Source organism: Mytilus edulis, chromosome 13 (genome assembly GCF_963676685.1).
Source record: "Mytilus edulis chromosome 13, xbMytEdul2.2, whole genome shotgun sequence".
Taxonomy (NCBI): Eukaryota; Metazoa; Mollusca; class Bivalvia; order Mytilida; family Mytilidae; genus Mytilus; species Mytilus edulis.
The window spans coordinates 1,112,093-1,184,181 of record NC_092356.1 but is presented as its reverse complement, the minus strand read 5'-3'; the positions used below and the strand labels follow the sequence as shown (position 1 = coordinate 1,184,181).

At 31.7% G+C, this 72,089-nt stretch overlaps 3 protein-coding genes across 3 annotated transcripts; 1 reads left to right on the top strand and 2 right to left on the bottom strand.

Moving 5' to 3' along the window:
- Positions 1–31,824: 31,824 nt before the first annotated feature.
- LOC139501900 (toll-like receptor 4) lies at positions 31,825–33,204 on the bottom strand. The gene has a single exon (XM_071291201.1). The coding sequence runs from the start codon at positions 33,202–33,204 to the stop codon at positions 31,825–31,827; it is 1,380 nt and encodes a 459-aa protein (XP_071147302.1).
- A 2,551-nt stretch (positions 33,205–35,755) lies between these two features.
- Positions 35,756–71,573, top strand: LOC139502329 (uncharacterized). The gene is made up of 2 exons (XM_071291776.1): positions 35,756–35,912; positions 68,697–71,573. Exons 1-2 carry the CDS (start codon positions 35,906–35,908, stop codon positions 70,640–70,642), a joined length of 1,953 nt encoding a protein of 650 aa, XP_071147877.1. The 5' UTR covers positions 35,756–35,905; the 3' UTR covers positions 70,643–71,573.
- On the bottom strand, positions 47,685–52,388 carry LOC139502341 (uncharacterized). Its single transcript, XM_071291788.1, has one exon. It carries the CDS (start codon positions 52,262–52,264, stop codon positions 49,511–49,513), a length of 2,754 nt encoding a protein of 917 aa, XP_071147889.1. The 5' UTR covers positions 52,265–52,388; the 3' UTR covers positions 47,685–49,510.
- Positions 71,574–72,089: the final 516 nt, after the last annotated feature.

Sequence of the window (72,089 nt, the reverse complement as noted above, 5' to 3'; positions counted from 1 at the left end):
ATGATCCGTGTAAACTTGTCGCTCCTTTAAATAAACTTATTCTAAAAGGTTACGTTTTCAACTCTGTATTAAGATCATTGAATATTGTTTTTATTGGTATACATATATTGATTGTGTTATCAGTAAATTAAAAGCTAACTAAATATTACAAGTATGTTATATACATATTCATATTCATGGATCTACAATCTGTCGATAACTGTAACTTGCCACTGCACAATGTCATGTTTTCCCTGGCTGTTTATGACGTCTTTACACTACATCCATTGGATTTTGGATGTGTACGGATTGATAGTTTAGTCTTAGATGCATGATTTTTTTATTAGTTGATAGTTGCTTTGAACTAGCTGTCAGATAACTGCGAGTACTCTCAGATCTGTTCATTGTGTCTTTTTGTGTCGGGATGTATAAATACCCGGCCACGTCCACTTGTATTTTGTCCATCTGATGAGTTAAGCCTTTTTCAACTGATTATTATGTTGAACTGTTATACCATTGTCCCAGGTAAGGGGGAGGGTTGGCATCCCGCTAGCATGTTTAACCCCGCCATATTATTTATGTATGTGCCTACACCAATACAGCCGCTTATAATTCAGTGGTTGTCGTTCGTTACGTGTTACATATTTGATTTTCGTTCATTTTGTTACATAAATAAGGCCGTTAGATTTCTCGTTTGAATTGTCTAACATTGTCTTATCGGGGCCTTGTATAGCTGACTATGGGGTATGGGCTTTGCTCGTTGTTGAAGGCCGTAAGGTAACCTATAGTTATTAATGTCTGTGTCATGTTGGTCTTTTGTGGACAGTTGTCTCATTGGCAATCATACCACATCTTCTATTTTATATTAAAGTATGAAAAATAAAAGGGTCATACATACTTTTATAGATTTAAAAAAAAATTGGTAAAATCGATATAAGAGAAAAGCATCAATCAAAAATGTTTTTTACTGTACGAAAGAATAAATAAATTTTCAAACATTCCGTTTTATTCATGTCTCTTATAATTAGTTCATATTAATTTATTAGTCCTTTTGTGTATTTAAGAGCTTTTCCCTGATCAATTTCAAATATTTTGAACTTTACTTTACTAAAAAGTGTAATAATAACACATCTTCTGAATATTCAAATCTCGTTTGATTTAAGCTTAATGTTCAAAACAAATATACTGTGGAGAACATAACTGTCAACAAAATTAGTGAAGGCATCATAAATATACAATTTTTGATGATATATACCTTGAACAATGTTTTTTTATGTTTGTTTTAATTTTCTAATTACAGATATTATAACACCAAACATATCACTAGCTCTGTATAACTATCTGTGTCATAACATCGTAGGAACAGAAGATCATGTTAAGACAATCAGATTAATGAACACGGTGAGAGATAATTGTTCAAGTAACAAGATATTTACATGTATAACAAGTGGAAGCTATGGAGAAGGACTTGAAATGCGAGGAAGTGATTTAGATATAATGCTAGTAAGAACATCTATTAAGGTGAATGCGGATACACAAACCGACTTTAATCCCAGTATAACTTATCTGTTCATGGATACAGACGATGTAAAACCTGGTTTTACTCAATTAAGGCTAGAATATAGCAGAGATCAGTATATTTTGAAATCCTGTGAAGAACATAATGGTAAACATTATTTTTCGAGTGCATTATGTAAGGGAAAAATGTTATTGTTAAAAGATAAAGGCCAAACAATTCATGGACCGTGTATTACTGACAAAACAGGAGTTTTAGATCTTGCCTATTCTTTACATTGTAAAACGTGGATATCTTCTGCTGTAAATTGGATAACAAGATCAAGTTGTTCATGGCCAAGCCATAACGTCACACAAAGTATTTTAAAACACGGAATACTTTTTGTACCAATCGGAGTTCACGGATCACCAAAAGAAGGTCTAGAATGGCGAGTATCTTTTTCAGTTGCTGAAAAACTTCTAATTAATACATTTACTCACACCCAATTCATGTGCTATGCTCTCTTGAAAATAATTTTGAAAGATGTTATAGCAAATGATTCTGAATGTAAAGATTTACTCTGTTCGTATTTCCTTAAAACAATTATTTTCTGGATATCCGAAGAACTACCATCATCTGTATGGAAGCCTGATAATTTTATTCATTGTTTCTTGCGATGTTTTAACAGGCTGGTTTATTGTGTTGAGTACTCAGTTTGTTTACATTACTTCATTCCAGAAAACAACATGTTCGAGAACAAAATAGAGGGCCGTGCTCGTGATGTACTTTTAAAAAAATTAAATACGTTACACAGCTATGGTTGGCGATGCATTTTATTTTCTGATCAAATATCTAACTTTGATGTATCGATGTGGAGTTTTCCAATTGAACCATTTACATTATATATAAATGACGTTAAGAAAATAGTGCAATCCAGAATTTTGTATTTTGCAAATTCTTTCTTAAAAACTTGTTCTGAGTTAGATCTATTCAACAAAGGATTATTTCACAACACATGGTGTCACAATTTTTCACTAAAGCAATTATATGCATACTACATATCACATAGGTGCAAATATCAAGCTCAACGTTTACCATTTGATGGTGCAATTATCAACAATAAATACCAATACAAACAGTACAAATCCTGTTTAAGTACTCTTCTAACAAATGTCTATCATGACGCTGTTTCTGGATGGCTTATGATAGCTTCATTGTTTTACAAAACAAAGCAATACAGAAAAGCTTTACACATCATTAGGTATTCTATATCGAAATGTTCTTTCGACAAACTGTTCTTTGGAATGACTCTATCAGATAATCATTACCAGTCACTTAAACTGCTGTCATGCAACAAGAAAAGTGTTGCTTATCTTCTGAAAATACTATTCGTGGATTTTATACGATTTAAAGTGAATTCAACGTTAACACCAGACGAACTTGTAATAGAGGGATGGAAACAACAATATTCCATTCCATCCACAGCGTATGCTTATTTCCTTAGTGTTCTTTGTCATTATCACCTCAATAATGTTAAACAGTGTCAGGATTCTATTCAAGGTTTAAAACTTGTTATAGGAGAAAGATATTTGATGCCATATTTGAAGTGTATAGCGGAGGCCTACACTTTATTGGGAATTGCTTTACAATTATTTGCCGACAAGGAATCCGCAACACAAGCTTTCTTACAGTCTTTGGCAATCTTCCCGGATGAAACGTACAATTCTGCCGCAAGGAGACTTTTGTAATACTGTGCAGATGATAATGGTGAACACTATTTTTCGAGTGCATTATGTAAAAATATATATATTCCTCGTTGAAAATGATATTCGAATGACAACTCATAGACCGGGTATAACTGACAAAATAACTTTTGATTTTGCTTGCTCTTTACGTTGTAAAATGTGGATATCGTCTGCAATACAGTGGATAAAACGATCATGTAACTCATGGCCAAGTCAAAATGTCAATCAAAGTACTATAAACAATTGGGTACTTTTTATACCGATCGGAGTTCTTAGATCGTCTAAAGAATGTCTAGAATGGCGAGTATCTTTTTTCAGTGGCGGAGATGTTTCTTATTAATACATTTACTCACATCCAAAAACGGTACTATGAGGTCTTACAAATTATTTTGAAAGATGTTATAGCAAAGTTCTCTGAATGTTATTTACTATGTTCTTATTTCCTGAAAACAATAATTTTCTGGATATCTGAAGAACTACTGCTATCTGCATAAAGGTCTGCTAATATTATAACTGGTATTATGCGATGTTTCAACAGGCTAGGCTATTGTGTCGAGTACTTTATTTACATTACTCTATTCCAGAAAACAACATGTTACAGAATTAAACGTGACGTTCACTAAAAACAAATATATATATATACCTTGCTTTGCTATGGTTTGCGATGCATCTTATTAAAACCAAAATATCTTACTTTGATGACCTAAAGTGGAACTTTTCTACCGGACAATTTACTTCATATGTCAATGACGTTAAGAAAATAATGGTATCCGACAAGTTGTATAATGCAAATCTTTCTTAATATACTTATCCTCAGTTAGAAATATATATTAACTGGATTAATACACAAAGTATCTTGTCAGCAATCTCCATTAAAACACTTATGTGCATACTACATATCACAATGGTGCAGTAAACATGCTGAACTGTTTCCATTTGATAATTCAATTATCATTAACAAATACCAATTCAAACAGTACAAATCTTGTCTATGTATTCTGCTTACAAATGTCTATCATGACGCTGTTTCCGGATGACATATGGTTGCTTCATTTTACATTGTTTTCTCATCACTTTGTGTCGCTTGGCGTTCGTCGGTCGTCGTCCGTCGTCGTTAACTTTTACAAAAATCTTCTCCTTTGAAACAACTTGGCCAAATTTAACAAACTTGGCCACAATTATCATTGACTCGGCCAACCAACCAAGATGTCCACCATGGCTAACATAGAGCATAGGGGTAAAATGTAGATTTTGTTTTATATCTCAGAAACCAAAGCATTTAGAGCAAATCTGACTCTGGTAAAGTTGACGTTGTTGTTAAGGTCAAGATCTATCTGCCGTGAAATTTTCAGATGAATCGGACAACCCGCTATTGGGTTGTTGCCCCTAAATTGGTAATTGTAAGGAAATTTTGCCGTTTTTGGTTATTATCTTGAATATATTTATAGACATGATAGATAGAGATAAAATGTAAACAGCAATACATGTATGTTAAAAAAGGTAAGATCTACAAACAATTCAACCTGACCAAAATAGTCAGTTGATCCCTTAAGAAGTTATTGCCCTTTATAGTCAATTTTTAACAATTTTCCGTACATTTGTGTAATCTTAATCTTTTACAAAAGTCTTCTCCTCTGAAACTACTAGGAATATATTTGATCAAACTTGTCCACAATAATCATAATGGTATATAGTTTTAAAAATGTTTCTGATGATCCAGCCTGCGAACCAAGATTGCCAACACGGCTAAAAATAGTACATAGTGTAAAATTCATTTGTCGCTCATATTTCAGAAACCAAAGCATTTAAAGCAAATCTGACGAGGAATATTTGTTTGGTAGGTCAAGGTCTGTTTGCCATGAACCTGTTGTTGGGTTGCTGCTCCTTCATTAGTAATTTTCAGAAAAGTTTGCAGCTTTTGATTATTATCTTGAATATCATTATAGATAGAGATAAACTGTAAACAGCAATAATGTACAGCAAAGAGAGTCAACATGATCAAAATGATCAATTGACCCCTTAAGGTATAGAAGTTATTACCCTTCATAGTCAATTTTTAACATTTTTCATAAATTTTGTATATTTTTCAAATTGTTAGAAAATAGTTTAACTACTGTTCCATGTTCATTATAGATAGAGATAATTGTAAGCAGCAAGAATGTTCAGTAAAATAAGATCTACAAACACATCACCATCACCAAAACACAATTTTATCATAAATTTATATGTGTCCTTCGTTTATGATATGCACATATACCAAGGGGAGTGACACAGGCTATTTAGAGCCTCTAGATTATAAGACAAAACAATATAGTAAAGTTTTATGCATCATCATATATTCTCTTTCGAAATGTACTCCTGCTAAACTGTACCATAGAATCAAAATGTCAAATATCCATTACCAATTACTAATATATCAATCATTTCACAAGAAGAGCATTGTTTATCTACTGAAAATAATGCAAGTAGATAGTATACGATTTAAGATGAATTCAATCTTGACTCAAGATAAACTTTTGATGGAGGGCTGGAATAATGCACATATTTTGTCCATCTGAAGCGTATGCATATTTCCTTAGCTTTCTATATATATCAGCTCAATAATTTAAAACAGTGTCAGATATCATTGAAGGGTTACATCTTTATGGAAAGCCAAAGTGGACAAAAAGATCTATTTTCTAATGTTAGAAAATCATTTTCTTACATCAGAAAATCATTTTCTTATATCAGAAAATCATTTTTTGATATTAAAAATTTAAAAAAAATCATCTTTTGATATTAAAATGATTTTCTAATATCAAAAAGGAAAAACACTATTTCTTTATATTAAAAAATGATTTTCTAAAATTGAAAATTGATTTCTTAATATTAAAATATGTTTTTCTAACATTAAAAAATCATTTATTAATATTAGAAATTCCTTTTTCAATATTAGAAATTCCTTTCTTAATATTAGAAATTCGAAATTAATTTCTTATATTATAAAATTCATTTTTTAATATTAATAAATGTTTTTTTTACTATTAGAAATTCATTTTTCAATATTAAGAAATCATTTTTTAATATTACAAAATCATTTTTTAATATTACAAAATCATTTTTTAATATTAAGAAATCATTTTAAGAAATCATTTTTTAATATTAAGAAATCATTTTAAGAAATCATTTTCTAATATTAGAAAATAATCTTTTAATATTAAAAATTAAAATCTTCATCATCAAAAAGTTTTGACTTGATGTTTTATATGCAATAACCACTCACTGTTTACAAACGGAATTAAACAAAAAATGTCCGAATGAGCTGAAACAGATTTTGCTAAATGATACAAATGACAATAATTTTAAATGTCAAATACCATTGATCTAACATTAGCTGTTCATCTTAAACGGATCTAATCACAAACTAATATGTATATGTTAACTTATACAACAGCAAAACAAATACCATTGAACTACAAATGTATCACTAATGATGTCGGACGCAGGACATTTTAGCGAAATTTTTTAAACTACTATGCGACATTTTATTGCCGACATTAGAGCCCATTTTAGCACTGGAATAATTCCTTCACCTGTTTTATTAGCCCATTTTAGCGAAAACTTACCTGGTAGAATATTACTCTATACCCATGAACAGCAATTTTTATCTGACCGAATACTATGCAACTGAAGATTCTATGTTCCCACTTAAGCTTTGGGTAGAAATTTCGTGTAATTCTTAGCAAACAATTAAGGGAAGATCATCGTTCCATGCCCATTATAATAATCAATTTTATAGTTGTCACCTAGCTATTCGCGTTTTCTTGATAATTATCAAATTCCAAACAATAGCATATATAAATATACGAAGCATAATAAACGAATTTGCACCACAATCTAGACAAGATACGAAGAAAGAACCGTTCCTAATGCAATTATATGCACAGTATTATACAGGAGGTATATCCAGAGCCCATAAACCGTACGTTCTCTAAGATACAAATTCTAGACTAGAACTTACTTTTAACATTTGATCCAACCTTTTAGACTTTTAGTGCTGTATTTTATCTGGTATATTAATTCGACTAGAATGGACTTCTAACATTTGATTTAATTGTTAAGTGCTCTATTTTTTAATGAACATGATGTGTTTTATATTGAGCTGTCTTGAAATAAACCTTTTTTATGTTTATGCGTAAAGTTTTTAATGAAGTTGAAGTCCAATTGACTTGAAAATTAGTAAACATGTTCCCTATGGTATGATCTTTCTACTTTAATGCCATATTAAAGATTTTATCCCATTTTCACGGTTCATTTAACATAGACAATGATAGTGCGGATGGGACATCCATGTACTGGGGACACATTCTGTTTTATATATTATTTGTTAGAATGGGTTAAAAAAAGTTTCTCTAAAATGGGCATTGCCAAATTTAATTTTCGCTTGAATGGGTTTAAAATATGGCCCTAAAATGTCTTTCACTTTGGCGTTTAAATGTCCATTTTTCCCGCTAAAATGTCCTCCGCCGAACTGTTCCCCCTAAACTGAACTAATTACACGCTAATACATGTGAAATAAGCAAAAGTTTCAAAGTCAGTAGACATGACTGAGGGGGTAGGGCCAAAACATCTCCATTTTTGAAGGACATTTTAAACCTAAACAATGGATGTATTAAAGTCTTCGAACTATTGGCTGAAAGGAAAGGAAACCACAAATTCATTTTAGTGGAAAATTATACAGTTACGCTGGTAGGAATCTGACCCCAACTAGTTTTGTATGCATATTCAGTTTACCGTTACAGTAGATGACCTTAAGTGACAGGACTTTAAGAGAGCAGAGAGCAATTTTTTATCGAATTGCTTAACAGAAAAAGGTCGCCCCGATATTTCGACACCCAATTAGTCTGACACCCCATTGGTCCGACACCCCAATAATCCGACTTCAGCAGGGTGTGAATTGAGATTTACAGATCAAGAAAGTAATGGCAAAAATATAAAGAATAAAAAAATAGGCCAAAAAATGAGGTTCTAAAATAATAATATTATGGAGGGAGTAATGGACAAAGTATATCAATAATAGGGAAAATGGATGCAAATATATTCCCTTCCCTCCCGCCCTAATTCGGACACTCATTTGTAGAATCGTTGACAAGTTATTTGAACTACTCTTTCTTTTGATTATATAACAGAAACAGATAATACTAAATATGAAATGTCATCAGCAGGGCAGTCTTTCATCATAATGAATAATGTTCACGTAATTAGGTTTTGGATACAATCATGACTGTAAAAAGTGTCATTTTATTTATTATTTCCAGTCATCTGTACTGTACATACGATCGAAAAATTAAAAAAAAAGAAAAGAAAAAAAAGAGAGCTATCCAGTTGTTAATTGATAATAATTACAATAGACATTTGTTAGATGTATGTTATATCATAATACGTTATTCTGATTTGCTACACTCCAATCTTGTGTTATTCTTGAAGCAACTTCATTACACAATAAAATTTACCACTCATGATGACACGAGGTCCCACAATAATGTACACGTGTTTTCAGGATCCTATCTAAAAATTGCTTTCGCGCTTCATACAAAATGTGCTACGGTCAACGCTTTTTCACCCCAATGAAGTTTAAAAAAAAAAAAAAGCATTCATTTCTTAAAAAAAACTCGAAAATTGGCGAGTTTAAGTTTATAACACTGATATATAAAGTAAAATTGTTCGATCGATGATAATTTTTTTATGTAAAAAAGACTGTTGTAAATTTTAAACTTCGATAAAAATGAAAAAATGTGCTCGAACATTCTAAGTTTGATATCATCCATTTTCATCGAAGTTTCCACCTTAATAAAGTCCTGAAACATTTGCCACTAGACATAATACAAACAAATAACTACCAATCATTTACAAATAGCCATGTGTATGATCTATTTAAATAAACGATGATATATGTAATTGCAGATTCATGATACAACAAACTTTGTTTCTGTTAAAATATTTTCATTTGTGTTTTTTTATCTCACAACTTATTGGTAGGACTCAAGCAAACAGGCACCATGAAAAAAACTCTCGCAACCAGTCCGACTCCTCTTGACATTGACACTGTCACACTAATGTACCTGTATTCATTGTTTTATTCACTAGCACATTTGCTGTTGTTTTACATGCATACTCAGGACGAGAAAAAATTAATAATAAATACACCAGGTAGGTTCTGTAATAGTTGCCATCGGAAATTAAGTAAAATTACAATATTGTAAGTACTTTGTGAATTCATGTATGGTATTATTATTTTAAGGACTCTCAGGAAAGTCAATTTTTAGTAATTGGATTAACCTATTGAAACAATATTATTTATTTAAAATATTGTTCAATTATTCCGTGTTTGACTATTGGAGTGTCGGACTAATGGGGCGTTGGACTTTTGGGGTGTCGGACCAATGGGGTGTCGGACCAATGAGATGTCGGATACATGGGGTGTCAGACTAGTAGGGTGTCAGAATAACGGAGCTGCCCCAACAAAAATCAAGTGATAAAACTGCTCAGTCAAATACAAATAAAAGAGAAATGAAAAATAAAACAAAGCTGCGCCATGAGCGCATGATACGCCCGTCGGCTTGTGTGCAATAATCATAAATACTTTCTGAGATACAGCGTGACATTTGAAAACACACCTTTTTAACAAAAAACTCAAAAACATCTCTAAAATAAAATTTCGAATCATCACCAGAAAGTATACAGATTTTAAGATAAATATAACTAAGAAGTGGGTAAAGTTTTAAACAATAAACATAAATTGTTTTTGAGATACAGTGTGACATGATGTGAAAGCCACCTTTTTTTTAATCAATATTTCTAAAATAGAATTTTGAATCATCCCCCACAAATATACAGATCTTTAGATTAATATAACTTAGAAGTGTGTACAGTTTAAAGCAATTATCATAATTGTTTTATGAGATACAGCGCGACATGTGAAGGACAAAAACCCTGTTTTAGTGACAAAGTCCCGTAACTCAAAAGTTTTCATCTTATTTTCACCAAAAAGTATACAGATCGTTTTACCATCATAAGGAAGAACCACTAGAATCACTAAATACCAGTATGTCTTTGGAAATTTATTTGGAATAAATTGAGGCAACTTGTCGTTATGGAAAAGGAATAACTACAACCAATCCTTACTTTAAGGATTCTTTATTTGCTACATTAATTGAGGGAGACGTCCTAACATTGGTTGCATTTAACTAGCACATGTCTTGTTACATGTTTCTAAATATACTTTTTTTATATAAGTATATCACAGACGACACAAAGGGGAATAACCAGATAACATTTCTAAACAATTTTATGATACATGTACCTATCAATAAATAATGCATTTCATTAGGAACTATCATTTGCTTTTTTTTTATTTTCCTATTACATGTATCTTCTGTTATGTGGTTTGTTTTTTTTTTTTGGTTTTTTTTTTGTCTCTCAATATATATATATATTTAGTAATTCAGTCAACCATGTCGCCAAAGTTTAATATAATAACTCGCCAAAACGTAATACTAAAAATAAATTAAGGACTGAAAGTATATATACATAATACTTATGCTATATGAATTAAAGGCGCAATTACTACATAAGTAAGTCGCCTACCAAAACCAATAACAACAATAAGGAAGAACTGTATTAAGTTTCATGAAATTTGGATGAGTCGTTCTCAAATTACGGTGCGACATGTTAACACCAGACAGACGGACAGACGGACGCCGGACATTTGTATACCATAATACGTCCCGTCAAAATTTTGACAGTCGTACAGAAATTAAGATATGTGATGTACTGCATCATGACACATCTTGGACAACCGTAGGAAAACAAATAGTACTTTTGTTGCAGTTCTTCATCTCAATGACACATACAATAACTAGTATTTGACCCTGAAGCTTAAAACAACAATCACATAACTATACTGTGATATATTTTACTACCTGTATGCCTGAAAAGAAATACAAACTGAGAAGAAAATTGTTATTTTAATTCAAATGCAATTTACTATGTCTAGAAAAAATATTAGCAAATGTCAATACTTATAAAGCAACTATCAAACAAATAGCTGAGTATGTAAATGTACAAAGAAAGACATAAAAGGCCATCTTTACAATCTTTGACTTGTTAATGATGACCTATATTTTTTTTTGCTGGAACCGTTGAATTCCATTTCAGGCTTGTTGGTTTGACGCTCACTGATATATTATTTTGTTAACTATAGTTCAGAGTTAGTTGTAATGCTGAAATTATGTTTCTAATGCAAATTTTATAAATTAAATAATCCAAACAACAACATATGCATTTTTAATTAATGTCAACATATACAGTAAAAAAACCTATGTGAACGCGTGATAAAAAGCTATTGTAGATACACACAGAAAAGCAGACAAAAAAAATAAGCAGTGCCTTTTCCTATATAAAAAAAAATGTCGTGCGCTCCATTGGCACCCTACCCTTTTTGATCCCTAGCTGGAGCACTGATTATTATACATGTATCTGTATTCATTTTTTTTAAATCGCAATAAATAATTTCCCAAGTCTTGTCCATTCTTCAAAATTTATAATATTAATTGCCATATACACATTCCTCAACAACGAGCAAAGCCCAGACCGCATAGTCAGCTATATTGAAAAAAAGTAACCTGTTTGAGAAGAGGGCAATAGTTTTAGGTTTGCTTGATTTTCAAGATATATACATATGAACATTAATGATGCATTATGAAGGTCTAGATTTGGGAGAGGGTTTAATCTGATAATCATTTTCTCCGTATTTTTTATTTTATTTATTGTGTTAATAATAGGAGCTAATATTTGATTTTTATGGGAATGGAGGGGGGACTAACCTGGTTGAAAATATCTGCCCTTTTTCTTTTTATTTGTTATCTCTGTTCTGGCTTTTTATTTTTCACTCTATTTGGTCCTGCCTTTTGTTATTTAATTTATCCTGACATAAATTGTCATCTTGCCTTTTTTTTTACCTCTTGTCGATGTCTACAAGGTATAGAGGCCGCACATGCACTTGTCTCAGATCCCCCCTATGTACCTTGATATTACACAGTCGTATATGAAGGTATACAGGAAAACTTTTCTGAGACAAGCACATGTGCTACAAGGTCGTTTGTTATTTCATAAAACATGATGAGTCTAGCTTCTTTTTTTTCTAGTTTGCAGACTTTTTCATCCTAATTTCGTAATCATATTGCTGTCACTTGATCTGTTTCTATGTCTGCTGGTTACAAATCGTGTAGCACGTCTTTTGTACTTTTTTCCATTATATCAATGTGGTATTGCTGGTACGGGTTCCATGTCGTTACGTTTTCCATTTGTGGTTTGTAGTACCACTTGATTGGATTTTTTGTTTGTTATTGTGATGACGCTGCATTTTTCAGGGTGGAACTCCATTTTTCAAACATTTTCTCATTTCGGCAGTTTGTCGAGGACTTCTTGTAGTTCGTGGCAGTCGTTGTCTGAGGTCGTCTGAGGAAGTGGCCAAGTAGACAACAGCATCATCCGTAAACAGTCTCGCTGTTTAGTGTGGACCTTCAGCGTAGGTTGTATACATGTATGTAAAAACAAAGAAACTGGGGTCCTAGGACTGATCCTTTGATACTCCAGATTCTAGCTCTTCATTCTGTCTTATGTTTTGCATTCCAATAAAAATGAACACACTGTTGTATCATGTTGTTCAAATAATGAAATATCCACTAATATCATTTGTATTGTTTCAATTCCCGTGGAGACAACATCGAAGAAATAAACTTTTGAAATGCAAGTTTAAGCCGCATGTTGACGTCATTTAAGTAAAAATTAAAATGCTTATGTAACGATCTTAAGTACAATGGCGTCACTTGCGTACTAAATTCCCTGAAAGATAAATATTAAATGACGTCATAAAACGCTATTACTTTTCATTCAGACGCTTTGAAAAATGATTTTCTAATATTAAAACACGATTTTCTAATATTAAAAAATGGTTTTCTAATATTAAAAAAATATTTAAGGAATGACTGTAATATTTTTCTGTCTATGAAAAAATAACATAAACAATTTGGTGCACACTGAATAACGCGCGTAGCGGGTTATTTAACAGTGTGCATCACATTTTTTATGTTATTTTTTAATCGCACAATAATTCTCTGTCTCTCTCAAATAGCTCGATATAACATATACAAAACTATTAGAACAATTCTATCAGGTTTACGAGTTTACACAATGATGATGAAATAAAATCAACGGTTTTGCCCTTTTAATTATATGTTTGAATTTGATGTTAAGTTGATATATGCATTCGTATGCTGATAGCTTTATACGAAAATTAATGAAATTGTTTCACTGACGTACTAAACCAAACATTTATTTACTTTAATACTTTAAAATTCATCTGCAATAAAACTTAAAAAAGAGATGGAATATTTTAAGGAAATATTCAAACTTTTCAGTGAAAAACAAACTGACAATGCCATAACAAAACATGTTAATTTACTATCATGACAAACAATTGAACAGCAGTACAATGACTAACCGAAATCCAATGATGATCTTTGGTGCTCCAAAAGGTTAACAGAACCTGCTCCTTACGTGACATCTTTTACTCAGAAACGGTACCGAAGAATCGACCCTCCCACCCCTTTTCCATCTCCCGAACTGTTTTACTCCAAAAAGTAATAATAATTGAAGAGTAGCAGGGACTTTGATAGTCAGACGACAACATTACACTCAAGTATTTCACAGAAATTACTCAAATTAAAAAAAGAGGAACGAAAGATACCAGAGGGATAGTCAAACCAATAGATTGAAAATAAACTGACAACGCCATGGTTAAAAATAAAAAGACAAACAGGCAAATAAAATTACAGAAGAATGATACAATATCGAAAACTAAATTATAAAAACTAAGCAACACGAACCTAACCAAAAACTGGAGGTGATCTCTGGTGCTCCGGAAGAATAGGCAGATTCTGCTTCACATGTGGTACCCGTCGTGTTGCTTATGTTATTACAAATCTGGTAAATAGTCTAGTCTGGTAGGTCACGTTCCTGAAAAGGTACGGGTAATGTAGTTGCGACGTAAGGAACATATCCGATATCATTTGTGAAACGGTTATTCCATAACTGTCAACCAACTCGTGATGGCGTACGTAAAACTTACGAAGTGATGATTTCAACTTCACCATTTGGAAGTTTATTTGATAGCTTCCTTGTGAGCAACCTCTATCAAGGAAATCATGATAACAGATAATATGTAAGAACTAACAACAATATCTTCGAAGCTCATTTTAAAACATTTGGTACTGCAACCCAAAACTTTCTGAACCACAATTACTTCTACGAATCAATCGTTCCTTTTCATTTTATTTGAGGAGACATATTACAGTAGATATAGGAAGATGTGGTGCGAGTGCCAATGAGACAACTCTCCATCCAAATAACAATTTAAAAAAAACTTAAACCATTATAGGTCAATGTACGGCCTTCAACACGGAGCCTTGGCTCATACCGAACAACAAACTATAAAGGGCCCCAAAATTACTAGTGTAAAACCATTCAAACAGGAAAACCAACGGTATAATCTATATAAAATAAAAAAAACGAGAAACGAGAAACACGTATACATTACATAAACAAGTTTGTTTTATATAGATATAAAGTATCAAATACATATAGAGCAACCCGGTAAACATTGTGTAAATCTTCACCCTGAAATGTAGGTGAATATCACATTGAACAGATTTTTTTTTAAGATGGATTCATTCAAAATGTCCTACATTTAAATGAAGTAATTGTATTTAGAACAGAAAATAAATGTCTTTTCTATATCGTATTTAAATTGTGTCTCTCAATCGTGTATTTTGATAACAGAGAGTTTTACGCTTGAGTAACGTTCATGCAAATTTAAAATCATTTTACTGAAGTGACCATTCATGAATAAGAAATGTTCACTTAATTTTACATTATGATTGGAATTATAGTTTTCGAACTGTTTTCGTTACAGTTTAAGAACACAAACAATGTTTAAACGTGATATTTTTCTTGTAACCAACGGAAATAATGAAGTGGCATCTATATAGAGAAATATATAGAGAAATTACAAATGAAATCAATCGTATTACTTTACTCAATACGTTAAAAAATTTATTTGGTATGCAATAGTTAAAATAACTTCCATTTTACATGTGTCATGTTTATTAAAACAACAATGCCTTGAATTTAGCGCAATTGAATGAACTTGCACGTATACCATTTGGCATGTCTGTTTGGCAGCATAGTGTGATTTTGTCAAAATTACAAGTAGATAAACTCATCATAGATACCAGGACTAAATTTAGTATATACGCCAGACGCGCGTTTCGTCTACAAAAAGACTCATCAGTGACGCTCGAATCCCAAAAAGTTAAAAATGCCAAATAAAGTTCGAAGTTGAAGAGCATTGAGGACTAAAATTCCTAAAAGTTTTGCCAAATACACCTAAGGTAATCTATGCCTGAGGTAGAAGAGCCTTAGTATTTCAAAAAATTCAAAAATGTGTAAACAGTAAATTTATAAATATAACTATATCAATGACAATTCATGTCAGCACAAAAAGTGCTGACTACTGGGCTTGTGATACCCTCGGGGAAATAAATCTCCACCAGCAGTGGCATCGACCCAATGGTTGTAAATAAACTCATCATAAGTAGGTGATGTTTGTTCCTGATATGTTTTACTTGCCCATTTTCTTTCGCTGCAAAGCCTAGTGTTGGTTGTTGTGCGATCAATTTTACTATCCAAATTTACAGAAATTCTTTTCATACATTACACGTATTATCAAAAAACAAATAACCAAACAAATAATCACTTAAATGTAAAACCACCTTCGGCATTCGCATTGTTTCAACTTTTTTTAAAACTGTCGTTACAAAGAGGAGAAAGAAACCAAATCAGAAATAAAAACATTGTTGCTATATACCACACAAAAGGATAAGAAAAAACAACTGAGGTGCTCAAGAATGTTTGCAGATCCTACTCTGCATGTGGAATATGTTGCTACATAGTACCACGGTACCTACATAATCATCAAGGGTGATCAGTCGTGCTCCAGAAGTGTGTGAATACTCTACTCAACATATGCCATTTGACATACGTTGTGTTACTGCTAAGTACCATGTAACCTACAAAAAATCGAGGGCAATCACATGTCATCCAGAAGTGTGCTGCTCTATATGTGGCATGGATTGTGTTGCTCATGAAATTTCGAATTCAGTCATTTTACAGTCGAAGAAATAAAAAGGAGATTGTGGCTGTGATCTTTTAAATATGTCCTTTGTTATCCTTCATAGAGATACTTAGGGTGGGTAACCAACGCATGCTGGTATTCGTAAATTTTTCGAGGTAATGACGAATTCTTTATTATTAAAAAAATATTTGTACCAATAGCTTCTATATCCTGTAGGTATTTTCCTCCTTGATAATAGTGTCGTCACAAATGTTTTAAAAGAAAGGTTTTTGGTATACGTCAATACGAGATTTTGGGTAGATTCAAGATATTTGAAAAGTGTCGTGATTCAGGTCAATGGGATATATATATATATATCACGGAACATATTTTGAAGATTTCAGGCTAAACAATCAAATAACACACGAAATTGATGTTTTCGCCGATCAAATAATCTTCAGGCGAGAGAACATTTTGCAAAATATTAACGGATACAACTTATAAAAAATATGAAAATCATTTTAATTGAGAGAAAGATAACCACTCACCAATAAATAAAAGAATATATTACTGAAGGTAAAACATTTATAAATAAATTGTGTCCAAAGCAGTTTACCTGAGTTACAAATAAACTCATCATAGAAACCAGGATTAACATGTTATATTTACGCCACCGCACAAAAGACTCATCAGTGACGCTCGAATCAAAAGTAAAATAACAAAAATACTGAACTTAGAGAAAAATCAATTAGGAAAGTCCATAATCACATGGCAAAATCATATAACAATACGCATCAAAAACGTATAACAATACGCATCAAAAACGTATAACAAAATCATATAACAATGTTTAAAAGGCAATATAAAGTACGAAGTTGAAGAGTACTGAAAAAATAATTTCCTAAGAGTTTTGCCAAATACAGCTAAAATAATCTATTCCTGAGGTAGAAAGCCTTAGTATTTAAAAAAATTAAAGTACAAATTCAAAATGTACCTTTATCAAGAATATTTATATGAAAAAAGGTAAAATGAGAGCATTATATTAGTCTCTGTTATAATAATAGTAAGGTTAATCAAGGCATTCAACATTATCACGGTAGTTATAGTGTTCGGCTAGGATCGTGGTTTTTTTCGAGTGTCGTTAGTGTTTTTGGAATTAAAAAAAAAAACAATACGATAAGGCCAATTAACTGTTAATAAGTAACTATAACAGGTTTTTTTATGATTACCCAACCTATTTTTGATACTTTTGATATTTTGATCAATAAAGAAGGACAATGTTCTTGTATCGAACAAGGATATCTATAGGATCCTTTACTATAGATAATTTATTTGATCTGTAAAAATAACATCTCTATGCCTTATATATCATTTACTGGAGTACGACGCTAGATTAAAACTGACGTAAAAAGGTAACACGAGGCCACCAAAAGCTTCATTTTTATGAAGCCCAGGTGGTCGTGTGGTCTAGCGGGACGGCTACAGTGCAACCGATTTGGTGTCACAATATCACAGTAGCATGGGTTCAAATCCCTGCGAGGGAAGAACAACAAAAAACTGCGAAAGCAAATTTACAGATCTTACATTGTGGGGTTGATGTTTAGACGAGGTATATATATATTTAATATATACAACTTGAAACATTAAAGTGAGTTAGTAAGTACGATAAAGTCTCCATCACCACTCGGGTCTAGGACATATAAACTGTAAACTATCATGAACATTCTCAGTTGATGTTTTAATTTATTTTTGTGTCATGTTTCATCATCTCCGAATGAAGGCCGTTGTAGTAAAATTTATCATATACCATGAAAAAGACATGCAGACACGGAGAGAAATAGGTAGAAAGAAGAAATTAATGACACCTAACCTGCCTCTAAAACTTAATTTGTCGAGGTGTAATTTAACGTTGGAATTCCTATAGTAGGCAGAGAAGTGATGCGAGAAAGAGTTTTTTTTATGATACATGTTACAGATTACAGGTGTTTTAGTGTTAAAGGAAGTTGTTGTTGTTTACTTGACGTGTACGTTTGTTTTAATTTGATTGGGGACTTTCCTTTCTTGAATTTTACTCGGAGTTCAACACTCTGTACTCTATACAAGTATCAAGCTAATTGTCATTTGTGTTATCTCTTTCACAAATTTCATAGATCAAGATTGAGATATTATATACACAGTTTTAAAGCAGAAAAGTAACCCAAAGTTTATTCTTTAACACAATGACACAAACAATCAAATATCTTCTTCTGGTTTGTACTGCAGATGCACGGATATGTTGTAATTGTTATTACTACATTCTCGTCCTCATGTCCTGCAACGTGACGTACCGAATAAGAATGATCACCAGATTTGTACTAATGTGATAAATACAATAGATGCAACTTATGATGCAATTTGCAAACCCTTTAGGAGCCTCTTAGATAAGCACCAGATACCTATGAGGTTCGTGTTCTCAGTCTTTGGTTATCTTTGTTGTGTTTTGTGTACTTTTGTTGTTTATTTTTTTTTTTAATCATGTCGTTGTCAGTTTATTTTCGACTTATGATATAAAAAAAGAAGTGGGATAAATTTCTCGCTGTGACAGATGTAAACAATTTAAAATAGAAATTTAACGGCCTGATTTACGTATACAGTTATAAACGAAAAGCAAATATGATATGCAGCAACAAGTGATTAACATTTAATTACCTACACCTGACTTGTGACAAATATATAAGTTTGAAGGCAAAAACATTCCCTATAACCTTGGACAATAGTGTCATAGTACAACATAAGAACAAATTATCAAAAAATCATTTAAAAAGATCATCAGATCGACGTAACAGAGCAGAAATACATCTTACGAAAACAAGGACAAGACGTTTCTGGATACTTATACATATAATAAATAAAAAAAAAACATTTAGTACAGAATATAGTTTTAATATCCTCTGCCTCTATTTTATAAGTATAAATTGACAAAAAATCTTTTAAATTATATTAGGTAGATCCCGGTACTTTTTGACTTTTTGCTATACATCATTTTGAAAAACATCATTCATTTGTTATAGTCAAAGGTTTTAACGGATACGTGGTTTAAGACTTAACCTGATCTCAAAATACCCACCTAAATCTTGTTGACTTAATTTTTTCTCAAATGTGACATCTTTGAATGAAATTTAAAACGAGTTTGTCATCAGGAGAATATAAGGTTTACATTTCCGAAGCATCTGCTATAATTGGAGTTCATTTTATTCTGCCTAAAGTTGTCCTTTTCGGGGATTTGTTCATGATATTGTCAGTTTTTATTGATGATTATGAATACATTTTCTGAAAACGACAATCATAACTTAGAATATAAACTTTATTGCTTCCAATTTTGTATCATGAATAATCATCAAATGAAGCTTGAAAAAGGAAAAACGTCGCATTCTTATACATGAAGAAAGTTTGAACCATAATTCCTTGAACACGTGTTATGATTAATTGAATTGATTTCAGTTTATTTCTGAGATAACAGATCTGTGATCAAGAAAGTAGAGAAGAAATAGTTTTTTGGGGTATTTTTTATAAAAAAGAATGATAATTTCTTTAAATAAACATTTTGAAGACAGATAGAGGCAGATCATGCATCCTATTACAATGACCATGTTGCTTCGTCAGCCTCTTTCTGTCGTAAGATTCCTCATCAAAAACCGAATTCTTACTTTTCTTGATAGTTAGGCTTACACACATATACATATATAAATTCATTGTTGAATGCACCATGTGAGATATTTTTTTTCAATTCCGGTTGATTATATGTGAAATTACTTTTAAATATGTTTAAGAAACCGACGTTATAATAAGAATAGTTTGGTCAGGTAGAGGGGTGTTGCACTGTGTGAGTGATTTCTTTTAAATTTTGTTTAATGATTCTGTAATTACTTTTAAATATGTCAAAGAAACCGATGTTATAATAAGAATAATTGTGTCAGGTAGTAGGGTATTGCACTGTGTCACGTGACATGTTAAATTAACCGACAAAAGATGTATCAGGTAGTGGGAATTTCTATTTCATGTTATCACACGCACTTCCTGTTTACCTTCGTCAAACAATTATAATATAGTAATATAGCAACAATAAACTTTAGATATATATTTAATTATTCTGATAATTGCTTGACTGGCCCCATTTTAAAATGCTTTATATAAATTTAGATATTTAAAAGTTTGACAAAAGGAGAATATTGCTTAATACTGTGGTCACGTACTCGAAAATAGGGATATAAAAAGTTAAAGATTTACAATTGATTTGAAAAATGCTGTTAACACAACGTTTATTCTTTCTTTGTGTTAAATGTATTCTTTCGTTTGCTTATTCTAGACATTGTGATATTACAATACGTGTGAATGACATAAGATGTGACTGTAGTTCAAGGAATGTAACATTCATACCGGCAGAATGTCCAAGAAATACAACAGATTTACTTCTGATGGAAAATAACTTTAACAGTCTAGTTACGGAAACGTTTTCTAGATATACACAGCTTAGATCTCTGGATATGAGCAGCTGTAACATAAGTGCAATAGATAAATCAGCTTTTGAACAATTGACACATTTAACCGAACTCAATTTATTCGATAATCCAATGAAAACCTTTCAAGGGAATATATTTGCAGCACTAGATGACCTACACGTACTTCATATATCACATGACTTGTTGTCAACGTATCCGAGAGAGGCGTGGTCGGATGTTTTACATTTAACAAAGGTGTTTACTTATGGTGGACCGTCAAATGGATCATTCGCGGAGATATTTTCTGCCATGAAAAATCTTCATTATTTTCACTGTGAATATGAAGATGATGTTATACATAACTATACATTTGATTAATTTATCAGAACGCCATTAAAGTATTTACGTATCATTGGCAAGTTACGAGCGATAGAAATCAATACTTTTGCACCTTTAGAATTACTGTCCAGTCTTATTATTTCATATAATAGATTCCTGAAACTATCAAATACACTACAAGCTTTGTACGTGTTTGAAAATCGACAAATGGTTGAATTGGATTTGAGCCAAAATTTCAAAAATTACGGTGAATACGTAATTTCGGCGGATCTATTTGCATATATCGGTAACATATGCTTAAAAAAATTATCTCTAAAAGGCAATGGTATAAGACTGATAGATGCATCCGCCTTCCAGAATATGAAATACAGAAACTGTCTTGAGGATCTAGATTTAAGTCACAATGAGTTAGATTACCACAAGGATCTTATTACCTTATATTTTAATGTCTTTATAAATATTAAGAGAATAGACATTTCTTTGATAACTAGTAAATCTTTTTATAGTTTTCCAGAACAAAAGAGTGATGGTAGACGACCTCGGGATCACAGATTTATATTTGATACCCAAGCAAATTTGTCTCTCAACCTCCCTTCGTCACTCGAATTTCTAAATGCATCATTAATAATCGGCCATGATAATCGCATAAACAGTATAACTTTCAAGGGCATCAAACGATTGAAAATCATTGACTTTGCATACACATCACTTGACGACTGCAATTACACAGTGCATGGACTTCAGAACGTGGTAATACTTAATATTTCACATTTCAAATGTGGTCTTTTAAATCCAAACCTTCTACAATCTACCGTCAATTTGGAACGGTTGATAATGCAAAGTTCGTCACTAAGTATTGGCCTGAAATTTGATCATCACAGTAAATTCCTTCATGGACTCAAACGTTTGCAGTATTTAGACTTTTCAATGAATGCATTTGAAGACCGATTTAGAACTTCAACATTTAAAAGTCAATTAGATAGTTTACAATGTTTGAAGGTTTGATTCTTGAAGGATTTTTTTTTTAAAGTATTCCCTTAAGTCTAGAAGGCTTGAACCGTCTTACTTTCCTGAACATCAGAAACAACAAAATAGCATATTTGACAACTACAGAAACTGACGCGATTGAAGTGCTATTTGAAAAATCAAATAGAACAATGACAGTTTTATTAGAAGGTAATCCTCTTGTTTGTACTTGCGCTTCGTTAGATTTTGTAGAATGGTTATTAACTACTAAAGTGAAACTTGACAGCAATGGTAGTTATTCGTGTGTCGAAAACGATGGAAATATTACAACAACTAATGCAGTTTACAATCACTTGCGAATTAGGAGAATACGATGTATAACGACAATATGGGTTATTTTTTCTGCAACTTTATTCGGTGTGCTTCTTTTATTCATTCTAGTTGGATATCGTTACAAATTGCACCTTCAATACTTTTGTTTATTTACCGGAATGGCCAATCCACTTTTCCGGAAGTCAAAAGAAGAAGTACTTGAATATGATGCATATGTAGCTTATTGCGAAGGCGACTATAACTGGGTATATGGACCTTTGCGTTCATTTCTCGAAGATAGACGAAATTATAAACTTCTTTTGTCAGATAGAGGTGATAGTCAAAATAGACTTGCCATAAGTAATTCCATTTCAAAATGCAAAAAGATGATCTTAATTATTTCAAATGAGTTTGTGAACAATGAATGGGCAAGCTATGAAGCTACTGTTGTAATTGAGCATTTTATTGGGTTGCAAGCAAAAATAATTGTTATAAGCTTGGAGAGTATTACAAAATCAGAAATACCGCAATTTGTTTTACAAATGGTGTCACTGGATGCCAATGACCACATTCGTAAAACAGACACCTTAAATGAAAATAACATTTTCTGGAAATGTTTGGATCTAGCCATGAGGCGTTAATGAAGAAAACTTTGTCATTTATAAATGATAAATGATAAAATTATGATATCAAGCAATTTTCGAATTCATACGTTTTTTATTTTATTTATGCTTGAATATTTAGATTAGTGAGCTTTGTATTAGTAAAAACAGAAGAGAAAGACATCAATATATTAAATTTATCATACTTTTTTGTTTAATGGGGAACACTAACCCCTAAGAAAAATAATTGTCGAATATTTTTTAAATCATGTAGAGTTAAAATTTTACATCTATTTGGAACGATAACTGTATTTATCAAAGTCTTCACACTAAAAAGGAAAGAGGAAGTACCAATATTCAACGCATCAATCACCAACATCCAAGTACCCAACGAAAAAGGAAAAGAGGAAGTACCAAAATTCAACGCATCAATCACCAACATCCAAGTACCCAACCAAAAAAGAAAATAGGAAGTACCAAAACTCAGCGCATCAATCACCAATATTGAAGTACCCAACGAAAAAAATAAATAAAGATCACGTGACTGTCATTAAAAAATATGAAATTATTTTGTACAATATGTGTTTGATATAAGTTCCTTGTACCGTGACGCATACAAACCATGTGTATTTTGTTCAATGAAAATTATATATTCTAACAGGATGTGATAACGTTGCATGTACTAGTAAAGTTTCATGTTTTTAAACGGTAACGTATTTCTTTCATTTTAAATACCACTTCCTTATACCTAAATCTATTTTGTATAAAATTACCTATTTTAACAGGTAAAAGAATTAGAACAAATTGAAATAAAGGTTTGAAATAGTAAAATGTCTTTTATTTAAAAATGTAACTGTTTGTGTCCTTTTATTAGATTCAAGATAACATACTTAACACTTCCACCAAATATCATTTGGAAAATCTAAAGTAATATTTTTAAATAGCCATTACTGTTTTTATACGTATATATATATATATAATGATAGTGCATTGTTCTGAGGACACAAGCTACGAGATACATACAAACTTTTGTTCAATCATTTATTAAACTGAAATAAATACAATTCGTTATTAGCAGTCAGAATGCTTACATTTTGTCAAAATAAGCTAGAAAACATCGATGATGAATTATTCACTTGCAAGAGAATAATAAGACCTCATTGAATTCGTATCTAATTGAACTTCAATTTAACCCTTTAGCTAGAGATGGATTATACATGACTAATGATTGTTATGATATATAAAGGAAAAGAATGTCAGCATTCATTGAAAGTGAAACAGAGGTAAATAATTTGATGTGTCTGATTCGATCAACTAAAAACCGTTCTAATACAGGTAAAATCGAAAATGTACATCCTTTTAACCTCAAAATTGAAATCACAATGACATAGAAATATTCATTTGCATTAGGTCCATATATCTAGTTATATTTATGTTTATATCGTGTTATGTGACCGTCGGTTGTTTTATTAGTCATCTCGATATTTATTTAGATGGCGCCTAGACTAAAATACACACAAAACCAAACTGCATGTTATTAATCGCATGCCTTGTGAATTGCTTAGTTTTCATTCCGAAAAAAAGTATTGAATTTATGGATCTCAATACATCGAGTATAAATAAATAGTTTTAGCATGGCCTTGGTTCAATACACATGATAAACATGATTATTATAGAAGAACTTACTTTTTGGCGATGAATGAGCCGCATCTTTAAAAAGTATATGCACTAACAATTAAACAAAGGGAAGTATGATTGCCATTAAAACCACTGAAGACCACTAGAGACCAAATGAAATGCATATAAGTAACCAAAGATGCCCGTATGCACTTGCATTGCGCTTATCTTTAGTTACAAGAGTATACAAAAGTAACAACAGAGATGCTATAAGAAGAAAGTGAATTGTTACTAAAGTGTTCACTAATATTTGAAATTAATATCTTAAATACAAAATTGAACAGATTATAAAGAGATCGGTTATTGACTTTATTTCTATAAAAGACACAGATAAGAAAATGTGGTATGAGTGCTAATGAAACTACTCTTTATCCAGTTCACAATTGAAGATGTACCCAGAAAAGCGCCTCGGACGCATTAAATTATTAAACGTGTTGTTTGTTTCTAAAATTACAGCACTGGGTTGATACCTCTGCTGGTGGACAATCAGTCCCCGAGGGTAGCATCAGCTCAGTAGTCAGTACTACGTACGGTACTGACATGATTATAACAAACCTTTCTAAAATTGTCCGTTGATAAATTTTGAAATAATAAAGAAACTAAGGTTTCAACTCTCTCTGGCAAAGTTTACCTTAGATAAATTTTGAAATAATTAAGAAACTAAGGTTTCAACTCTCTCTGGCAAAGTTTACCTTAGATAAATTTTGAAATAATAAAGAAACTAAGGTTTCAACTCTCTCTGGCAAAGTTTACCTTAGATAAATTTTGAAATAATTAAGAAACTAAGGTTTCAACTCTCTCTGGCAAAGTTTACCTTAGATAAATTTTGAAATAATAAAGAAACTAAGGTTTCAACTCTCTCTGGCAAAGTTTACCTTAGATAAATTTTGAAATAATAAAGAAACTAAGGTTTCAACTCTCTCTGGCAAAGTTTACCTTAGATAAATTTTGAAATAATAAAGAAACTAAGGTTTCAACTCTCTCTGGCAAAGTTTACCTTAGATAAATTTTGAAATAATAAAGAAACTAAGGTTTCAACTCTCTCTGGCAAAGTTTACCTTAGATAAATTTTGAAATAATAAAGAAACTAAGGTTTCAACTCTCTCTGGCAAAGTTTACCTTAGATAAATTTTGAAATAATAAAGAAACTAAGGTTTCAACTCTCTCTGGCAAAGTTTACCTTAGATAAATTTTGAAATAATAAAGAAACTAAGGTTTCAACTCTCTCTGGCAAAGTTTACCTTAGATAAATTTTGAAATAATAAAGAAACTAAGGTTTCAACTCTCTCTGGCAAAGTTTACCTTAGATAAATTTTGAAATAATTAAGAAACTAAGGTTTCAACTCTCTCTGGCAAAGTTTACCTTAGATAAATTTTGAAATAATAAAGAAACTAAGGTTTCAACTCTCTCTGGCAAAGTTTACCTTAGATAAATTTTGAAATAATTAAGAAACTAAGGTTTCAACTCTCTCTGGCAAAGTTTACCTTAGATAAATTTTGAAATAATAAAGAAACTAAGGTTTCAACTCTCTCTGGCAAAGTTTACCTTAGATAAATTTTGAAATAATTAAGAAACTAAGGTTTCAACTCTCTCTGGCAAAGTTTACCTTAGATAAATTTTGAAATAATAAAGAAACTAAGGTTTCAACTCTCTCTGGCAAAGTTTACCTTAGATAAATTTTGAAATAATAAAGAAACTAAGGTTTCAACTCTCTCTGGCAAAGTTTACCTTAGATAAATTTTGAAATAATAAAGAAACTAAGGTTTCAACTCTCTCTGGCAAAGTTTACCTTAGATAAATTTTGAAATAATAAAGAAACTAAGGTTTCAACTCTCTCTGGCAAAGTTTACCTTAGATAAATTTTGAAATAATAAAGAAACTAAGGTTTCAACTCTCTCCGGCAAAGTTTACCTTAGATAAATTTTGAAATAATAAAGAAACTAAGGTTTCAACTCTCTCCGGCAAAGTTTACCTTAGATAAATTTTGAAATAATAAAGAAACTAAGGTTTCAACTCTCTCTGGCAAAGTTTACCTTAGATAAATTTTGAAATAATAAAGAAACTAAGGTTTCAACTCTCTCCGGCAAAGTTTACCTTAGATAAATTTTGAAATAATAAAGAAACTAAGGTTTCAACTCTCTCCGGCAAAGTTTACCTTAGATAAATTTTGAAATAATAAAGAAACTAAGGTTTCAACTCTCTCTGGCAAAGTTTACCTTAGATAAATTTTGAAATAATAAAGAAACTAAGGTTTCAACTCTCTCTGGCAAAGTTTACCTTAGATAAATTTTGAAATAATAAAGAAACTAAGGTTTCAACTCTCTCCGGCAAAGTTTACCTTAGATAAATTTTGAAATAATAAAGAAACTAAGGTTTCAACTCTCTCCGGCAAAGTTTACCTTAGATAAATTTTGAAATAATAAAGAAACTAAGGTTTCAACTCTCTCTGGCAAAGTTTACCTTAGATGAATTTTGAAATAATAAAGAAACTAAGGTTTCAACTCTCTCCGGCAAAGTTTACCTTAGATAAATTTTGAAATAATAAAGAAACTAAGGTTTCAACTCTCTCCGGCAAAGTTTACCTTAGATGGATTAGGCTTTATTGAGGTATTTTTTGTTATATACCTCTTCAACTGTTTTGGTATTTATACATCATCGGCTTTCAAATATTTGGCTCTGAATGTCACTGATAAAAGTACATCTAGAAATGCGCTTAGGACTCATTAAATAATTAAACGTGTTGTTTTTTGTTTTTGTTTTTTGTAAAAAGTAAACCATTAAAGGCCAAGACCCGAATTCTGTTACTGTGATGTATTACATGTATATGTAGAAAAACATTAAATCAGTTTGCTTGATACTTATACAAGATTGAGTAATTGTATAATAAGGAGTATACATCAATGAGACAGTTTTCACCAAGAAATGAAATACACATAATTTTCGTTTTTCTTATATATAATGACTATCTGTTTAGTGGTATTTTAAGATTTTTTTTAATGTTCCAAAATTAAGCTATCCTATACAGTTAAAGATGGCATTACATTAACACATATTATATACATGGTTACGTTTGTGAAATACTTGAGTGTTGTTTTGTTGTCCTACTGTTTAAACGTAATTGGTTATTCGTGAAAGTTTCCCACTGGATAACTATTTCCAACTTTAATTGATGACATGTGTGTGTAGCCTGGCCATTTGGGTTCGTACTGTTGTACAGCTCTTTGTTTTTGGTGAATTGTCGTTTTTCTATGCCATTAGATTATCAGTATGTTTTTGACTTATGAGCCTCAATATGTTCTTGGTGTCTTTCGCCTCTCTGTCTTTCTGACAATAAACTCATCATAGATACAAGGATTAAATTTTGTATTAACGCAAGGTGCAAGGTGCACATTTCGTCTACCAAAGAGTCATCAGTGACGCTGGATTCCCAAAAAAATAAAAAGGTCAAATAAAATACGAAGTTGAACATTGTTGCAGAGCATTACATCAAAAATTCCTAAAAGTTGTGCCAAATACAGCTAAGGTAAACTATTTCCGAGGTAGAAAAGACTTAGTTTTCAAAACTTCAAAAGACAAATGAGAGTTCTAATAAGCAATCAGTTCTACATCAGAAAGTTTGATATGTTTATCAAATGTATCGTTCGTTGAATACACAAGCAATGTTGTGTGTTCCCTGTTTAAGGTACAATTAATTTGGATATAACTTGAACTACTCAAAATCAAATTATAACTTTGCGTTAAGATATCCACAACCTGTTATAATATATTTTAATTTCCCAATTTATCACACCTAGAGCAGTTCTCTATTTTTTTCATTCATTGTCTCATATCGAGTGTTTTTGCTAAATTGGTTTAAATTTTCCTGTCATGAGTCTGATGTTGTAGTTGTCGTTTGTTGATGTGTTTCAAAAGTGTTTCTCGTTTCTTGTTTTTTTTAATAGATTAGACCGTTGGTTTTCCCGTTTGAATAGTTTTACATTTATCTAGTAACTTTTTGGATCTTTTTTTAGCGTGTGGTTCGGTGTGAGCCAAGGCTTCGTGTTACTGAGATTTCTGTCAATGACATTTTATTCTTAGATATTTTGAACTTTTCTTCTTTGGATGATTTCCCATATTACATACAATGGGAAAAGGGGTCTGTGCAGTCAGTAAGTAACGTTATTATTCGTGAAAATATGATTTTTTTTATAAATTTGAGCAAGTACAAACCAACAATTTTATTAAATATTATGGTCTGATATCAAAAATCTCTAACGCTATGAAAAAATGCCTTAAAGAAAACTGTCTAAATCAAGATTTAGATAAGTCTAACACTGGTGATACTTTCTTTAAAAGATCAGGTGTAATAACATTAACGGTACCAATTTTCCTGAACCAGATGCGTAACATGTGTAAGCGAAAGCTAAATTTGTATATGTAAACTGAGTAGATGCAGGTATTCAACTTCCAACAATCAAATTTTTGAAATGGGTAGAACTGTTACTTATTGATACTACAGAATGTTCAGAATATTTCATGAAAACAAAAAAGTGTTGTAGAGATGCTTATTTAAGAACCTTTCAATTATAATTTTTTGCATAGGAGTATAGCAACTAATACCTTTTGTTCAAAATCAAATTAAAAAAAACAAGGTTATGCACATTTTGTAAACTTGGAGAAGAAACCATTGAACACCTGTTTTTGAATGCCCAATAACATTTCAATTGTGGCAGTCTTTTTCCAATATTGTGAAACTTTTTTTGTAAACTTTGATCTCAACAAAGAGAATGTGTTTCTTGGTTGCAAACATGAAAGTTTATTATATAATCTGCTAATCATAATTACAAAGAATTATTTATATAACTGTTTTTTTTTTTCATTTTATCTATGTTTTGTTAAGAGAAAAAACTATGAGCAAATTTATTTCTTTAAAAACAAATTCCATTAAAAAGTAAGTCATGCTACATATTGTAGAAAAACAGATGAGTGAAAGTATTCGTGTTGTATGTGAGTAATTCACACAGAGAGAGAGAGAGAGAGAGAGAGAGAGAGAGAGAGAGAGAGAGAGAGGAGAGATAAATCAAATACAATTTATATGTAACCTAAAATATTCTTATACATTTTGTATATTGCTTTTTTTCTTCTTCTGTATTATTTACCCCTTTGCTCGGGAGTGTACGGGCATCATTACTTACTAACATGAACTTAGTCTATGACAGTATTAAGATATTTTACTAACAAGCATACTCTTTTTTTGTTAAAATAAGAATGTAACGTCTTATTTACCGTGTTCGTCATGTATTTAGTACTAAGACCAACCCATGCTGATAACTTGTTTTGTTCTTAGGACTATTTCGTACATTTATTGACGAGAACAAGAAAATCGAAATTCATATTACAAAGCAATAACTGAAAGGTGAGATGCAACCGAGGACACCTAAAATCTTAACTGGTTGACTCAGTTGAAATGCAACAATAATTGAGTAAATTTTGAATGACGAAACTTTTTGTTAAGGTTTCCAACAATTTTCAACATGCGAGTTAGAAGAATTTGGAGGGCCTATACATGCTATATATGAACAGAAAGACTTTTTGTGGTGTTCTACAAAAGATTGTCAGGTTTTTTATTCTTCTATAGCATATGATATAATTTTAGTCAGTATCTTTAAGTATGAAATAACAACCTTTGGCTATGGAAGAATATTGGTTTAAATAAACAAAATGATATTCGAGTCGTTCTTTCGAGATTTTGTATCTATCGCACTGCACAAAAACAATTATACTGTTAAAATAAGACATTTCAGATACGTTTTTGTAATACAGAAAAGATGTAAATAGGAGCTCTTATAACGGAAGGATTTCCTTTTATGCGTGTATTAAAATGGTGTCATTCATATTAACTTTTACTTCTAATTGTATTTAAATGGGAAGAAAACAAAGACCATCGTTTTACTTCACATAATTTCCTGACCTTGTATTGTATGCAATATAGCTTCGTCCTGTTAAAATATAAAAAATATTAAAACTTTAAATAAACAGATAAGGGTTGTTTAAAACACATAATAAGCATACAATCAAGCATGTCTGTTTGACAAAATGATGTGACATGTTATTTAATAATAACAACCGGTGGTAATTTGTAATCTAGAATTTGTATAAATGAAAGTAAAACTTCAAAAATGGGTTTCGACCGAAGCACTTTTCTGGAGTTACCTGCACCATAAACACCAAATTCAAAAAAGAAAGACATCAGATTAGAGCAATGAAGTGGTCTTTTGTATTGAACAAATAGTAAGTGTTTTCAAGGATGTGGTCATTTATATAAATTTCCTGTATACAAAACTTTTAATTTTTCGAAAAACTAAGGATTTTCTTATCCCATGCATAGATTACCTTACCCGTATTTGGCACAACTTTTTTGAGTTTTGGATCCTCAGTGCTCTTCAACTTTGTACTTGTCTGGCTTTATAAATATTTTGATATGTGCGTCACTGATGAGTCTTATGTAGACGAAATGCGCGTCTGGCATACTAAATTATAATCCTGGTACCTTTGATAACTATTTCAAAATTATGACTTTTGTGCTAATTTGAATAAACAGGTTAAATAATCTCGATAATTTGTTCATAAACTCTTGTGGGATGTCACCTCATAAAATGTCAAACTCATGTATTTGACCTAAAACGCCATTTCAATTTTATAGTTTTTTTTTATAAAAATACATGTATATATATAAGCGTTTACCGATAATGATATTTTACACAGTCATATGATAGTCTGTAATAAGATTTTTAAATACATTTTTGTTAAGGTAAAATTCTTACTCATACCTGTAAGCACATCTAGTCGTCTTTTAATGTCATTGGTTTCTTTTATTCCTTTCGTTAATATAGTCGTCATCATATCTATAGTACCACCGTGCAGGTTTTTAATGTTTACTTTATTTGCATACGCTTTCGACTGACAATGCATTTGTACAATGACACAACAATTGTTGAATAGCATCAATTGAAAAAGCCATAACGACACTGTCCTTCATTAACGTTTCATTGCTTGATCTAAACATTTCCAGAAAATGTTATTTTCATTTAATATGTCTGTTTTGCGAATATGATCGTTGGCGTCCAATGACATCATTTGAAGAACACATTGCGGTATTTCTGTTTTGGTTATATTTTCCAGGTTTATAACAATTATTCTCGCCTGTAATCCCAGGAAATGTTTAATTCCTACAGTTGCTTCGTAGTATGCCCAATCATTGTTAACAAACTCTTTTGAAATCATTAAGATTATCTTTTTGCATTTTGGAATAGAATTGTTTAAAGCAAAAAGTCTATGTTCTCCAGCAAGGACATCTCCTCTATCTAACAAAAGAAGTTTGAAATTTCGTGTCTCTTCGAGAAATATGCGCAAAGGTCCATATACCCATTCATAGTCCCCATCGCAATAAGCTACATATGCATCATATTCAAGTTTTTCTTCTTTTGACTTCAGGAAAAGTGGATTGGCCATTCCGATAAATAAACAAAAGTATTGTAGGTGTAATTTGTAACGATATCCAACTAGAATGAATAAAAGAAGCACACCGAACAATGTTACTGAAAAAATAACCCATACTGTCGTTATACATCTTATTCTGAAAATTCGCAAGCGATTGTAGACAGCATTTGTTGTTGTAATATTTCCATCGTTTCCGACACACGAATAACTACCATTGCTGTCAAGTTTCACTTTAATAGTAAATAACCATTCTACAAAATCTAATGAAGCACAAGTACAAACAAGAGGGTTGCCTTCTAATAAGACTGTTCTATTTGATTTTCGGAATAGCACTTCAATGGCGTTAATTTCTTTAGTTATCAAGTAGGCTATCTTGTTATTTCTGATGTTAAGGAAACTTAGACGGTTGAAGTCTTCTAAATTTAAGGGAACACTTGTGAATAAATTTCCTTCAAATATCAAAGATTGCACACTGTCTAATTGACTTTTAAATGTTGAAATTCTGAATCGGTCTTCAAATGCATTTCTTGAAAAGTCTATATACTGTAAACGTTTGAGTCCATGAAGGAATTTACTGTGGTTATCAAATTTTAGGCCAATACTTAGTGAAGAGCTTTCCATTATCAACTGTTCCAAATTGACGGCAGATTGTAGAAGGTTTGGATTTAAAAGACTACATTTGAAATGTGAAATATTAAGTATTAACACGTTCTGAATTCCATTCACTGTGTAATTGCAGTCGTCAAGTGATGAGTATGTAAAATCAATGATCTTCAATCTTGTAATACCCTTGATGGTTATACTGTTTATCACATTATTTCGTCCGATTATAAATGATGCATTTAGAAATTCGAGTGTAGAAGGTAATCTGATAGACCAATCTGATCGAGTATTGAATATAGCTCTGTGATCCAGCATTCTTGTGCCATTACTGTTTTGTTCTCGAATGTTTTCAATGGATCTACTATTGATCGAAGAAATGTCTATTCTTTTAATATTAGTAAAGAAATTGAAATATAAAACAACAAGACCCTGATGATAGTCAAAGTCATTGTTATTCAAGTTTATAGTCTCAAGACAATGTTTGTATTTCATTTTCTGAAAGGCTACAGCGTCTATCCTCCTAATGCCATCCCAACCCAAAGATAATCTTTTTACGCAAATGTTACCGATATATGCAAATAGATCAGCCGAAATAACATATTCACCATAATTTTTAAAATTATTGCTCAAATCTAATTCATTCATTTGTCGATTTTGAAACACGTGCAAAGCTGGTAATGTTTTTGATAATTTAAGAAAATTTTGATTTGGAATAATAAGACTAGAAAGTAATTCTAACGGTGCAAAAGCATCGATTTCTATCACTCGTAAATGACCATTGATATTTAATTTAATTGAATGATTGAAATGTAAAGTTATGTATAACAACACTCTGATAATCAACTTCGAAGTAGTTTAGATTTTTCATGGCAGAAAATATCTCAGAAAATGTTCCATTTGATGGGCCATCATCACAAACCAATGCAGTAATTCTGCAAACATCAGACCAGGACTCTCTTGGATACGTTGACAGCAAAATATGTGAAATGGAAAGAACTCTTAGCTTAGTTAATGGTGCAAGATCGTTACTTTGAAATTTTTTCAATGGATTATTTAAAAATTTCAGGTTTTTTAATTGTGTCAAATTATTGAAAGCTGATTGGTCGATTGACGTTATATTACAGTCACTTATATCTAGAAAGCTTAGTTGTGTATATCTAGTAAATGTTTCCTTACCTAAAAGGCCAAGGTCATTGTTAGCCAGATATAACTCTGATGTATTTCGTGGACATTCTGTTGGTATAAATGTTAGATTCCTCGAACTACAATCACATCTCATTCCCTTCATACTTAATGAAATATTACAATGTCCAGAATAAATTAACGAAAAAGTACAATTTACACAAAGAAAGAATAAGCATAGAATTGTCAACATTTTGGTAAAATTATTGTGCAGATCTTTAAAATTTAATCTGATTCCTGAATATATCACCACGAGATGAATAAAACACAGTATCATTAAATATCTTTTGATTGTTTTTTTATCATTTCAAATGAAGCCAGTCAGGCAATACGTAAACATTTAAATATAAATCTGTAAAACTTATACCTTAAGTTCATTGTGCTAAAGAGCTATTGTTACCAATATTTTAATTGTTTAATTGTTAAACAAAAGGTTTACAATCAAAACAGGAAGTTTCGCACTACTGCGTCCAAATTGAATGTAAATCTCCACTACATATAACAATACATCCATATGATGTCGTTAGTTGCTTAATTAATATCTAATTATAAGATGAAATAGATAAAATAGATTCAAATTAATTTTTTTAATCATCACTGGGTTTTTACTTACATAAGCAACACGACGGGAGCACCTAAGATCAACTCCGTTTTTATAAAGATGTTGTGTTTTGTTTTTTGTTGTTTTTTTAGGGGTGGGGGGGGGTCTTTTTACTTCTTTTTTTCATGATGTTATTTACACTTTTGCCTTCGAAAGTTTATATTTTTTTTATCTCTTTTACAGACAGAGATATATGTTACAATAACTCTGATGAAATGAATGAATTATTTTTGACATGCGACAAACGGACTGAAAAAACATCATCAACACCGACTACAGTAGTAGAGCTTAAATCAATCTTTAGAGACCCGTGAGTTACAAGTATAACTAGCATCTATATGAGTCTGATCTATAACAATAGTTGTCCAATAGAACACAGTCGAAAGCCTTACAAAAGAATATAGTTTCGAATATTCCTTTGATGAATATATGATAAGATTACGACCGTGTAGATGTTTAATATTTTACTATAACTGCATATGCTCTGACTGACAAAGCAATTGCGTGATGTAAAATTTTAGTTTTAAAATGTTTGAATTATTCCAATTGAAAGAAATAAAATGACGACACTGTCCTTCATTAACGCTTCATTGCTTGATCTAGACATTTCCAGAAATGTTATTTTCATTTAATATGTCTGTTTTACGAATGTAGTCGTTGGCGTCCAATGACATCATTTGAAGAACACATTGCGTTATTTCTGTTTTGGTTATAGTTTCAAGGTCATGAAGGTTTTTAACAATTATTTTTGATTTTTATCCAAGGAAATGTTCAATTCCAACAGTAGCTTCATAGTGTGCCCAATAATTGTTAACAAACTCTTTTCAAATCACTAAGATTATCTTTTTGCATTTTGGAATTGAATTGTGTAAGGCAAAAGAAGTTTATAATTTCGTCTCTCTTCGAACAGCGGTATACTACTGTTGCCTTTATTTACAAACTAGAACTGAGGGAAACACACCAACTATAAGAGGAGAACAACGACACAAACCCGATCTATCAACCCGATCTGTAAACATGATTTATATACAACCTAATTCACCCCGTGTGTACACATTTTTTATTGATATGTTAGTTTGTAACAATGTGTAATGTACCTGAGTTTTTAAATGCAAATTACAAAATAGTTTTGACTACATACAGGTGTTATCAATTGGTTTAAGTTAAATGGAAATGAAAGTTGGTAGAACGGAAATACACATTTCATATAAAATCTTATAACAGGCTGAAAGGATGACAGGTAAACAATCTAACTTTAATTTATATCAACAAACTTAAACATAAAGTGATAAAGTAGTAGCTGTCTGCTGTTCATGTAAAACAGACATATATTAAAGTTCAATATGACGATAAACAAACACACTAATATCTAAGTTGTCACGTGTTTATACAATTTTTGTTTATTATATCTTAGTTGTCTTTTTCGCCATATTGCTATACCTGGGTTTTTAAATTCAAATTACAAAGTATTGCGTAGGTGCTATATCTATGTGGAATCCAAATGAAAAGGAAAGTTGATATTACGGGAAAACATATTTCATATCAAATCCTATAACAAGCTGAGGGAATGTCAGATAAACGATTTAACTTTAATAAGCATAGACAATCTTGATTATAATGTGATAGAATAGTAACCAACTGCTTTTTTTAAATGTAAATCTTGTCGTGTTGTATGTACATGTACATGTTTTTTTTTAAATTGGAAACGAAAGCATATATTACGAAAATTCACGGTTCAGCCCCAAATGTATATAACAGACTAAGAGGATGAAAGGTAAACAATTTTAATTTATTTCATATAAAAAAATCAAATTATCTTTTATTACAAAACCAAGAATAAATTTTTACACATAAACAATTTCGAATACATCATTATCACAACCCGTCATTTCCATTCTCAATTTTATCTTTCTTCGATTGTGATATCAGCTAATAAGACTTACCTCCGAACTAAACATGATCAACATACCGATTGCAACTGGTGTAATATGTTCTACTTACCCTGAGATAAACCAGCTTTTGGAAGGGTTCGTGTCACTTTTTCTGTTTTTATCTTGAGGTATTTCGAAAAATACCCCAATTGCAATGTTTCTTGCCATTTATAACCGAATTACAAAGTTAAAAGTATATTGCGTAGTGGGTAATTTTAGTACGTCAGTAAACTGCAGGCTTACGAGACTGTCGGTAAGCAACAACCTTAATTTGTATATCCTTCAATTTGTTAAATGAGTACGAGCAAAGATCATTTTTAATTATTCTGTTTTCAAATTGAAAATGCGTTTTTAATGAAATCGCATCAACATAGCTGAAAACATGACTTATTTATATTGAAAACAAAACATTCACAGATTAACAGGTTATTTTGAGATAGATAACGATGAAGGAAGTTTTCAACGACCTTGACTGTCTATACAGTTCTTGCAGGGGCTGCTTGCGAATAATTTATATTGGGTTGAAAGGTAGGATTACACAATACGGTCTAGGGTTTTGCCTAAAATCTTCAATTTTGAAAACTGTCAATTTTTTTACAAACAATAAAATTGAGAATGGAAATGGGGAATGTATCAAAGAGACAACAACCCGAACATAAAGAAGACAACAGCAGAAGGTCACCAACAGGTCTTCAATGCAGCGATAAATTCCCGGACCCGGAGGCGTCCTTCAGCTGGCCCCTAAACAAATATGTATACTAGTTTAGTGATAATGAACGTCATACAAAACTCCAAATTGTACACAAGAAACTAAAATTAAAAATAATACAAGACTAACAAAGGCCAGAGGCTCATAACTTGGGACAGGCGCAAATATGCGGCGGGGTTAAACATGTTTATAAGATCTCAACCCTTCCCCTATACCTCTAGCCAATGCAGAAAATTAAACGCATAACAATACGCACATTAAAATTCAGTTCAAGAGAAGTCCGAGTCTGATGATAGAAGATGTAAGCAAAGAAAATAAACAAAATGACAATAATACATAAATAACATCAGACTACTAGCAGTTAACTGACATACCAGCTCCAGACTTCAATTAAACTGATTGAAAGATTATGTCTTCTTCATATGAATATCAGGCACAATCCTTCCCGTGAGGGGTCTAGTATTATACCATCATAACATATACGAGAAGAACATCACCCGTGTCATGCCAACAACTAGTTTTTAAATAATTGTGTTTAGTTCCAATGCAAAGACCCGATAAGTGAATCAATATTAACGCCAAAATATGCAATCTTTAATTACCTGACAACAGTATCGTAACTATATCCCATCTTAATAAGTCTATTTAAAGGTTGTGTAAGCTTCTGAGGTGAATACTGACATTTTTGTACTTTGTAAAGAATATTTCCATAAAATATTGAATGTGATATACCTGAACGTAAACGAAGTCTGCATGTTGAGCTATATTTACGAATGATGTCCTTATATCGATGATAACATTTAGTAAATGTTTTGACTAGTTTGTGATATCGAAAATCCTGGTGTAATAATTTTTTAGTAATACATAAATTTCTCTCGTTAAAATCTAAAACATTGTTACGCACACGAGCGAATCGTACAAGTTGAGATATATAAACACTGTAAGATGGTGACAAGGGAACGTCACCTTCTAAACATGGATAATTAACGATAGGAAATGAGAAATCATCTCTTTTTTATCATAAATTTTAGTATTAAGCTTTCCGTTAAAGATATAGATATCAAGATCGAGGAAAGGGCAGTGGTCATTGTAAGTATTAGCTTTATTTGAAATTGGTTCAACAGGATAAATTTCTTTAGTACACATACTGAAGTCGTCATTATTGAGAGCCAAAATATTATCCAAATATCTAAAAGTATTATCAAATTTGTGTATCAGATGTTGTTTCGATGGGTCTTTGCTGATTTTTGTCATAAATTGTAACTCATAACAATACAAAAACAGGTCCGCAATCAGTGGTCCACAGCTAGTCCCCATTGGAACTCCGATAACCTGGCGATATACGGAATCTCCAAAGCGAACAAAAATGTGATCTAGTAAAAATTCAAGTGCAGATATAGTATCAAAGCATGTCCAATTGACATAGTTTTTTTTTGTATTGCTACTAAAAAATGACATAATTATAATAGAGTTTGAACATATATATTCACATTCTGACTTTTTAAATGCCCATTTAATTACGTGTGTGAATTATTTCTCAATTCTCAATGAGAATGTGAAACAATGTGGTATATAGGGTAGAAAAATCAAAACTTTGAACAGATTCAAAATCACCAATATAAGCATGCAATTTATCAAGTACTTCCAACGAGTTTTTGACACACCAAAAGTAATTAATTCCACTTTTTTCGAAGGCCTTATTTGAATTATTTATTATCAGGTTTTTGATTGTACCAAGTGTACTGGTAAGAATAATAGATAATTTAGTAATGGAACAATGGCTTGAAGACGAAATAAATCTATATTTGTAATGTGTTTTATGTAGCTTCGGAAGCCATTATATAGTTGGGTCTTTCATTGTTTTTGGTTCTGCTTGTAAAGCGGTAGCTAAAAGTTTATAGATATAGGAAGATGTGGTGTGAGTGCCGATGAGACAACTCTCCATCCAAATAACAATTTTAAAAAAGGTAAACCATTATAGGTCAACGTAAGGTCTTCAACATGGAGCATTGGCTCACACCGAACAAGAAGCTATAAAGGGCCCAAAAATTACTACCGAAAACCATTCAAACGGGAAAACTAACGGTCTAATCTATATTAAACAAAACGAGAAATGTTTGTTACAGATGTAATTTTTTGAAAATGGAGTCAGTTGGAATGTTGGTGAATTGGTGATTTCTTTTTGTAGAACCTCAATGTAAAATGTACGTACGCGTCAAACAATTATAATATTATTAGCAGCGTTATCGGCCGGGACAACATCAAATTCCTTGGCTAGTTCTTTTAGTTAATGTTTGATACGCGAAATAGGTTTATTGTGCTTATTGTTAAGAGTAAAATGTTCTTTAAAATGTTGAATACGTATATCAACTATGTTCATTACTGAATAAAAAAAAGAGTCCAAAGATTTTTTGTCAGCTTTTTCCCGTTTTATCCATTTCAAACAGTAAGTACTGAGTGAGGCGTGGATGATATTACGACACTCATTCCAATTAACAATTGACGGGGGACGGTATTTAGGTCCTTTACTGAGGAATGATTTTAACTCTCGGTCTTATACGATGTTAAGATCTCCTATTATAACGTAGGAAATGGGTCAATAAATGTATTTGGAATTACTGCAATTACACGAAGTATGTGTATTTTCACTGATATTAACATATTAACATCTTTAAAAAATTGGCTATTATTGAAAGTCCGAATTCTTGTAAGTATAACAATGAGAGGGAGCTCAGTATTATCAAAATATCCAGGCTTTTGTTTTTTAACACTATGATCGTTTAAAATACAGACATTATTTACAAAATCAAAACCTTTATTGACTTTTACTATTTTTTAATAAAATGTTTTTATGATCTTCAGGGCGATCACTTTTGGGAAACAGTTAAGAGTCAGAATATGCCATTATAATTTGAACGATTTAATACTTAGGACTGCTACAGATGGGTGCAGTCCTAACCTGTACAGCAAGTTAACTTGATAACCAGTCATTTGGACTGGTCAAAGGTAACCTGTGACTGGATTTAGGACTGCTTTGACCAGTCCTAGGACCAAAATCTAGTTAACTTGAAAAGCGGACTTGGTCCTAGGACTGTTTTTATGTCTGCCAAAAAGTTAACTTCGAAACAGGTCCGCTATTGATATAAGTTAACTTCGAACCAGTCCTGCCATAAAGTTAACATAAGTTAACTTCGAAACCAGTCATGCCATAAAGTTAACATAAGTTAACTTCGAGACCAGTCCTGCCACAAAGTTAACATAAGTTAACTTTTGCTTTGACAAATCCGATTGAAACCAGACCTGTTCCCAAGTTAACTTTTGACTGGTCTGCTCAACACTAAGTTAACTTGTAACCAGGACCGCTCTACATCGATTTAAAAAAAAAATAATATCTTTGTTTCGTACTATAAACATCGAAAATAAAGTAAAACAAATACTTCCGTTATATAAACAGGATTTAATACAACTATTTGAAAATAAAGTACGCATAAAACGTTGCTTGTAACACAAATTTATCTGTGATCTGCCAATCTATAAATTAAAAAACGATCTTGGTTACAATGATAACGGGCACTGAATATATATTCCAATACCTATCAAATTCAACCATATTTGCACTTTATTTATATTTATATCTATGAAAGGACGTATTTTAGAGGAAAGCATCATTTTAACACATGAATACAACTTTTTGTTCGCATAAATTTAGGGTGCCAGCATGTCCTCATTTTATAGTAAATCAGCCATATTTGTTTTGTCAGGATTCAATGTATATTATAATGGACAGCAATATTGCTATACAATAACAACAAATTTTTTTTGCATAAATTTAGGGTGCCAGCATATGTCCTCCTTTTATTCAAAATATTGATACGTAACCAAATTTCAGTAGTTTTGATACCTCTTGCTGACTTGTGCAACAAAATTATTTGACCGTGTTGACCAAAACTGACCATGTGTGCACTTTTTTTATCAATCTATATACCCGCATAGTAAATCAGCCATATTTTTTCAAATTTTTGTTCGCATACATTTAGGGTGCCAGCATGTCCTCCTTTTATTCAAAAGTTTGATACGTAACAAAATTTCAGTAGTTTTGATACCTCCTATTGACTTGTACAACAAAATTATTTGACTGTATCAACTAAAACTGTGCACTTCAATTTGTAAATCTATATACCAGCATAGTAAATCAGCCATATTTGTTATGTCAGGATTCAATGTATATTACAATGGACAGCAATATTGCTATACAATAACAACAATTTTTTGTTTGCATAAATTTAGGGTGCCAGCATGTGTCCTCCTTTTATTCAAAATATTGATACGTGACAAAATTTCAGTAGTTTTGATACCTCTTGCTGACTTGTGCAACAACATTATTTGACCGTGTTGATCAAAACTGACCATGTGAGCACTTTTATTCATAAATCTATATACAGTCCTTGGATCTATTACACCATACACCTTGTACCATTACACCATACACGTTACACCTTTGCACCATACACCTTACACCTTACACCATACACCATTCCCCATTCTATCTACACGATCCGAAATAACCCATAATGCAATTAAATTTCACGACTACAAAATTATTTATTTGTTTTAAAAAACGAATTTTGATCACAATATTGGAAATTAATATATAAAATTAAGACTTCCGTGATCATGGTCATGTAACCAATACAGATCAAATACATGTATTTGTGAAAAAAGTACGCATAAAACTTTGCTTGTATAAATTAAGCCGTGATCTGCCTTCCTGTAGAGGCTGTGTCTGCGCGTACACGCTTGGCGGAATTAGCCTCCGTTAATAAATAACGATATAGGTTTCACTGCTTTTATTATTAAGTTCTGATCGGTTTTAAAATGTAGGGTAAATTTTAAAAACTTGGTTTTCAGATAAAGTCGACAAACAATGCAGAAAACGAATAGTACTAAGATCATATAAAATATTCATATATAATCATGAAAGCGATATTGGTGTACAGTTAACCGGTCAGAGCGAACTCTAAAAATAGAGTATACTCGGTTTTGCGAGTTTGCGATCCCGTCGTGCAATAACTATTCATGCTTATGGCCAGCGTAATATAAATGATTATTATTTTTTCTGTACTTATCAACAATACATTCATACATATCCTTTTTCATTCAATTAATTGAATTATCCACAAAAATTCAAGCTTTCACATCTCATCTTCACTAAAAACTAAAACGAACGAACCTAAAAATATTCCAGTAAATTTCTTTTTTTTTTTTTCCTCCCTTAAAATGTCGAGATTGAAAACGCATTTTTGTTCGATATGATGTATTATTTTAAAATGAAACTTGAACTTTTTCCGCAAATTTGTGAAAAAAAAATCTCAATATTTTAAAGTAATAATCCTTATACGTTCAACATTCAAAGTTTTCGTTTGGTGTTAATAAAATGTATGTGTCTTTCACTCAGGAAGGACATTGGTCCGCAGAAATTCAAGGTTGGTCAGGTTTGAGTGTTAACATTTCTCGGACCAACATATTTTTGGTCATGCCAAGTAATCCTTGATCACAACTCTGTTGGACCTCCTACGGCATCCATTAGTTATTTAAAAGATTAGATAAAAGAACATATAAACCTATCAAATGTACCGTTTTTGAAATAAAAATATTGCCAGTGGACCACTCAAACCTCCTTTTTCGGCGATTAAAATTTTCAACCCTCGAATTAAGCTTTCCAAACTAACTAAAATTAAAAACTTGCTTTCTAACCGATCTTTTCGTGTACCGGACAGGCACCACTCGTTATTTTATAAGAAAAGCCTGCCATGGTCTAATACACATGCATGTTGTCTACTTGGGAGTTTCCGAACAAACACTTGGCATGCATGACTCAGAATAAACATCGAAAACGGCAGTGGCACTACCATTCATTTTTTTGGGCAAAGGTTACCGGGATAATACCGAGTTCAAAATATACATGAAATATCATAACTCCGAGATTTCGATCTCTTTCATGCCAAGAAATTCTTGCTCAAAACTCTAGTGGTTCTCCTACGGCACCCATTAAAATATGATTTCATTCAACAAAATAATTTGTCCTGCATGTACGTATCGCTTTAAACACGGACATATACATGTACCAAATGGTGAATATGAATCAACCTTGAAATTGCTCTGGCAAGTTGTTAGCTCGTAAAGTTAAAAAAAAATCCATGTTTGACAAAGGTGTTGGGTGTTTTTTGTTGGTTTTTTTGTCAGAGAAGTGAAAATGAAATTTACCGGTAAATGGAGTTACACTGAATCATGGAAGTAATATTGTGAATCTTCTCAATTGAATAATGATGGATTGAACCTGGTTTTATGGCAAGCCAAACCCTCTCTCTCTTATAGGCAATGTTAAAAACACCGCTATTATATGACAATAAAATTTGTCTTTATGGCGAATACTACACTATAAAAATCTTGAAATTATCTGCTGTTATTCGTATAAATAAAAAAAGAAAGTTGCGATATGATTGCCAATGCGACAATTCTCCACAAAGAGACCAAAATGACACAGACATTTAACAACTATTAGGTCACCGTACGGCCTTTAACAATGAGCACAGTCCATAGTTTCTTTTTATCATAATTGCAATATGATATTTTATAAGTTATCATTAGACTTCAAAATGTTGAATGAGTTGAAGCCGTATACTGCTAATTGTGTTTTTTTTTATAAAACTCTGTGATGTGTAGAATGTTGTAGTTTTGAGGGTATTCAACAGATTACACTCGTGTCACAGGATGTCGATGTATATCCTATAGGTGGTCACTCATGTTCAATAAACGAATGTAGGACAGAAAGTCACAGGACAAAAAGTCACAATTTAGTTTAGTTAAACAAATTTTATGTGTTCAAGTACAAATTGGATAAGACACAAAAATAAATAAAGGAATATTAAGAGAACTAAAACAAAAAAAAAATAAAATACAAAATTAATTCAACAAACGAAAAAAGGGAAGCATTTTACTTTGATGATGATTTGTGTGCGATCATGGTTTGCTATCTAGACAATTAGAATTCGGTTTTTAGAATATATTTCTTTGAACATTTTAAAGATAGTGTTTCTTGAACTATTATATATAAAGCAACTTTGTAATTAAAATTTATTCAATTTAAATCAATACAAAATGTCAATTATTATATATTTTGTCTCAGTCTCCATAATCACTGAAATGCACTATCCTTAATGTATTTAATAACATGGAACAATCCAGAAACATTGTTGAGCATGTATTATTCTATTTTATTTAAACGTTGTTCTCATATCATTATAGTCATAAGCAATAAGGATATCCTAATCGATGTTGTTGATCGTGTAATTCACGGCTGAGTAGGTGTGTAATCGATGACACGTGCATGCCTGCATTATATTATGAAAATTAAAAATATCTCTCTAAGTTCGGTTTTAAATATCTAAAAATTACCTCAGGGACTCGGTCGGCAGATTTTTTATGGTTTTTAATTTTAATTTTATATTTATATTTCTTGTCTGGACACTGGACACATTTTCGTAGTAAATACTGCCCATGGACAATACCTACTTATTTAAATGTGTCCCGGATACAATTTCCTATGAAGATATGTCCTTAAGTATGAAAAAGAGTCCATGAACAAAAACATTATTCACTACCATAATATTGTCCAGGGGGGACATTTTTTCAGAGGACATTGTGTCCACCAGGGCATCTTTTGATGGGATTTAAGTATTAAATGATATCCATTGCCTTGTTATAACTGGACACATTTTAATTTTAGCAAACTTTAATTAATTGTTACTTTGACATAGAGTTGTCTCATTGGCACTCATACCATCCTTATCTTAATATTGATATCTCTTAATATAATTATATACACGCAAAATTCAAACTCAAATAAGTAACAGATGCTGTACAGTATTATTTTCCTTAGAGGACACAATTTAATAACATTTACTACAACAGTTTGTTCTGTAGATGGACCCTATTTCATAACTGTCGCTGTAAAATGTTGTCCACTTAGGAGACAATATTTCATGGCAATGGACATTATTTATTTTCAATTGCCTTCTTCTATGACATAACAAATATAGTAAAGTTCTTCGGACTTAATTTTACACTTCCTTCCATCAATTAAAAATACTGCTTGTAAATATATTGTACTGTAGCACATATTAGAACCCCACTTAAATCATGAATGGTCATGCTTTACGAGTTTCTTTCACATTTACATGTATGACCCATTCTGTTTGGCTATATACAATGATATAGGTAGTGTTATACCTTGACATTTCCGGGTATTACAAATCAACATGTATATTAACGGCTCATTTTTATAATGGCGTTAAATACCTATCTCTGATATAACAACATTTTTATAACATTCACATTTCTGAATGTTCTGTAAATCAATTTCATATTTTATTGACCGAATGCAAATATGTTTATATGCAAGGAAACATATTGAGTATCAAATTAATATAGGTGGTTTTTATTTATCTTGGTATTAAATTAAAGAAATTTGAAAATACTATTGCGTGTCAGGTATAAAGTAGACTTGTTGACTGTTAGCGGAGAAATAATATTCCCTATACTGAAGAATATGAATGACTGAGACAATGACAAGTCTTGCAAAGGAACAAGATATAAAGCACATCGATTTTCCAGCCGGGTGCGTCTAAACACTCGGCTGCTAAGGAGTCCACTTTGTCTTAAACAGTTCACAAGCGGGTTTTTTTTCTGCACTAAATACTAATAAGGAGCACGCTTCAGCTAAACTTTTTTTTCTTTCGGTTTCATTCTATCTACACAGGCAAAGTTGACTTTAGATTTTTTACCAAATGATACGAAACATTTAAATGTGTCACAAGTATTACTCCATATATAAAAAAGAAGATGTGGTATGATTTCCAATGAGAAAACTGTCCGCAAGAGACCAAAATGACACAGACATAAACAATTGAATGTCACCGTACGGCCTTCAACAATGAGCAAATCCCATACCGCATAGTTAGCTACAAAATGCCCCGAAATGACAATGTAAAACAATTCAAACGAGAAAACTCACGGCCTTATTTGTATAAAAAAATTCATAAGGGTTCCACGGAACCCAGTGTCTCGCCTACTTTTGCTGTTAATCGCAGACTCAACAAAAATGAGGAAAACATCATTAAAAATTTCCCTCTCGATACTGTCTTTTGATTGAAAGAAGCTTCCAAGTTTGGTAAAAAAATCCAGGATAGTTTATGAATCTAATAAATGTTTTATAAACTTCAGACTGTATGTAACTGGAAGAAAAACTAAGTCCATTTATAAGTAAAATACGGAAAAAGTGAATTTTTTTGTTACAACATTTACTTCTGAATAATATCTTATGATCAGAAACAAGCTTTTTCTAAGTTTAATTAATAATATTCATAAGTTTAATGATTAATATATATATTTTAAGAACATTATAACAATTTTAAAAACTTAAACCACAGAGTGAATGTTTTGTTTTTGGCAAAAAAAATTAAGTCCATTTATAAGTAAAATACGGTAAAGTGGAAATTTATTTTTACAAAATTTTCTTCTTGATACTATCTAATGATCATAAACAAGCTTCTGTTCAAGTTTAGTACAAATCAAGGATAGTTTATGAAAGTTATTAAAATTTTAAAAACTTTAACCACAGAGTGAATGTAATGTTTCCTCGCAGGAAAACTAAGTCCATTTATAAGTAAAATACGGAAAAAACGGAATTTTATTTTTACAAAATTTACTTCTGGATACTTTCTTATGATCATAAACAAGCTTCAGTCAAAGTTTGGTAGAAATTCAGTATAGTTTTAAAAAGTTATTAAAATTTCAAAAACTTTAACCACAGAGTGAATATTTGTGGACGCCGTCGACGACGCCGACGACGACGGAATGTAGGATTGCTTAGTCTCGCTTTTTCGACTTAAGTCTAAGGCTCGACAAAAATGAACAAAAAACAAATATATAACACATAAACAAACGACACCCACTGAATTACAGGCTCCCGACTTGGGACAGCCACATCCATAAATAATGTGGTAGGGTTAATCATGTAAGCGGGATCTCAACCCTCCCATATTTTTTTTAAAATACTATTTCGTCCTAAATATGCATGAAATGTTTGCCACTGGACGTGAGGCAATCAACAATCAATTGATCAAATTTTGCACTAAAATAGGAATTCAACAAGTAAGTTAACTTTCTGAATTCGTTTTGGTGCAGAAATAAATTCCATAGAATATATTAAGTATGTAAATATATGCAAGTACACACTTTACTGACGTAATCTCATTGCAATTTATACCATAAATCTCACTATAATACATAATATTGATACAATAACCAAATATATATTTGCCGACTGCCCAACGTAATCTAGAGGACACCGAATTTATTACAAATAAATAAACATGACATGTGAAATATAACAGCATGTGTGATATAACCATACAGCATAACATACTGAGTTGTAATTAATAATTATAAATCATCAAAATTTCTCCATCCTTAACGATCCCGCCGGCCAGGAAAAACCAACTATGTCGATAGACGGCGTTGGAAACCTGTGTCCAAACCCTAAATTAGTCGAAAGCTAATATGCTCGAAAGACCGTTTCCGGAGTCATACTTGGACAGTATACTTAAAGATATGACATATAAGAAAAACAAACAAATGATATAAAGTGGAACATGAAACTTTAAAATAACCCTACGTGCATCAGTACATTCAGCAAAAAACGTAATAATACATTGCACAAACATTATAAAAACCCAATTAAGATCTAGATATGAAATATTAATGAGAAACGATATATACAAATATCGTTAAGAAACTTGACTGTATCAGTGTTGGGTAGAGAGTGATTACTCCACGGGATTATTTCCCGCTCATTTATTACATGTACATGTAAACATGTGATAATCACATGATTAATCAGACGAAACGTTAGTACAATAATTTTCCTCTATACTGCGAAACGCGGAAAATTATAAGTACACACTTTACTGACGTAATCTCATTGCAATTTATACCATAAATCTCACTATAATACATAATATTGATACAATAACCAAATATATATTTGCCGACTGCCCAACGTAATCTAGAGATCACAAAGAAAGGGATGAAAAGAGCCCAAATTATAAACCAAGTTTTCTAGATACTGATAATCTCATATCTAAGGAATCAGCAATGTAACCATCTTTGCTAATATCTGATTTCCATCTTCCATGACGTTTAATACATCTCTCATTTACTTCTGACCTGGCTGCTGCAGAAGCACCACCAGAACGTAAAGAATGCAAACCTAGGTTCAAGTCAGGAGCTACAGTCTTTAACCTACGTACAATATTCTCTTTTGTGGCTGTATAGCTTAACTTCTTATTCTTATATATCAACTTAGCTAACCCCTTAGACCTAAAAATCGGTCGAAATATAAAATAATCCGAATTAACATCCAAACTAGCAAGTGAAATGTATCGCTTATACATAACAACTGGACATGCCAAAGTGTTACCACTAGAAATAAGTATCTCGTTACCTTGTCTGTATTGATCGGTCTTGGACCGGGGCAGAAAAATAGAAATATGATCATCAAAAATCTTAACATCCCTACATGTAATAGAACTTAATTCGTCATAGCGCAAAAATCCAGCATAGCCTATCAAAATCATAGTCAAATCTCTAACAATAAGCAAGTCATTTTCAAATTCATTAATTTTACAGAGTTCAAGTATTATATCCGAGGTAACAGGGTCCTTCTTTACGACTGGTTTTCCATTTAATCTTTTACATGATTGAGCTAACGAATGAATGTAAGCGTTATTTGTAGGATCAACGTAACCATAAAGCTCATGTACCCACTTTAAAGCATAAATTATCGAATCTAAAGTACAAGGTGATGACTTCTTGTCAATCAATAAAGTTAAAAACAATGAAACATGAATCGGATCTGCTGGTAATTCGTTAAAACCATATCCTTGAGCAAAAGATCTCCAACGATTATAACTAGCAAAGTACTTTTTTGTAGTATTGTCACTTTTAGACTGGATGAGATAAACCGACATCTTTTCTGCTAATTTTCCAAGTTCACCCGAACATCCTACAGTACTCTTCTCTACAATCTCCACAACATGTTGCCTCAGTCCTAAGCCTGAAAATCGCAAATATGGATCATTAGAACATAATATTTAAAGCTATCAACCTAAATTTAAGTGGCCATTTCCCGAAAATGCCGTTTTTACCGGCACCCTTCACTATAACTTTGTCATTTGTAAGATAAATAGCGTCTGAAACAAAACTCTTAAAAATTTCTTGTGCACAAAGTAAAGGCCAAAATGCCGCCGATTTCCATTCTGGTATAACCAAAATACCATTAGCACGCTCATTGCACATTTTGTTTACTGTTTTTGCAATCAAAGAAGGTGGGGGTACCAACCAATTGTTGTCATTTCCCCAATATTGACTAAAACTGTCAACTGCTTCAGTTCCTGGGCACCATATAACTGAATTGAAACGCGAACAATGTGTATTGTAATGAGTGGCAAATCGGTCTATGCTACACGGACCCCAAATATTGTTTAAAAACCTGAATGTTTCATCGTTTAAAGACCAGTCATCGTGATCTGTATAACGACTAAGTTGATCTGCATACACATTCTGAGCCCGAGGGACCCAGCGAGTCTGAATATTAATGTTTTTCTGATCACAAGATTCTAAAATATTAATCGCAGTTTTTTGTAGTGACAAATTTCTGCTCCCCACCGTCAAAATACGTGCGACATTTTGATTGTCACTGTTGACTCGAACTAATTTGTTCTCCAACAACGAATCTTGAGTATACAAAACTCTCTTGACGCATTCAAGTTCACGCCAAGTTGAACTCTCAAAAGGTTCATTACCTACCCAGTTACCGAATACTTCGGTACGATCATAAGTGGAACAAAAACCACCAAAACCTACATCTGAGGCATCACAAAACAAATCGACATCAAAATTGTCGTGAAAATTAACTGTGCTTATATTCACACCTTTACTATTCCTTGCTCTGCAAGAAACTCTCCAAAATTCTAACTCATCAATAGCTTCTGATGTAATTTTTACAGATGCCTCCCAGCTTGCTCTACCGTTAACACAAGCATATAAAAATCTTGTTCTCAATCTCACGAGATCACCAAATACTATTTGCATTGATATGAGTTGACCGACTATGCCCGCTAAAATTCGAGCCTTTAACAAAACTTTACCTCTCCCAATCTCGGAAAGTATATAGTTTACAGTTTGCTCTGCTTTATCTATTCTCTCAGGACTGACGAATATTCTACCAGTTTCAGTATTCCAAATGAAACCTAACCATTTCAATTTTTGGCATGGATCCCAAACACATTTTTCATGTGCAATTAGAAAACCTAGCTTTTGAAGTTGAAATTTTACAAACTGACTACTTTTTTGACAAGATTCAAAATCTTTACCACCTCCCAAACCATCATCTAAAAACATAATAATTTGTGTGCCTTTAGATCTGAAATACTTTACAACTTCTCTGAGAACTTTGGTAAATATGTAACCAGCAGTAGCCAATCCAAATGGCAAGACATTAAAAACGAAATATCTGTTTGCACCATCTATCTCCCATGCAAAACCTAAATATTCTCTGTGCAATTCAACAATCTCAATATGGTGATAAGCACTTTTTAAATCATAGCCATATAGAAAATCATGTTGGTGAAAAATTTCCCTTGCTAACTTTGTGTCTTCATATTTAAATCTAAATTTAAATAAATGAGGATTGATGTGTCTACAATCCAATACCAACCTGGGTTTGCTCGATTTATTAAAAGCAACGGTCAAAGGATTAACTACACAAGGTATCTCATTCACTTCTGATATACAACCTTTTGACAGCAAAGTTTCAATTTCTGACTTAACAAAACTTGCGTTATCAAGAGATGATCTGTTATTTCTAATAATTTTATGATCTGGTTCTGTTTTGAAAGGTATCTTATACCCGTTTTGTATAACATCAATTATATGTGTATTATCTGTGATTAATCTCCATTCATCGATAGCATTTTTCAATCTACCTACTGGACTAACCGGTTTTTCCACATAAGTAACAAGATCAACTTTTTGTAAACAATCAATAGTTATTGAAACCTTCTCATTGGCGTTTCTTATTTTGGAATTATTGCAATAAAAATTATCATCTGAGCTACAAAATAAGCTTGAACTATCTAAGTTTGATAAATATAAAGAATTACTTATCTTTTGTTTTCTATCAGGACATTTATCTGCCCAGTGCCCCCTTTTTCCACAATTGAAACACTTTCCAGGCTTGAAAGAATCATCTTTATCTGCATTCCTGGCATAAGGAACTTGTCTGGGTTTGATGCTTTTCTTGGTTTTCTCTGCTTTACTCTTGCGCTCTGCTCTAGACTGAGCTCTTAACATTTTTCTCTCATCTTCGGAGTCTTCTGCTATTGGGTTGGCAACATACTCATTAACCACTTTCCAACCGAGTTGAGAAGAATCTGCAAGTTTAATTAACTTTTGTCTCTCTTGCACAATGTCAATACCTTCTGAAATCCTGGATTTAGCGTTCTGTACGGTCGCTCTGGTCAAATCATGAACTTCTAAGCTTGACTTCGCCTCTTTCAGCTTTGTTAGAACCTTCACACCATACTTGAATTGGTTTTCGTTGCCCTTCCTCTGAAAAGTATAGTTATCGGTCAGAGTTTCCTCCATCTTGGCCATTTGAGTCTGCGAAATTTCTTGTTGACTTTCTTGTAAGGTGGTCTGCAAATTTGTCAGTTTACTGTCCATTATACCGTTTATACTGTTCAATAAATCCTGTTGAGATGTTGATATGGCATTGGAAACTTCTCTCGAAATGGCATTTCTTAAAGGGCTGCTCAACATATCGGTGTCCATCTTGACTGTATCAGTGTTGGGTAGAGAGTGATTACTCCACGGGATTATTTCCCGCTCATTTATTACATGTACATGTAAACATGTGATAATCACATGATTAATCAGACGAAACGTTAGTACAATAATTTTCCTCTATACTGCGAAACGCGGAAAATTATAAAGGGTATCTTGTGGTCTTGTGGTATAGTTTATATTAGATCCATCATTTGGCTGTTGTCTGCTCTTTGGTTGTTTTGTTGTCTCTTTTACACATTCCCCGTTTTCATTCTCAATTTTATCGTATGTTTATTTTTATTGTATATGCCAGAAAATGTATAAGCCAAGTTTAAATGAAAATAAAGAGAATTAGAATATTGTTGAAGAGGAAATACATATCCGTGTGGAATTCGCCTCAGGTTGTTTTTCCAAGTTTGATATATCCAACTTCTTTACCCGACAACCTTGGTTATTGTATATGTTTGATGGACTATCATCATGCTCATGTGACCATCAGGTACTGAGATAAATATGTTATGGTTTAAACTCTGTCAAAGCCAAAACGATTAAATATATATATATATATATCTAATTTAAATTCATTCATGCATGCAGTAAAACGTTTCTTGAATGAGTGAAATTATATAAAACAATTTTTAAAACTTTTATCTTTAATGCGTTTAGCCTACATGTGAAAATAAACCGGGAAAGGAGTTGTGATAGACAAATGGACAACTATATACAGGATATACAAACATATGTATCGATATTTTCTTTAGTTATGAACTGTAGAAAATACCCGATTCATTTATCCTCATTATACATAATCTGTGTTGAAATGCGTTGAAAGCATGGGAGTTTGTATTTTTTGCTCCTATATTATGTATTTCTTAAATATTTTCTTCGCCTTAAATGTGATCGATGTTTATATTGTTCCTATTAGTCCTGAATTTTATAGTACGAATCACACCTCTTTAACACAAGTGAAAAAGAAAGGGGTGAAACCTTGAATGACACAGTACAAAACTCCAAGTATATTTTATTTTATCATGGCCATTATAATGCTTAATCTACATGTATATATTGTTTACTACAAACATGAAATCGACAATAAAATTATACCACCAGCTTTTTAATTGTACCATGTTGGTACTACTTCTACTACTTTGCGTTACACGAAGTTCTTCAAAACAAGGACTTGGTATAGAAAGTCCTAGCTCAAAATAAGGCAATTTTGACATTTCAAAGAACTCTGGTGTTTTTCGTTTTATTTTGTCTGGTATTGTCGGTATGTTTTCGTCTTATAAGTTTGAAATCCCCATTGCACGTTATATGTTGCCTCCCTTATTGTGCAGCAGCAAATATTCCAGAAGTACGTTATAAATACTTAGGATCTCCTGTCATGACTGAATAATTGAATCCTTTTTTCAGACAGGATAATATGCTCATCTCGGGTCCTTTAATAGCTAACTTACTTTGGTCTCTTGTGAAGAGTGGTCTCATTAGCAATCATATACTACACACACATATATATATATATATAAAGTACCACATCTCCTTTTAATGGGCGCACTACGTTTGCACACATTTGGGATTAAAATGTTTTACGTTTCCACTCAGCTTTTGATTACATTTGCACGCATTTATTTAACAGGTTTATTTCAATAATAATAATAATAATTTTATTTGCAAAATGCACCAATATGGGTCAAGCAAACACAAATTCAACATTTAATACAGACAGTGAAGAATTACAAATATAAACATAAAACAAAACATAGTTATAATTGGTAATTAATGTAACCTTTGATGGACATGGACCTTATTTTCGCAATTCTAAAAATTGCTTTATAAAGTCACCAATTTCTGTCAAAAGCTCAGATTTAAAATTTAAAAGTTGTTTTAGCTTTAAAAGTGGTTGATAATTTGTAAAATCAGGGTTTATATTATTAATCTTTAAAAATAAGCAATCTCTTAAAGTTGAGTTTAGTTTCCAATATAGAAAAAAATGGTATTCATCATCAATTTTATTACAAAGTTTACATAACCTTTGATCTCTGGGTACATTTTTATATCTTCCCATTTCAACCTCTAGGTTATGGTCACTAACCCTTAATTTAGAAATTAATTGTCTGGTTTTAAAATTTGATTCTTTTAATAAATAATTTTCAATTTTTATCTCAGTCAATCTAGATTGCCAGCATGTTCTCTTTTTATCCAAAAGAGTGTCTCGCAACAAAATTTCAGTGATTTGATACCCCAAGCTGACTTGCATAATAAAATTATATCAATGCATCAACCAAAATAGGCATCAGTCTTGTATTACAACTCCAGTTTCCGGTGCATGTCAAAACATGGAGGGAAACAAAATAGTGCATTTTTTTCTGAATTTTTTTTTGAACTCAATTTTTTTCTGTTTGATTATAGGTTTATGCTGAATTAAAACATATATACAGACTTTAAAAAAATCTTGCATCTTTTGGAGGATATTAATCCAAAAAAGTGGAAGGATATCATGTTTACTGGAAGTGGTGCGGCGTAGTAAAAATAGCAAACAGAAAGTAGAAAAAAAATGTTTTTACTTCAGGATTACGTAACTTTTTATTCTTCGTGGCAAGACCCTCTTTTTTTGGATTAAATCACAATTTCACATTAGTACATACATGATATGAACATGAAAAAATATTTCTATGTAGCATTTTTTATTTTTTTATTTTCAAAGATCAGCTGTTTTGCATGTAAGCCTATGGAGCAGTCAATTACAAGACTGCAACCTGGACCATATTTACATTTTATTATGTAAATCTATATATATATAGCGGCACAGTACATAGTAAATAAGCAATATTTTGATATCAGAATGCATTGCATTATACAAATGAGTCGACAGTAACATTGCAGCACAATGTCAACACAAATTTATTCCAATCATTTAGATTGCCAGCATATCCTCTTTTTATTCAAAATAGTGTCTTGCAACAAAATTTCAGTGATTTGATACCTCAAGCTGACTCATATAATAAAATTATTTTAACGTGTCAACATAATTTCAGTGATTTGATACCTCAAGCTGAGTCATATAATAAAATTATTTTAACACGTCAACAAAATTTCAGTGATTTGATACCTCAAGCTGATTTGACACCTCAAGCTGACTTATATAATAAAATTATTTTAACACGTCAACAAAATTTCAGTGATTTGATACCTCAAGCTGACTCATATAACAAAATTATTTTTACTCGTCAACAAAATTTCAGTGATTTGATACCTCAACAATGCTCAAGCTGACTCATATAATAAAATTATTTTAATGCGTCAACAAAATTTCAGTAATTTGATACCTCAAGTTGACTTATATATGATAAAATTATTTTAACGCGTCAAAAAAATTTCCGTGATTTGATACCTCAACAATAATGACAATGCTGAAGCTGACTCATATAATAAAATTATTTTTACACGTCAACAAAATTTCAGTGATTTGATACCTCAAGCTGACTCATATGATAAAATTATTTTAACGCGTAAACAAAATTTCAGTGATTTGATACCTCAACAATGCTGAAGCTGACTCATAAATAAAAATTATTTTAACACATAAACAAAATTTCAGTGATTTGATACCTCAAGCTGACTCATATGATAAAATTATTTTAACGCGTCAACAAAATTTCAGTGATTTGATATCTCAACAATGCTGAAGCTGACTCATATAATAAAATTAGTTTAACACGTAAACAAAATTTCAGTGATTTGATACCTCAAGCTGACTCATATGATAAAATTAGTTTAACACGTAAACAAAATTTCAGTGATTTGATACCTCAAGCTGACTCATATAATAAAATTAGTTTAACACGTTAACACAATTTCAGTGATTTGATACCTCAAGGTGACTCATAGAGTAAAATTATTTTAAGGAGTCAACAAAATTTCAGTAATTTGATACCTCAAGCTGACTCAAATAATAAAATTATTTTTTAAAACTGACCATATTCGCTCTTTATTATGTAAATCAATATATACAAAATGATATAGCAGCATAGGAAATCAGCAATATTTTGATGTCAGAATGGATTGCCATTATATAAATTTTGTTGATTGTTGGCATGTCTTGTTTTTATTCAAAATATTGTCTCGCGACAAAATTTCAGTGATTTGAAACCTCAGGCTGACCATGCTGACTCATAATAAAATTATTTAAACATGTCAACCAAAACTGACCATATAAGCACTTAAACATGTCTATTATGTAAATCTATATAGCAGCATAGCAAATCAGCAATATTTTGATTATTTTCTGTTTACGTAATATAAAACGGTCACTGAAGTCAGTATCTGTATCTGTATTTCAAACTTCTGAACATGGATGGGTATGCCGTTAATTCATTTTGGCTATTGTTTGATTGGTGGATCTGCGCATAAATAAGTCATGCTTGCTGAGGTGTGCTCATTTAAACCCAGTGGTTCAGGATATTTTGTAAGATTCACCATATCACTAATCCTGGCTGAGCCGGCTGCTTGAACTTTTCATGCATAAAACAATCACTTTTCCATGGTGGCGTCATATATTTTGTTTTATGACGTCAAAAAATTTTACGGAAAATTTTACATGTCTATTAATGCATGCAATTGCAGAAAAATAGCGATAAGGTTTATAAAACTAACCCAGTAGTACATCCCCCAACAATGTGACTGACATGAGAGATACTTTCATGACTTTATAATGAGTTCTCTTCTTGGAAAGGTATACTGTTACATGTAGTATATTATGTCGGTTGGTTGATTTTGTTGGTAGCTAAATTTCAAGTGGCAAATATTTCATTCCTGTTCGCATAAGTATTTTTTCGAACGTTCATGGTATCATTTATAATTTGTAATGACAAATCTTACACAATTGACGAGATTGTTCATAGTTATACAACACCTTATGTGCAATACATGTAACACTGTACAGTGTACAATTTCCTTTTGAACATTTTCTGGAAAACAGAATCGTGAATCCAAGGCAAACAAACGTGAATTACGAAGGAATATTTATGAAGAGCCTGTCAAAAATGGGGAACGAAACAACGTTAAAAATGATGTTGATAACCCATGATATAAAAATAATGTTCCTATGCGCGGATAACCTCTGTATACGGCTTCTACTTTAAAAAAATCATTTATTTTAATTTATGATAGCTGCAAGTGATAACAAGTGTCCAGTCTTATAGCCATTGTTCTCTATAAATAAGAATATGAAAAAATAAAATAATTACTTTAATAAACACATTAAAAAAAAAATCGTATTCTAATCTATAATATATATTTAGTCTACCGGGTATAGTAATTTGCTACTCTGGAAAAATATTAATTAAGATTATTATTATTGTTTATGTTTACAATCCGCAAAACTAAAATAAAAAGAACTTCGATTTATCATGGCAAACTCTAACACAGTGTCTTTCTTGATAAAGAATAAACTTTGTATTATTTTATTGTAGATGTACTATAAATGTATGCAGATTTGTGAAGCTTTGACACATACATGTATAAATACATTCAATGATTTAGAGAGAGTTACATGTACGTGCTTTCAAGGAACATGGACGAATGGACAGACTGAGTGACTTGGAAAAACTTATTCATCCAGGTGTTCCCCCTTTAGAGTATGAGAAAAAGGATGGGTGTAATTAAAACAGATTTTTTTTTCTTAACAAACAAAATCTGTTAGAAACTGACATATTTCCTCCAAAAAACTTTCAATTTAAACATGTATTAAATTTATTTATTTCTTTACCTACACAGGTTTAGATTTGTTTACCTGTTTAGGTAAAGATTTCATACCAAATGGCATAAATATAAGACAACAATATGGGTTTGTAGAATTTATGGCAATTGCATATTATTTCATCAGATGAATGGTTTCTAATAAAATTTGACCGTCACAATTACAGCGCTTGAAGAAGAAAACAAATAAACTGTAACCAAATAAAAGAAACTGCCATGATACAAAATATAAGAATGGTCAAAGTTCTTATATTTCATTTACCTATTTAAGTAAATACTTCTTTCTTTTTCAAGTAAATTTAACGTGTGTTTATTTTTTCTCTCTAGTCAGTTCAAGATATTCCAGTTTCATCAAATTTCATATCGATACTCTGAAAACACTCATTTTCTTGCTACAATATCAATCTATACATTTATCATGGCAAACTCTAACACAGTGTCTTTCTTGATAAAGAATAAACTTTGTATCATTTTATTGTAGATGTACTATAAATGTATGCAGATTTGTGAAAGTTTGACACAAACATGTATAAATACATTCAATGATTTAGAGAGAGTTACATGCTTTCAAGGAACATGGACGAATGGACAGACTGAGTGACTTGAAAAAACTTATTCATCCAGGTGTTCCCCTTTTAGAGTATGAGAAAAAGGATGGGGGTAATAAAACATTTTTTTTTCTTGACAAACAAAATTTGTTAGAAACTGAAATATTTCATCCAAAAAATTTTCAATTTAAACATGTATTAAATTTATTTATTTCTTTACCTACACAGGTTTAGATTTGTTTACCTGTTTAGGTAAAGATTTCATACCAAATGGCATAAATATAAGACAACAATATGGGTAGGTAGAATTTATGGCAATTGCATATTATTTCATCAGATGAATGGTTTCTAATAAAATTTAACTGTCACAATTACAGCGCTTGAAGCAGAAAACAAATAAACTGTAACCAAATAAAAGAAACTGCCATGATATAAAATATAAGAATGGTCAAAGTTTTAATATTTCATTTCCCTTTTTAAGTAAATACTTCTTTCTTTTTCAAGTAAATTTAACGTGTGTTTATTTTTTCTCTCTAGTCAGTTAAAGATATTCCAGTTTCATCAAATTTCATATCGATACTCTGAAAACACTCATTTTCTTGCTACAATATCAATCTATACATTTATCATGGCAAACTCTAACACAGTGTCTTTCTTGATAAAGAATAAACTTTGTATCATTTTATTGTAGATGTACTTTAAATGTATGCAGATTTGTGAAACTTTGACACATACATGTATAAATACATTCAATGATTTAGAGAGAGTTACGTGCTTTCAAGGAACATGGACGAATGGACAGACTGAGTGACTTGGAAAAACTTATTTATCCAGGTGTTCCCCCTTTAGAGTATGAGAAAAAGGATAAGTGTAATAAAACAGATTTTTTTTTCTTGACAAACAAAATTTGTAAGAAACTGAAATATTTCATCCAAAAAATTTTCAATTTAAACATGTATTAAATTTATTTATTTCTTTACCTTCACAGGTTTAGATTATTTTACCTGGTTAGGTAAAGATTTCATACCAAATGGCATAAATATAAGACAACAATATGGGTATATAGAATTTATGGCAATTGCATATTATTTCATCAGATGAATGGTTTCTAATAAAATGTGACTGTCACAATTACAGTGCTTGAAGCAGAAAACAAATAAACTGTAACCAAATAAAAGAAACTGCCATGATATAAGATATAAGAATGGTCAAAGTTCTTATATTTCATTTACCTATTTAAGTAAATACTTCTTTCTTTTTCAAGTAAATTTAACGTGTGTTTTTTTTTTCTCTCTAGTCAGTTAAAGATATTCCAGTTTCATAAAATTTCATATCGATACTCTGAAAACACTCATTTTCTTGCTACAATATCAATCTTTACATTTATCATGGCAAACTCTAACACAGTGTCTTTCTTGATAAAGAATAAACTTTGTATCATTTTATTGTAGATGTACTATAAATGTATGCAGATTTGTGGAAGTTTGACACATACATGTATAAATACATTCAATGATTTAGATAGAGTTACATGTACGTGCTTTCAAGGAACATGGACGAATGGACAGACTGAGTGACTTGAAAAAACTTATTCATCCAGGTGTTCCCCCTTTAGAATATGAGAAAAAGGATGGGTGTAATAAAACAGATTTTTTTTTCTTAACAAACAAAATCTGTTAGAAACTGACATATTTCCTCCAAAAAACTTTCAATTTAAACATGTATTTAATTTATTTATTTCTTTCTTTACCTACACAGGTTTAGAATTTTTTACCTGTTTAGGTAAGGCCACACTTAAAAATATTTTGGTTTGCCCAAACCCTACCCAAAGGTTGAGACAGTGGGTAGGTAGGTAGGCCTTTTCTTCTTTTTTTTCAAAAAAAGAAATTGAAGTATCAGATGTTTATTAGTCTTCATGGCTATTTGATTAAAAAAAAACTTCTTCAAATCAGGACAATAAAAGGACATGCTGGTATCCTAAATTTATGCGAACAAAAATTTGTTGTTATTATTTTGCAATATTGCTGTCCATTGTCATGATTGTATTATACATTGAATCCTGACATCAAAAATGTGGCTGATTTACTATGCGGGTATATAGATTTACAATTTAAAGTGCACATATGGTCAGTTTTGAACTTTTGGTGGATGCGGTCAAATAATTTTGTTGTACAAGTCAACTGGAGGTATCAAAACTACTGAAATTTTGTTACGTATCAGTATTTTAAGTAAAAAGAGGACATGCTGGTACCCTTAATTTAGGCGAACAAAAATTTGTTGTTATCATATTGCAATATTGCTGTCCATTGTCATGATTGTATTATACATTGAATCCTGACATAAAAAATATGGCTGATTAACTATGCGGGTATATAGATTTACAATTTAAAGTTCACATATGGTCAGTTTTGGTAATGTGGTCAAATAATTTTGTTGTACAAGTCAGCTGGAGGTATCAAAACTACTGAAATTTTGTAACGTATCAATATTTTGAATAAAATGAGGACATGCTGGTATCCTAAATTTATGCGAACCAAAATTTTTTGTTATTATATTGCAATTTTGCTGTCCATTGTCATGATTGTATTATACATTGAATCCTGACATAAAAAATATGGCTGATTAACTATGCGGGTATATAGATTTACAAATTAAAGTGCACATATGGTCAGTTTTGGTGGATGCGGTCAAATAATTTTGTTGTACAAGTCAACTGGAGGTATCAAAACTACTGAAATTTTGTTACGTATCAATATTTTGAATAAAATGAGGACATGCTGGTATCCTAAATTTATGCGAACAAATATTTGTTGTTATTATATTGCAATATTGCTGTCCATTGTCATGATTGTATTATACATTGAATCCTGACATAAAAAATATGGCTGATTTACTATGCGGGTATATAGATTTACAAATTAAAGTGTATTATACATTGAATCCTGACATAAAAAATATGGCTGATTTACTATGCGGGTATATAGATTTACAAATTAAAGTGCATATATGGTCAGTTTTGGTGGATGCGGTCAAATAATTTTGTTGTACAAGTCAACTGGAGGCATCAAAACTACTGAAATTTTGTTACGTATCAGTATTTTAAGTAAAAAGAGGACATGCTGGCACCCTTAATTTAGGCGAACAGAAATTTGTTGTTATTATATTGCAATATTGCTGTACATTGTCATGATTGTATTATACATTGAATCCTGACATTAAAAATAAGGCTGATTTACTATGCTGGTATATAGATTTACAATTTAAAGTTCACATATGGTCAGTTTTGGTAATGTGGTCAAATAATTTTGTTGTACAAGTCAGCTGGAGGTATCAAAACTACTGAAATTTTGTTACGTATCAATATTTTGAATAAAATGAGGACATGCTGGTATCCTAAATTTATGCGAACCAAAATATTTTTGTTATTATATTGCAATTTTGCTGTCCATTGTCATGATTGTATTATACATTGAATCCTGACATAAAAAATATGGCTGATTAACTATGCGGGTATATAGATTTACAAATTAAAGTGCACATATGGTCAGTTTTGGTGGATGCGGTCAAATAATTTTGTTGTACAAGTCAACTGGAGGTATCAAAACTACTGAAATTTTGTTACGTATCAATATTTTGAATAAAATGAGGACATGCTGGTATCCTAAATTTATGCGAACAAAAATTTGTTGTTATTATATTGCAATATTGCTGTCCATTGTCATGATTGTATTATACATTGAATCCTGACATAAAAAATATGGCTGATTTACTATGCGGGTATATAGATTTACAAATTAAAGTGCATATATGGTCAGTTTTGGTGGATGCGGTCAAATAATTTGGTTGTACAAGTCAACTGGAGGCATCAAAACTACTGAAATTTTGTTACGTATCAGTATTTTAAGTAAAAAGAGGACATGCTGGCACCCTTAATTTAGGCGAACAGAAATTTGTTGTTATTATATTGCAGTATTGCTGTACATTGTCATGATTGTATTATACATTGAAATCTGACATTAAAAATAAGGCTGATTTACTATGCTGGTATATAGATTTACAATTTAAAGTTCACATATGGTCAGTTTTGGTAATGCGGTCAAATAATTTTGTTGTACAAGTCAGCTGGAGGTATCAAAACTACTGAAATTTTGTTACGTATCAATATTTTGAATAAAATGAGGACATGCTGGTATCCTAAATTTATGCGAACCAAAATTTTTTGTTATTGTATTGCAATTTTGCTGTCCATGGTCATGATTGTATTATACATTGAATCCTGACATAAAAAATATTGCTGATTTACTATGCGGGTATATAGATTTACAAATTAAAGTGCATATATGGTCAGTTTTGGTGGATGCGGTCAAATAATAAAACTGTAGTTAAGAGTAGGATTATGGAAGGGAAAGTTCTAGTTGGTCATAATACTTTATACTATCAAAAGTGGTACACATTCAAAACTAGTAAGACAAGAAATTAAGATAGATAACAAAATATGATAACATGAAATTACTGCAGATAATGAGATATGCATTATAAATTGTGTATAAAAACCAACTTAACATACAAATAAAGATTTGAGAATAGGCCAACTCGCAGTTAAAGCCAAAAACAATCAACAAAAAAAATTATAAATCAGAGACTAAAATCATATCAAAACACATCCCAGAAAAAAAAGTGACATGGAAATTTATGCCTTTACACCCAGGTATTCCCTCTAATAAGAATAAAAAGTAAGAAATGATTACACCAAATCTTCTTTTTTATATGTACAACATTTTTTTTTGGCTGGTAAACACAATTTGTGAGAATCAAATATTTCATCAAAATAATTTTCAATCAAAACTTTTCTTCAATTAATTCATTTCTTTACCTGAACAGGATTAGCTTTTTTTACCTGTTTAGGTAAAGATTTCATACATATTGGCAAGACAACATTATGGGTATTTAGAATTTAGAATAGCGCAATTTCATATTGTTTCATTCAATGAATGCTTTTAAATAAAATTTGATTGTCACATAAACAGCAGCTGAAGCAGAATACAAATGTTTATCTTATCTGTATAAACCAAATTTTAAATGAAACTGTGATGATATAAAATTAGAATATTTGTCCAGGTTCTCATTTCATTTACCTATGTAAGTAAAAAAATCTTTCTCTTTAGAGTTAATTTAACGTGTGTTTATTTTCTTTCTCTAGTCAGGCAAAGATATTGCAGTTTCTTCAATTTTCTTACTGATAGGGACTTTTAGCATATATATCTATGTTTTTTCTTAAAAAAAATTCTGTTCAAGCAGATGACGAAAGAAATATTTCAGATGTTCCCCATACCTTGATGACCCTCATAAAACAAATTTGATTGAAAGCGTTGAAAAATTAAATTTAATGGTTTGCATGAATTGTGGAAAAAAAATCTGACTCGGACAAGAAAAAAACATATAGCCGCCCGTCCCCCCCCCAAAAAAAAAAACCTCCTCCCCCCTCCCCCGTTTTCCCCCACCTAACTTTTGCAAAACAACATTTATCATTTGGACTTATTATTATTTAATTGACAGGAAAATTTGGCCTGCAACCCCACCCCCACCCCAAAAAAAACCAACAAAAATATGTAGCCCCCTCCCCCTTTAGAAATTAGATGATTAGATCTGACCATGACAAAATATTTTTCAATTTTAACTTGCTCAGTTCAGTAGGCCCTATGTTTACCCTTTGAAAATGTTAAACAAAATGACGACGGAATTCTTATTTTCATTTAATTTCTCGGGCTTCGGGTCGATTCTCCACGGAGGTTTTTTTTCATATCGTATACGGACTCAATGGTCCCAACACCTAAATCTTATAAGACTGACAGAGTTATCTTCCACAATTCACTAGTTTTTTTTTGTTTACGCATACACGTAAACTTCTTAAAATGGCTCAACTTTTGAAGCCACGTGCGCCACTTGAAATGTTTCGTGCCCCTTTCCAAAAGTTGGAAAAAACAACGCAGAAAAGATCGAAAATCACGGTAAAAATATACCCTATCCCTGCATAAATTGTGTTTTCCACAGTTGGCCAATCGTAGTTGGCTTATAATAACACAATTTTTACCTGGAAATCGATAAATACTATAATATTCACCTGTGTTCATTGATCTCTGACCCGCACAATCACACGACCATAAGCTGAACAACGTACAAAAGCATCATGGGATAGCGTTCTCGTGTCATACGGCGGTAAATTCAAAAATATTACCGATCTCGGAAATGCATTAAAATACAGATTACGCATAACCGTAAATTGTCTTTACGGAAATAGGTAAATGAAATTGACTTCTGCCAGTGAGACCCCAGACTGCCATATGTGCACTCTAATTTGTAAATCTATATACCAGCATAGTAAATCAGCCATATTTTTTTATGTCAGGATTCAATGTATAATACAATGAACAGCTATATTGCAATACAATAACAACATGAATAACAAATATTTGTTCGCATAAATTTAGGGTGCCAGCATGTCCTCATTTTATTCAAAATATTGATACGTAACAAAATTTCAGTAGTTTTGATACCTCATGCTGACTTGTACAACAAAATGATTTGACCGCATTGACCAAAACTGACCATATGTGCACTTTAATTTGTAAATCTATATACCATGTATACCCGCATAGTAAATAAGCCATATTTTTTATGTCAGGATTCAATGTATAATACAACATGTACAAAGGACAGTAACATTGCAATATAATAACAACAAATGTTTGTTCGCATTAATTTTGGATGTCAGCATGTCCTCCTTTTATTCAAAATATTGATACGTAACAAAATTTCAGTAGTTTTGATACCTCATGCTGACTTATACAACAAAATTATTTGACTACATCGACCAAAAACTGACCTGCATATGTGCACTTTAATTTAAAAATCTATATATATCCGCATAGAAAATCAGCCAGATTTTTGATGTCTGGATTCAATGTATAAAATAAATGACTCCTGTTTGAATGGCGCCTAATTATGTCTTCTCCTGGCACTCCTGTGAACATGTTAGTAGGACGTCAAATGTAAGCAATAAGGAAAACAATTAATGCAATTTTTTTCCGCATACATTGAGAATGTCAGCGTTTCATCTCTGTATTCATAATATTGGACAGTCACTAGGGTGTGTAAAACGAAACTATTAGGCAGCATCATCCAAGTACATGTACAATGTACCAACACTGACATGTCTGAATTCATTTGTGCTTTTTAATAAAAAATGTATTTGAGGTTTTCTTCTGGTAATAGTATACTGTTAATCTATTATGTCAGTTGATTGATTTTGTTTGTGGTTAAACGTCAAGTGACAACTATTTCATTCATGTGCACAATCTCTCAACAAATCTGACAAATTTGACGAGATTGTTGGTAGTTTTACCACATCGTACATATCCATGATATCCGGACACTGTACAACTGTACAATTTTCGTTAGAATATTCTGCGGAAAAGGATAGAAAATCCAATCCAAACAAGTAGAATAACAATGAAATATCCATGCATGTATAAATGCGTAAAGTAAAAATTATGAAGGGACATGTAAAAAACGGGGAACGAAGTAACGTCGACAAAGATGTTGATATCCCATGATATACGAATGTTGTTCCGATGCGTTGGATAACCCTAATTTCTATCCGCCTTCTAATTAAAACAATATGATAGCTCTATGTAATTGACTAATGTTTATAAGAATATATAAAATGAAAAAGAAAGAAAGAATTAATTGTGTTGTTATGAATAATGCCTTGTAGGGTATAGCGAGTAAAGAAATTTGCTATCAGAGGCCTTCTTGGAAAGAACAATGCGAATGTTGTTTATATACATATTTTAATAAAGCTCAAGTCTGATATGGAAAGTCGCAAAAACGATAACATTTCATAAGCAGACATGTCCCCAGGTCTGGTCAATAACAGACTTGTCCACAGGTCTGGTCAGAAGCAGACCTGTCCACAGGTCTGGTCAGAAGCAGACCAGTCCACAGGTCTGGTCAGGAGCAGACCTGTCCACAGGTCTGGTCTGGGGCAGATCTGTCCTCATGACTGGTCAAAAGCAGACTTGTCCACAGGTCTGGTCTGGAACAGACCCGTCGATAGGTCTGCAGCAGTCATAAAAAAGCGGACCGTAGGTCTGGTCCACCGAAGACGAAGTTAACTTGCTGGTCTGCTTAAAAATTCTCAACTTAACTTAAAAAGCAGTCAACAAGTTAACTCTAAGTTAACTTTTGTCAAGGTTAGGACCGCACCCATCTGTATATGAAATTGTGTTGCAATCCTCTAACATTTTATTTAACCTATTAATTGGTATTGAACAAAGCTTTTTTAACAGATAATGTCTGCCGTTGTCATGGTTGTTTTTTTAAATATACTAGGCCCAAAATATTGATATGATTAGGCCGAAATTTTCTTTGATTGCAAATTTGTCTACACAGCTACTTTTTTGCAGTACTTAATTTGTACTTGAAATTTATGTAAATAGTACTAAATATTAAAAGTAAATTTCCAGTACTACATATCTTTAGTACAGAAATAGTACCTATGCAAAAGTAGCTGTGTACGACCATGAGAACAGTTTTATCGAACAGTTTTAGAAACTATATCCAAAATGCTAACATAATCGGTTCTTGATATATTGCCTATTCCAATGATATTATCATTAAGACCGAGAGGGTAGACAATCATACAAACTTTGAATGAGATTCACCAGGCTGCTTATTTACTACTTCCAAAGGTTTAACTACTAAATATTTAATATGATGATTGTGTTTCTTAAGGTGTTGATAAATGATACTTTTGAATTTTTTGGGTCTTTTTAAACGATACAGATGTTCTTGGGTGCGTTCAGATAAATATCGTCCAGTTTCACCTACGTACTGAATACCGAATCCCGATTTGTGTCATGTGAGTAAATACATGATACTGTTTGTTTTTCAAGTTATATCAATAATATTTCAAATTTTAAAGAAAATGTGCGACCATTAAACGCGGACTTTACCGTATTGTTGGTGGAAAGACGGGGACATGTAAGTCATTTTTTTGCATGACACTTATCGAAAGAAGGGTAACCATGATTTTTATTGTTAAAAATATTAGCGATGGTAGTATTTTTAGATAAGCGATTTGAAGATTGAGACGTGTAGATACCCTTTGAACGAGTTTAGTATTTAATATTTTTCCATTTCTAAGCTTCATATTTGTTTTTTGTTTGTGAATTATATTAGAATGGAGCAAAGACTGGCGTCCAGAATATGAACCGGCATACAATGAATTACATTATGTAAAAATTATAAATCTGTTAGGCCAAAGATGTTTCGGCTAAAAATGTCAAACGCTATCAGTATTAATTACCCGAAAAAGATAGGGTATATCAGGGTAGCGACTGACGTCTGACTAAATAGTAGAATGGAGCTGAATATTGAAGTACTACGTTTAGAAAACAATACCCAAAGTAATGAACTAAAGCAGTTCTCGCTCGGACACACACTCATTAATCCAGTATATTATAAGAGCATAAACCTGAAGCACGAGGATGCACTACAAGTAATCGATGCCTTGTTAAGACTGTTTTAAAAAAAATACCAGATACCTGGGATTTTATTTAACAATAAAAAAACTATCCAACTTATATATTCAGGGAGAGATTACTCTTAATAGAAAATATAATTCAAGTAATTCAAACAAAATAGGAAAATTTTGCGCGACTTTTACAGTTGAGTATGGAAAATAGTACGGTCACCCATACTTTAATAGCGTTTTGAAGAAAAAGAAAATCTACATTATGGAAGAGTATGAAGGAAATACATTTTCCTCAACGTTACGTTTAATTGTGTCTCTTATTTCTTTGCTATGATTTGTAAGTCCACTTATGTATTTAAGAGCTTTTTCCTGACGCAAATTCATTTATTTTGAACTTTACTTTACTAATAAGTGTAATATAACACATCACCTGAATATTCAAATCTTGTTTGATTTAAGTTTAATGTTCAAAACAAATGTACTTTGGGGAACTAATTAACTGTCAACAGAATTAGTGGAGGCATTATACATGTACAGTTTTGGATATATACCATTGAACAATGTTTTTACCATGTTTGTTTTATTTTTCTAATTACAGACACTATAATACCAAACATATCACTAGCTCTGTATAACTATCTGTGTCATAACATCGTAGGAACAGAAGATCATGTTAAAACAATCAGATTAATGAACGCAATGAGAGATAATTTGTCAAATGACAAGTTATTTACATGGATAACAAGTGGAAGCTATGGAGAAGGACTTGAAATGCGAGGAAGTGATTTCGATATAATGCGAGTAAGCAAATATATTGAGGTGAATGCAGATAAACAACCCGACTTTGATCCAAGTATAACTTATCTGTCCATGGATACAGACGATGTAAAACCTGGTTTTACTCAATTAAGGCTAGAATATAGCAGACGTCAGTATGATTTGGAATGCTGTGAAGAACATAATGGTAAACATTATTTTTCGAGTGCATTATATAAGGGAAAGATTTTTTTATTGTTTCGGAATAAAGGCAAACAAATTCATGGACCGTGTATAACTGACAACGAAGGAATTTTTGATGTTGCCCTTTCTTTACATTGTAAAACGTGGATATCTTCTGCTGTAAATTGGATAACAAGATCAGGTAGCTCATGGCCTAGTCATAACGTCACACAAAGTATTATAAATCACGGAGTACTTTTTGTACCGATCGGAGTTCACGGATCACCAAAAGAAGATCTAGAATGGCGAGTATCTTTTTCAGTGGCTGAAAAACTTCTAATTAATACATTTACTCACACCCAATTAATGTGCTATGCTCTCTTGAAAATAATTTTGAAAGATGTTGTAGCAAATGATTCTGAATGTAAAGATTTACTCTGTTCATATTTCCTTAAAACAATTATTTTCTGGATATCTGAAGAACTACCATCATCTGTATGGAAGCCTGATAATATTATACCTTGTTTTATGCGATGTTTCAGAAGGCTTGTCTATTGTGTCGAGCATTCAGTTTGTTCACATTACTTCATTCCAGAAAACAACATGTTCGAGAACAAAATAGAGGGCCGTGGTCGTGATGTACTTTTTAAAAAATTAAACACGTTATACAGCTATGGTTGGCAATGCATTTTATTTTCAGATCAAATATCTAACTTTGCTGTATCAATGTGGAATTTTCCAATTGAACCATTTGCATTATATGTAAATGACGTTAAGAAAATAGTGCAATCCAGTATGTTGTGTATTGCAAATGGTTTCTTAGAAGCTTATCATGAGTTAGATATATTCAACACAGGATTATTACACAACATATGGTTTCACTATTTTTCACTAAAGCAATTATATGCATACTACATATCACAGAGGTGTAATGTTCTAGCTCAGCGTTTACCACTTGATGGTGCATTTATCAACAATAAATACCAATACAAACAGTACAAATCCTGTTTAAGTACTTTGTTAACAAATGTCTATCATGACGCTGTTTCTGGATGGCTTATGGTTGCTTCATTTTTTTACAAAACAAAACAATACAGGAAAGCTTTACATGTTATTAGGTATTCTATATCGAAATGTACTTTCAACAAACTGTTCTTTGGAATGACTCTGTCAGATATCCATTACCAGTCACTTAAAATGCTGTCATTCAACAAGACGAGTGTGGCTTATCTTCTGAAAATACTATTCGTAGATCTTATATATTTAAAAAAGAATTCAACGTTAACACCAGAAGAACTTTTAATGGAGGGATGTAATAACAAATATTACTTTCCATCCACAGCGTATGCTTATTTCCTTAGTGTTCTTTGTCATTATCACCTCAATGATGTTAGACAGTGTCAGGATTCTATTCGAGGTTTAAAACTTGTTATAGGAGAAAGATATTTGATGGCAGATGTGAGGAGTACAGCGGAGGCCTACACTTTATTGGGAATTGCTTTACAATTATTTGGCGACAAGGAATCCGCGAGACAAGCTTTCTTACAGTCTTTGGAAATCAACCCAGATGAATCGAATAATTCTGCCGCAATGAGACTTTTGTAATATTGTGAAGATGAACACATAATTTTCGAGTGCATTATATAAAAATAATATGTTCTTGTTTGAAAAATGATATGCGCAATACAATTCATAGACCGTGTATAACTGACGACAAAAGAAATTTTGATTTGCCTGCTCTCTGCAATGTAAAACGTAGATATTTTCTTCAGTATATTGGATAACACGATCATATAACTCATGGCCAAGTCATAATGTCAAGCAAAGTATAATAAAACACGGGATACTTTTTGTACCGAATGCTAGCGCTCGTCACTTTCTTAATTTACAAAAGGGTTTTCGGATTGACGAAAGTATTTCAAATAAATTTCATCACTAAAATTTTAAAAGTGTAAAAATAATTTTGCATTAAAAAACAATAAATTTACCTGTCTTCATGTTTTTGACAAGTTTATGACCCCAGGTAATTAACATTTTCAACAGGTGTTACAAGTTGTGATTACAACCAATCCGATTATCGCCATCAGATGGGTCACTACTCCATTAATTATTAAAAAACCTCATAATTGACCATCATAATTATTATTCCAGGAAAATCAATCAGTTGGAATTTCAACAACCAGAAGTATACTATAGTTTTCGTCATTTGATTGAAATTGTTACCCGGGACAGTTAGCATTTGAATTTCAATATTTCTCAAACGATCACAATTTGAAGTTCGTTTGTCGTAGATTCTTCATTCGAATGCTTTTGCGTCATAATTGATATAAATTGCCATCAAAAACTTTCGACTAATCTATTTAAAATATAGAACCTTATTCAAACGTTTTTAGAGAAGTCTTCACGAGTTAAACAGGTACTTCCTGTACTGAGTGCTACGCATGCTGGAAAGTATTTATGACTATTTATAGACCCTAATTATTATGTAAAATACAAAATCATTTATAATCAATTAAACGAGAGAGAAAAATATATATCTCTTACTAAACGAAACTAAACCGAAAAATGATAATTTCCTGATGAATCCGGACTCGTTTTGAATTTATCATCCACGTGTCATTTCCCGTTTTCGTTTCATTTTAAACCGAAAATAGTAAATGTGATCTATTCTTGATTTATTTACAACCTCCTTTCAGTCGTTATACTCGTTCCAAAAAAGATTGTATACACTTCCAACTTATTAGAAATGATTTCCAAATATCGATTCAGACGTTTTATAAGAATACGGATTATGCAGTGATATAATCATTCCAAGTTAATTTCTGTTGTTATTCCTTGAATCCAACTTTTGTTGATCTGGAATGTCCTCTGGAACAAACTGAAGAGAAATTGTGAACTAAGTTTCCACATCGCATGTCAGAATCTTTCAAAATAAGGTCCCCCCTTTTTGGGAAAAAAAATTGGTTGCTTATATGAGGGTTTTGATTGGGTTAAATAATTAAAAAATAATGCCCTTAGAAACAGATTAAGGAAATGAGTGGTCTAATTTTTT

Excerpts from the sequence above, each read along its gene's own strand:
- LOC139501900 (XM_071291201.1), bottom strand. The coding sequence starts at position 33,204 with ATGCTGGATCACAGAGCTATATTCAATACTCGATCAGATTGGTCTATC.
- LOC139502341 (XM_071291788.1), bottom strand. The coding sequence starts at position 52,264 with ATGGACACCGATATGTTGAGCAGCCCTTTAAGAAATGCCATTTCGAGA.